At 41.3% G+C, this 57,719-nt stretch overlaps 3 pseudogenes; 1 reads left to right on the top strand and 2 right to left on the bottom strand.

Annotated features, from left to right (window-relative positions):
• Nucleotides 1-12,822: 12,822 nt before the first annotated feature.
• LOC124094170 (spermatogenesis-associated protein 22-like) lies at nucleotides 12,823-21,553 on the top strand (annotated as a pseudogene).
• Nucleotides 21,554-30,471: 8,918 nt separating this feature from the next.
• On the bottom strand, nucleotides 30,472-30,568 carry LOC124094171 (U6 spliceosomal RNA; annotated as a pseudogene).
• Nucleotides 30,569-32,231: 1,663 nt separating this feature from the next.
• LOC124094169 (repulsive guidance molecule B-like) lies at nucleotides 32,232-36,523 on the bottom strand (annotated as a pseudogene).
• Between the last annotated feature and the right edge of the window lie 21,196 nt (nucleotides 36,524-57,719).

The following is a 57,719-nucleotide window of genomic DNA, read 5'->3' as shown; positions in this document are numbered from 1 at the left end:
TATATTCTTAATGGGTTTTTTTTGTATGTGTGTGAAGCTATTCAAGAAAGGAATCATAGAAAGAGTGAAAATATTTTAGTCCCATTGAAGAAATGCCATTTTGATTTCTAATAAATATTTATTTTTCCTTGTTATGGCCACGTTTTATTCTTGGTATGTGAATGTGAAGACTGACTAGAAATCCTAGAGTATTGCTTAACAGAAATGGATATGAGGAAGGCCAGTTTTTGGACCAAAAACATTATTGGTCCCAGTTCAGGGCCAGCATGCTGTAAGACATGTGACCTTCACATACTGTCTATACTTCAATGTGCACACATGTCCAGGATTCTATCTGAACCACTCAGCAACTGTGGAAGCAGCTCAAGTAAAGGATTCACAGTCAGATGGTGTTAGTGGTTCAGGCCACAAGATACCCATGCATGCATTTTACCTACAGAGTCTTATTTAATCCTTACAATACCCCAGTGGTTACTCTAGTTCCTTCATCAGTTCTGTTATATTTTCCAGTAGTCATTTCAAAGCTGTCATTCTTGACCCCTTTCTCTTTAAAAACCTATAGGTAGTTTAATCTCCTACTTAGTAGTGAAAATAGAAGCCATCAGATGGAAACACCTTCAACTTTTGACCACCAAACCTACAAAGTTATCTGTATTCATACCCACAGCATTGAAATATCCTGTCAGGGGATGCTCTCTACTTCCTTGAGATTTCTTATGCTATTTCATGATTGTGAAATTTATTTCTCCACTTAACAGATCTCTTTTCTAAAGTGAACCTTATGGCCTAACCGAAAGGGCCTAAAATGATATTTAGGGCCTAATTTAAATTGACAAAATTTAGGTTAAAATTTAGGTTAGGCCTCAAATGATATTTGGGCCTAAAATGATATTTATGGCCTAACCTAACCTGTGTCACACTAAATATCATAAAATGTTTTATGATATTTAGCTATTTTGGCTCTAATATTTTTCTTTCTAAATTTTCACTTCATATTAATTATATGTTAATCATAGCAATCTTCTATAGACCCCATTTTTTTTGAGGGCAGTTGAAATTACTTGATCAAGTCCCTGTTCTTTTTCTCAGCCAAAAGAAGAAATACCAATTCTGTTTTTCAGTTTGATAGGGTGTAAAACCCTAGGCTGTACATTCACTTTATGGCATATGTGAGTACAGCCCTACTTCCCTGGAGTTGTGTACTGTGTGACCCAGGAAGACTTATGTGGCAGCTCTGGGTGAAATACTCCATAGAGAGCCTCCAAGTCATTGATTTGTTGTGTTAAGCAACTACTATCTGCCCAGCACTGGACTTCGTGTGTCTGTGTTGGGGTGGGGGTTATAAAGAAGGTCTCTATGGGTAAGTTATGAGTCTCTTGATGGCAATATATGTGGAAATACAGGGGTATTAAAAGTTTTGGGGAGTCCCTAAGCAGTCACTTCCCTTCAGACTGTGTCTGCATGGGGTATGCAAATGCAGGCCTTGCAGATGTGCCCTGGTCCATTTACCCTGGTGCACTCAGGACTTGTGGGCTCCTCTCCCAGCACCATGGCCTTGGTCATCTCAGTCTTCAGAGTTTCCCCGCTGCCCCTTCCAACTTGCTTTTCCTATTGGAGCAGTAACTGTATGTAGGTCACCATTCCTGTTCCAGTGGCATCTAGTGGTCTCCAGGCACATCTTCTGTGGTCTCTGAGTCAATCTGCTCTTCGGAGGAAGCCCTCTGGGATGGCTTTACACTCATCAGATCAATCTCATGTATCCAACAAGACTGACCGACTTCTAGGTGGTAAGCGATGTGTTCAAAGTTATGGATACTTCAAAGAACAAGACACTCTCCCTGCTCCCTTAGAGCTTTTGCAGTTTAAGTAAACAGATATTTAACTATCATCTACTCCAGTTTCATAAATTAGTACTTTTACAGTTGTGGTATGTGCTAGTCTGATATAAAAGTTAGTGTGTTTGTGTAACAGAGGGGCCTAACCTAGGCTGGATCACACTGAGGACAAGTGTCATCTGGGTCAAGGGATGAGAGGGTGAGACAGACTTTCAAGAAGACAAAACACATGGGCAAAAACCCCCAGGTAATAGGGAGCTTGGTGCATCTGAGGTCTGGAGAATCAAGCCTGTGTGGCCCAACTGCTGGAGCAAGGAGCCAAGTGACATGAGATGATGCTGGAGGGGTGGCCATGCCCAGAGCATGTAGGGCTTGTCCCATCAAGGTGAGGCTTTGACACTTCATTTCAAGGGTAAGGAGAAGCCACCAAAATGTCTCACATGGGGGAACTACTGAGTGGGAACATTTCCCTGTTTAATTTGATGGGATTGTAGGCTTAAAAGTATGTTTTATTACTACTATTTTCTCCTGCTGTCTTTTGAGATACAGTAACAGTCTGAAGAGTGTGGGATGGAGTGAGTTTCACTCAAGAGAGGTGGTGAGAAGACCCAGGAAGTGACTGAGAAAGAAGGAAAAAAGAAGGAGGGAGATTGGTGGAATGTGGAGTTGTTTAGGTAGAGAAGGGCATTTGGGCTCACTCATTTACTCAACTAACCTTTCTTAGGCATTTAATAGATTGCAAATCCTGAAAAAGACACTGTTAATGTCCTTGACATAGCATAGATGGAAGGATGGGCAAATGGGGCAACTAAGTCAGGTAGAGATGAAGGCTTCATACCTAAAATGAGAGTTGAGTTGCATTTGGAAGGAAACACAGGAATTTGCTAGAGCAAGGCCTGGGGTGGGTGTGTATGTGTGTGTGGGATATGCATGAAGTTGGGAGAAAATTTTAGGGGGAAGAATCAGTTTGGATGGAGGTGTTCAGGAATAAAACAACACAAAGGCCTTGGAACAGAGAGAATGGGAATGGAGTCTAGAGAGGTTGTGGGGGAGGGAGCAGCTCACAAATGGTCTTTTGTGCTATGTTTGAACTAAGTGCTGGGCACTGAGCTAAGTGCTGGCATGCATTAACTTGCTTAATTCTCACAGTAACCCCTGGCAGAAGCATTATTATTATGAGCACTCCTAGTTTATACATGAGAAAACAGAGTTGGCAGATTGTCAGAAATAATAAAAATAAAACTGAAAATGACTAACACTACATAGCCATGTGTTGTAGATTAAGAAAAAAAATCACATCTAATTAGAAACACTGAAGATGATAACAATTAAGTCAGGAAATATTAGGCTCAATAGAAATAATGAATCTCCAAAACTGAAACCACAATGACCTAAATGGCACATTAGAAGTTTTATAAATAACTAAAACTCGATGAAAGGATAAAGTTTTCTTGCCAAAATTTATGACTGGAAAAAATGACCCTGAGGATTTGGACTCAAATAAAACATAACAGAACATTTACAGTGGGAGAAGGATACTTGGTAAAACTTACATGCTAAAGTCGATTGAGCTGGGTGCAGTGGCATAGGCCTGTGATCCCAGCAGCTGAGGATGGTGAGGCAGAAGGATCGTAGGTTCAAAGCCAACCTCAGCAACAGTGAGGCGCTAAGCAATTCAGCAAGACCCTGTCTCTAAATAAAATACAAAATAGGGCTGGGGATGTGGCTCAGTGGTTGAGTGCCCCTGATCAGTCCCCAGTTACCCTCCCCCACCCCAAATACATAAAGTCAACTGACACATATTTACTACAACATTCAGAAGGAAGTTTATTCCAATAGAAAATGATTTTTCTAGTGCAAAATTTAGAAATCATTTAGTTGTGTTCTATAAAACAATAAATATGGAATGAAATTAGCTTAGTGGAGTTAGCTCTGGAAGAATGAAAATGTTTATGTATCTATATAAGTTCCAGATAATGTTAGTATTTTTGGTAAAACATTTGAAGCCATAAACATGTTTCCTTGGAGTTCAAATCATAGGATAAAAATGTTCCTTACTTGGCTGCTGTGGCCTAAAAGAGGAGAGGGGAGGGCCCTGAGGCTGGGGTGGGAAGGGAGGGAGGCAGTGTTTTGCCAGAGGTCCTTCCAGGACAAGAATCATGGGAGGTGAGGGATTTCAGCATTAAAAAAATGGGAGAATTTCTTTCTTTTCTTTTTTATGCTTTCAATAATTTCTTGAAAGAATATGTTTGCAAACCAGAGACACATTTCCATGGGTTAGGGTCACATTTCCACAGTGCCCGCTGCCCTCTGTTATGGGTCTTTACCACCTAGGCTGGCAACTGCTGGAGTCCAAAGAGCTCCTCACACTTCAGCTAGGAACAAAAGTGAGTGTTCAGCCAAAATGAGAAGTGAAGATGCGAGGAATGCACCTGTTCCCAATTGTCCATGTTGAGAAGGACAGGAAGCATTTCAAGGCAAGTGCAAGATATCTGTGTTTCTAGATGTATTTGTCACCTTTATAATCAGCCCTCATTTCTCTTTTAACATGTTATCTAAAGAAGAGCAGCTAAAAATCTACTATGGATATCACAATTATTGCTAGTTTATGAACTGAATACTTAATATAGTGTCATTAACTCAATTATGAAAAATTTTAAAAATAGTCTGCCCCATTAGTTTCTAGTAGCACTTAAACATTACTTGAAACATACATTTCATGCCACATTCAAGTTAATAACTTTGCATATAGTATCTATATCTTTTATACTTTGAAAGTGAAGGCTGTTTTTAGGAATGTTAAACTATCAAAATGTGAATGTATAAAAATCTATGCAGAAATAGGAAGAACACTTCTTTGAAGGAACTATATACATAAAATATAACTTTAAAAGACATTCATTAATTTATTCCTTTCTTTAGACACTGGTGTGGGTGCCTCCTGCGTGGGGGACTGGGTCAGGTGCTGTGAACCTGAACTTAAATAAGGCACAACTCTGTTCTTGAGGACCATATAGACTGGTCTGTTTTCAAGATGCCCCACAAAAAGTGAACTAGCACTGATTTCTAGTGGAAAGAGGAGCAAATTCTTTTTGCATTGAGAGTGAATTTTGTTGTCTTTGTGAAAGCTTCTTTCTTTTCATAATAAGCAGCCTCGTTCACAAATACAGGGTACACTGTACAGTCTCCGCCCAACAGGATAGTCTTTCCGTCAAGGGTCATAAACATGGGGTCCCCAGGGGGCAATGGTTTCCAGTCTTGATCCTCTCAGAAGACAGTTAAAATAATAAATTACAAAATTCTTGTGTTCAACTACAGATAATTAACAAATACCATTCTGTTCTTTAAAAAGTGACACTTGAAGGGTGTCCTGAGAGATATGTGAGAGACCTGACTCCACTGGAACCATGTAACTGTCTTGGGCAGCAGTTTTAAGAGTTTCCCTGTTAATTCTTACAGTTGAAATGTGTAATTAGAGTTTCTCTGACACCAAGTTTACCGTGAATGTGACAAAAGAGAATTATAGTATTAAAAGGAAAAATAAATTTCATATCTACCTAAGCGCATATTCTACTTTTTGCCATCTGAAGTGAAACTCTGTTTAGCAAAATTTAGGAAATAGTTTTTCAGAGCCTTCTGTGTGCAAAACATCCTACTGTTGGGGACATAAAAATGAGTCACATTGTATTTGCACACAGGGAGACTTTATTCTGATGGGAGGATTGGTGAGTGGTTTGGGGAAAAGTCTAAGACAAGGTGGATGTACTGCAGATGTGTCCCCACACTATGTTAACAACTGTGTTATCTGACAGGTCCTGCCCCAGGGATTTGGCCCTTTGATCCTTCAAGCACCAATTTTGTCAGATCATAGGTAGTCTAGTACAGTTCTTCTCCAACTTGGCTGTGCTTACAAATCATCTGGGGATTTTGCTAAAATGCAGATTTTGATGCTAATGGTCAGGGGTGAGGACCTGTGATTCTGCATTTCTAATATTTTCCAGCAGCATCGACATCATGCAGGAGTTTGTTAGAAAAGCTGAATTTTGTTCCCCTCTGCAGACTTATTAAATCAAAATCTTCATGTTAACAAATTCTCAGAGGTTCACGTGTAGAATACTGAAATACACAAAGTACTGCATCTCAGTGATTTTCTCAATGCTAGCCATACTTGAGAATCACTTGAGATCTTAACATACATTTACATGGGTACCGGGGCTGGCCCCATCTCAGATATAGCAAATCAGAATTAAAAAGTGGATTTATTTTTAATAAATACATTTTTTACTAAAACTTTATTTGAAAAATTTATATAGAGTAAAATTCATTAATTTTTGTGTGCAGTTGTGAATTCTGACATATACATAGCATAGAGTCTATACCCTATGACTATGCAATAAAAACATCTAGGTTATCATCCACTTCCTCCAGTACCTCATGCTTCTTATTTTTATAGTTCACTTTTCCCTTTTCTCCCCCTCCCTTTCTTCCTATCTTTTCCTTCCTTCCTTTCTTTCTGTAAGTGCCAGGTGATTTTACAGGGTGGCCTGGTTGAGAATGCTGCTCTGAACAAGTGCTTTTCAGGCAGAGATATGCCCAGAATCACTGAAGGAACTTCCACGCCCATTGGTTGGTCGCATCTGCAGAGGTTCCCATGTAGTGCAGTGCTCCCCAGTCCTGAGTCCTATGAAATCACCTGGTGAAGTAATTTGATTCCCTGTGTCCACCTTGGTAAATTAAATTAGAACCTCTGGGGTGGGACCCGGGAACCTGGACTTTTGAAAGACTCCTCAGCTGGTTCTTACGTGGCCTGAGTTTGAGAAGCACTGCTTTAGTAGTTTGTTGCATGCATTTGGGGAGAAAATCCCCTAGGTAATTCTGATAAGTAACCCCAATTAAGGACCATCACTCTTAGAATCTAGACAGGCAGCCAGTCCCTGCCAGTGTCTTTGGCTCCAGGGCCAGCATCCTCTCTGCTCAGCTTACGTTCCACTGACAGTGCTCTTCCTGCTATTATCAAACCCTCCAAGTTATCTCCAGCCCCAGGCCCTTTGCACTTGTTTTTCATATGTCTGGCTTCTCATCTTCCAGGTTCCTGTTTCAGTGTCACTATTTCAGAGATGACTCTTCCCAACTACTCCATCTAATTCGAACCCTTTGTTGTCCCCTGCTACATTTTTGTTTATTTCATTCATAGTACTTATTGCAATTTGAAATGACCTGTTTTATGTATTCTTTATTCAGTTAATATGGATATTTCCATGAGGACTCTGCCTATTTTGAATCTCAGGACCCAGAACAGGCTTAGTAGTCATTCAAAAATATTTACTGAGATAACTAACCAGTTGATCCCTTCTTGTAGAACACTGAGCCATTCCTTACTGTTTATCAACTCCAAATTATTTTTACAGACTTTTGAGACCTACCTCTGACACTGTTAGCTGCTGATCTCAATGTCACTTCTCAGTCCCCCAGGATTGTTTTTCTTCTCCTTGAGGGTTTTAAATGTTTGCCATCATCATCTTGGCCTGTGTCTCCTGTGCTGGGTTTTGATGTTGTTGCCTACAAGGCTTTCTTTCTTTCTCTCCCTGAGTCTTTACCTTTCCTTTAAAACACTGCTGAAAGTGCCTTGCTCTGGTTTCTACTGGGATCCCATTAAACCACAAAGCAGGGTTTTCCAAACTACTGGTGTGTATTTGGGGCAGGATGATTTACTCAGTTGAAAGTCCAGATGACTATGAGGGTCATTCAATGGGGATTTGAATTGGATCAGTGGTTTTCAGCCATAACCACCCAGGTCAGTAAGATCAGTTTATCTCAGAGTAGAGTGCTGACATTTTCATTTTTAGAAAGCTCTCTAGGGAGCCTGCAGTCAGGGCTGAAAGCCCCACACTAGGTAACCTCTCATCTCAGGTCTGAGAATGTGTGGGACACTCCACATGGGGTCCAGTCATCTTAACTTTTTGGAATTGTTGCTTGTGGGAGACCAACCTTACACTAGACTGAGTCACACTCCCCGGCTGGGTGCTTAGGCGCTCAGTCGCAGAAATGTGGCAGAGCTTTCCCCACCCTTCTTGGGTGCGAGGGTCAGTGTCTCATGCATGGGTGTGTCTTGCTACAGCCCCATAGGTGAAGCTACGCTCACCTGTTCCTTTATAATATAATCCCTTGCCCTGTTTAGGATAGAATCTTCCATGGAAGTGCCTTGTGTGTGTCCCCTTCTCTTACTGTGCCCTTGGGTGTGGCCTACCAGGTGTCAGTCAACCTGCTGACAGTGGACATCATGAAGATAGACTCAGCCCCCTGAAACCTGACCCCTTGCCTCATTTAAATAATTTCTCCTCAATAAATGGGGTCAGCGCGTGCTCTCTCTCTCTTTCTGCGGACCCTTAAGGTCAGAGGAGCCTTCATAGCGACCCCAAAGATAAAGGTATTTGTGTCTCTTGTGTGGTTATTTCGTGCAGCCCAGTTAGCCCAGTTTAACTGGAGTGACCCCTGAGCCTTTTAGTCGAGAGAGCAGAAACCTGGCAGTTGCTCTGCCCTATCTTTCTCTTCGTCTTTTCCATACATAAACCTCCTGAGTCTCCCCTTTCTTCCTCCCTCACTCTGCCATCATGGATCAGTCCAGGCAGGGGGTGTGGACAGATACCTCAATTCTGAGGAGAGTCAGGGAATGGTGGCAGCAGTGCCCCAGAGAAACAGGTTCTGTCTTGCTCTAACTTAGTTGGTTGGGACCACAGGGAGGTGGCAATAACATGGTCATCTGCAAGGACATTAGTTCTTGGTTTTTCGTTGATGGCTGTGTCCATGGGATGGCTCTAATTTCTGTCTCCATTTGCAAAAGACATAATAGTTCCCACCCATTGCACTTGGAGAGGAATTTCACTTTTGAAAGAAGCCTTGTCTGACCACCCTTCTCCTACCTCCTTATTCTTTTACAGCATTTGGTTATCATCATTTCTAGACCATAGTTTAGAAGTATATATATCTGGACTATGAATTCCATGAGACTATAGCTGGCACAAATGATTTGCATTTTGAGGCTTGTTTTATGGAATTTTCACAGATCAGCATTTTGAAACATACTTCACATTCATAAAGTTTCTGTTATATGTCCAAATGAATAACTTATTTGAAAGTTAATGAACTATAGTAATTCTTTCTTATACTTACCTCGTTTATTGTGTACAGTTTGTCTTCTGTGGAAAGTTTTGTTAGAAAAAGGAGAGCATTTCCTTAGAACTAGAACAATAGAGGCTTTTCATATTCTTATACCAACTTAAACTCCAAAATATTTTTAACTCCCTGTTTCCCAAAGCACACTTGAGTTTGGATCCTTGCAAAAACTATGCGTTTTATTAGTTCTTTTTTGAGAGCTTAGAGAACTGAGAAAATAAAGTGAAACATTTCCTAATTCTCACTATCTCCATATTAAGTTGAATATTTAATGTTTTGAAGTAGGTGTATCATAACTTCCAGCACTCCATTGTGCCAATGGAGGTGACTGATTTGTTAATAAAATAATGTAGTTTAAAACAAAGGACAGCAAATTTTTACTTAATGGTTATGTCTATCTGACAGATCAATATTAGAAATTTGTAGGAGACAAATTTAAGATGGGTTTGTTTCCTAATTGGTATGATTGAAGAATAAGGAGGGTTTTCTGTTCAATATTACAAAGTGTCTCATACATAATGTGGTTGTCCAAGAGTCATGCCATCAAACTACTCTCACTACTTTAGTGTCTTCCTGTTGCTGTCACCCATTTCTGATTAACTTTTCACATGGAAATAAATGAATGATAACTAGAATGAGACAGATATGACACAGATAAGTTTATAAACTGCTAGAAAAAGCTAGGCATGATGGTACACACCTGTAATTCCAGCAGTTCTGGATGCTGAAGTAGGAGACTGCCAGTTCAAAGCCTGCCTCAGCAATTTAGTGAGGCCCTAAGCTACTCAGTGAGACCCTGTCTTAAAATAAAATACAAAAGAGGGCAGTGGATATGGTTCAGTGGTTAAGAACCCCTGAGTTCAATCCCTGGTACGAAAACAAACAAACAAACAAAAAAAAAAAAAAATTGCTAGCAAAAATATTCCATATTGCTCATGTCTAAATTCCTTACAGATATAGCACAGGATATTGTTCCTCCTGGACTTAATGTTGCTGTTTTAATGAGAAACCTTTTTCTTTTTTGAGGGAGTGCGTGTTATACATATGTGTATGTATATATGTATATATCAGGTCAAAATCAGCTTCCTTGATGCTCATGTTTTGGGTAAATCTCCTAACTGTAACTACGATGAATAACTAGTCTTTTCAGACATTTTGTTGTTTGAAATCTTCTTTCCAAGTTAAAAAGATGAATCTCTTCCCTCAAAACTTATTCCTTACCCTGGCATACAAGGCCTACTATTATTTGGTGTCAATCTATCTCTAATCTTATCTCCAAACATTCTTACTTGACCTAATTTTCCAAGAAACTAAGAATATGTTTTACTTTCCCATAGCCTTAGACTTTTATTAACAACCTTCCCCCATTTCTCAAGCTTTCTCTACCTCTTCCTTTTACTTATCCCAGCCTTTGAATAGTGAAGATAGTTAAAAAAACAAAAAACAAAAACATGGTCTTTGAATTCAGGTCTAAAATTAATATACTTGGCCTATAGTAAGTACCCAACAACTGTCAGTTACTATTATGAAACAAGGCCTCACATTTACTGAGCACTTGTGTTAGGTAGGATGGTTCCTTTTCTCTAGTATTTTTAGGGAAATTAAGCAAATATTGATAGTGCTATATTACTGAGGAGGGAAATGCAGGTACAGAGGGGGTATGTTATCCAAAATTACAGGCCCAAGAACCCAGTATTCCCAGGCAGAAAGCCTGGAGCTGGAGCTCAAGAGCTTGGAGGTGCTGCACCATTCTGCTTCCTTTGTTGAGTATCTCCGTGGCTCATGGGCTCTTTTGCTGTAGCAGCACTGGCTCTGCCTTACTGACTGCTCTCTGCCTCGCATGGTTGTCACCCACAGGCAGGCCTCAGTTCTCCCACCAACATCCTGGGGACTCTCATCCCAACAGATAGACCTGACTCAGAAATGCAGCCAGACCAAGCAAGACAGTTATGCTTTGGTTTTGTGTTCCTGGGAGTCATCCTCTTTTAGACACAGTCCAGGTTGCCACCAGCATCTTAAAAACTGAAGTCTAGAAGTTAAGAGATGACCAGGGGTGCAGAAAAGGGTGACTCACAATTTTCCCATGCAGCTGGGACAGAGGATGACTGGATGGAACATCTGTCTCTGCCTCTCCAGTGACCAGAACAAGCGCCTTCCCTGTCTGGGCAAAGGGCTGAAGAGGTAGGGCCATCTCCTTACAGTGTGACAATGCAGGAGAAGTGCTTTAAAATTGTCCTTCCAGCGGTTCTCAGAGGCCAGAACACCAAATGCACCCGCACCAACGCGCAGGTGGCATGTGCGCCTGCACAGTTAGCTGTGAGGCCAAGTGCGCCTGCCCGGATTTCTCCTTCGGAAGTGTGAAGGCCAGCAGTCCTTGACTGAGGTGTCTTGTGGAAGGTTGACCAAGGTGGAGGAATTTGAAGGTTCTGGTTGTGTGTCATGTATTGGTCGGGGTCAAGAAGGGAAAGCCCGTGCATTTACCCTAGTGACAAAATGCCGCAGGGACTGGGTGGGTCAGGGAGGTTTGGGAAACATAAAGACCATAGACCCTGATGGGCACAGCGCCTCCTCCTGTGCAAGGGGATACCCAAACATGCCCATCTGGCAACAGTCTTTGGGGACGAGAAGTGTTGGCAAGTTGAACAAACTTTTTGCAAAACTGTGCCACATAACCGCATCACTAAGGCACTCAGGTCCAACTGGAAGTAGGAGTTCTGCGAGGTAGGGGATCCAGGGGAGGATTTTTCACTTTAAAAATTTGTTTCTTTTGATCGTAGGATAGTGAAAGATGTAATGGCCCTTTTAAGATATGTTTAGGATATAAGTTGCACTGGTATTTCTATTTTGAGAAAAAGTGTCACAACCTCTGTTTTGGTTCCTAGAATAGAACCAAAAATATTTTCAAAAGGGCCTACTATATCTAGTTTCAAGTCAAGGTAGAGAAACAAAGCAGGGGCAATCCCTCACCTCATGTTTCCCAAGTTTGATTTTTACAATGATATTTGGAAGTCAATAATTACCTAAATCTGATTTGCATCATTCCTTATTTCTCTTTATGTCCATATGTATTATTGGGTACAGAATTTGGAAATGATCTTAATTAAGTTTGTATCTTTCCTTTTCACCCATGCAATAGGCAAGTATTTGTTGGATTTGATTGAAATATTTTAGGAGGCTAAAGGTGGAAAAATCACACAGCAAATATGTTGTAAAAGAGAAAAAAAAAAACCTTTATTTCATTTGATGGAATTGTGAAAACTGAGTGGAAATTTATCGTATTTGTTTTCACTATGAAGTGAGGATTTAGTCTTTGGTAGTCTCAAACTAATGTCAAACGCAGGTGATTTGCATAGTGTCATGAAGTAGGACACAGACCATGTTCTCATATGGCTAGTTCAGTACTGTATATTTCCTACTTGTGAGTTTGCCAGTGCTGTAGTCCATTTCCCTCTTTATAGATCTGACTCAGAATTATGGTGTTCCCTTGATTCTGAAATAAATTTTATAGACAATGTAAAAATATGCATATATTAGGGAGCAAGGTTATATTCACCCCAATCAGCTTATTTTGAACAGTGCTGGAAAAATAAGATTTGTTGTAAACACTCAGAAGCAAAGGACTCTCTAAAATGTTTACAGTATCAGGTTTCAGTGTAGTTTTCAAATATAATTTCCATAATTAGTAAGCTGGGAATTTATTTTGTTGTTGATACAATATGAGTTACAAAGTTATTTCTTGGAAGGTTTGGTTAAACAACTTCACTTTGTGAATTTAGAATGCAAAAGGAACCTTAATAGACTGGTATAAAAGAAAATGAAGAGAAACTTAAATGAAAATTCAACTTGAAGTACAGCAGGTATGGAACAAGTTTATTTTTGAAGCCTCTTTATTTGTATATGCCATATAAAGCTTGTATAGTTTGTAGGTGAAACATTTTGGAAGGAACTTTAAGAAAGATGAAACTTTGAGTCTTACTTCTTTTCTTTTTAGGTCAAGGGGGTGAAATAAAACTTACTCAACCAAAAGTATTTAGTGGCAGAGTGGGAGTAAAATAAAAATTTACATTCACTGTGGTGTTCTTCTGCAGATCTTAGGAGCTTGAGTTATTCTATGCTTTTTAAGATGAAAACAATGGATCTATTTTTAATTATATTCATGATTGATTTGGTAAAAATATTTCCAGAAGTACATATGTTTCCTAACAGCTATCATTTCTGTTTTCCTAACTTATTAGGTAATATAAGTATAGGGCAAGAATGGTGAGAACCAGGGGATGAGTATGATCCACAATGAAGATAATGATAACAATTATTTATGGTGAACATTTCCAGACATTAACATAATTCATTTAATTCTTCCACCAACTCTCTAAGATAGTTGTTATTATTGTCCTTGTTTTTCCTATAAGAAACTAAGACACAAAGTGGTTAAACAAGAAATCTATTAAACGGTAGAACCAGGATGTAAACCTAGGAATCTGGCTCTAAAGCTGATAATTATGTTACTCTGCCTCTCAGTTTGTGTCATGTTGGCACAAAGAGTTTAAAGAAATTGCCCATGTTTATACTTTGAAGTTGTGATTCAAATACATAATTATTATGCAGTAGTCTGACTCAAGAGTTCACATAATTTAATATTTCATCAGAGAGTTTTTAGACTCAGAATTCTCCTTTAGTGCAGCTAGACAATAGTGGCTAGAGATCTGAACTGAGATTTAAGAAGCCTGGGTCCTATCTGAGTTCTTCCAGTGATTCTTTTTGAAGAAATAAACTTTTTGGACCTCTTTTCCTCTGAGTTTCCTTATAGGTTTTAAAGTTTATACATTATGAATTCTGGCCTGACTTGAGATCCTAGTTCTGCTGTCTAGAGGAAGTAGAGATTTTTTTTTTCTCATTTGGATTAGATATTGTTTCTCTCTAAGGCATTCTTAAAATTACCTATAAGAAATATCATTACAGACACTGAGGGTGCTTGTTGAAATCATAGAGTTTGGGCTCCAAACTATATCTGTTGAATTAAAATTTTATAAGAATGGGTTTATGTTATTAGAACTTGCATGTTAAGCAAAATTCTAGATTAAATTTAAGTCAAACTAAACTTGGAGAACCATGACCCTAAAAGATGTACTGGTAGTATCCAGATAGTGGTTGGGGTTTTGAAAAGCCTGGTTGAAATTTTTATTTTTCCTAATCTCTGTTATACATCATGGATTCTCTACAGTTGAAATGGTAGTAAATAAGCACATGAGAGAAATAAGGAAAACAAAAAGTGGGATGAGAGAAGAAATGGGAATTAATTCCAAACAGGAGGAAAGCAATGTTAAGGTCGAACAAAAAAGTACTTTTTAGAGAGACAAAGGAAGCTATTTAGGATTTTTAAAAGAATATGAAAACAAATTCAAGGGTATAGAAATATATCTATAATAAGTACATTAAAATATAGAAGTAGAAATTAAATTTGTGCATTATATATAAGTAGATCTTATTGCTTTTCTGTTATGGACTAATTTATTGTTATATTCAGTGTAGGCTGTCTGCCTGTACCTTTGTTCAATCAGAAGAAGAGGTATAGTTAGCCCTTAACATCTAATCCACTTAAAAATGATCCAGGTATCAGTATTGCTTCTGATAGTTATGATTGCCCTCTGATGCCAACAGGTAAGAAAATGAGTAAGATGAAATATTTCAGTAAACAAGAACTGGGATTGTAGAAAACTGGAAATTTTCTTTATAAAGAAAGTAGAAAGTTTTTTTTTATCTTCTTTTACTATACAAATGCAGAGATTTCTTGACTGATACAAGAGTTTGAATTTCTGTCTACAAGGGTTACTTAGCATTAAAATGGAGTATCTTAGATTTGTTCTAATGAGTAGTAACCTATGTTGCAAAGTTTTTTTTTTTCTTTTTCTAACAGATATATATTTTGTGATCTATACATTTGGTAGTAAAGAATGGAGGAACTTAAAGAATGTTGCCTTAGGAACAGGGATAAGTATGCATGGAACACAGGAAAAATGTGGAAAAAAATAGACTTTAGGTAGAGTAGAAGCCCAGAAATTTCTGGTGCTTTGTTCTAATTTCTTCTTTCTCTTTTTAGGGAATTTTTTGCCTTTCTTCATTTGCTGATTCTTTACTTTCTTCTATGGCCTGAAAATTCATATGTTGAAACTTAATCAACAATGTGATATTAGTTTAAAAGATGGGGCCTGTAGGAGGTGATTAAGTCATGAATGTTCTGCCCTCAAGGATGGGATTTGTGACACACCGTGCATGTATCTGAGGGAGTTTTTTGCTTCTGTCATGTAAGAGGTGCCATCCGTGAAATAGAGAGTGAGCTTTTGTCAGATACCTAATCTATTGGTGATTTAATAAGACATCCCAACCTCCATAAGTTTTAAAAAGTAAACTTCTATTATTTCCAGTATCCAGTAAAGGTATTTTGTTATAGCAACCTAAATGGACTAAGGCACTCCCATCCAGTTTGCTTCCTTTATAGCTTCAACTTCCACATGAGCTAAGTGCCATTGCTAAGAGTTTACATAATCTTTTTTGGAGGGTGGGGGGTACTGGGGAGTGAATTAAGGGGCACTCATCCATTGAGCCACATCCCCAGCCCTATTTTATATTTTATTTATAGACAGGGTCTCACTGAGTTGCTTAGTGCCTCACTTTTGCTGAGGCTGGCTTTGAACTCACGATCCTCCTGCCTCAGCCTCCCAAGCTTCTGGGATTACAAGCATGCATCCAGCTACATAATCTTGTAGTTCTAGCTCTCAAAGGTCATTGGTTGACTACCTTCTGTATCTCTTTATTAAATCCTAGGGAAAGGGAGGCTTTGGTTCTTTTTGTCATTTATGTGAGACCACTAAAATCTTGACTTACCTTTATGTGTAGGCCTCTCACTTCTGAACCAATTAGCTATCATTGTGAGTACTGGGAGATGTGTTTGCTGACTTTGTACTTCCCTTTGGATGAAGGCATGGGCAGGCAGATATTTGGAAGTATATTTGGTTCATGATAGCTGTATACATTTAAGTTTGGGAGATACTTAAAATTATTAATAGAATATTACGTAACTACAATTTTTAAAGATCTTTATATATAGCAATACTCATACTGTTAATTTATTTTAGTCTTTTCACAGAGACATTAATATAGTTCTAATATTATTTTTTCTTCCACTTTAGAGTAATTTGAGGTATAAAGTTCCTATTATTCCCATTTTTATGGATATAAAATTAGAAATTCAAATGGGTAGGCACAAGTCAGCATTTATCTGGTCATCACCTACCATTTAAAAAAATTCTCCACCACTCCTACTGGAATGGAAACATCATATGACTGAGCTATACCATTTCTTAGTATTTATCCTGAAGAATTACAGTTACCATACTGTAGTGAAATATGCATAACCATGTTTATAGAAGCACAGTTCCAATAGCCAAACTATGGAACCCACCTAGGTTCCATTACTGGATGAACGGATAAAGAAAATGTGATGTATATACACAATGGAGTTTTATTCAGCCATAAATAAAAATGAAATTATGCCATTTGTAGGAAAATGAATGGAACTTCGGAGCATTATGTTAAGCCAAATAAGCCAAACTCAAAATGTCAAGGGTCATATGTCTTCTCTCATGTGGAAGCTAAAGAGGAAAAAGGAAAATAAAGTGTGTGCGTGGTGAGGGGGTAGAATCTTATAAAAATCAAAGGGAGATCAGTAGAGAAGAGGAAAGGGACCATGGAGGAAAACGAGGGCAGGGAAAGGGGAAGGACTAGGGAATGATACTGGCCAAAATATATTGTTATATTGTATGTACTATGATTATGTAACAACACATCCCAACACATCCCGCCATTGTGTACAACTATAATGCACCAATATAAATATAGAAAAAATTAAAAAGTTCACCACCACTTAAAATATTTTTTATAAGTAGCATGAATGTTGACCTTGAAAAATAACAAGTATGAACTACTTCATAAGGAAATGTGCATTTTCCTCAATTACTAAACCCTTCAAGCTCTGACTAGGATTACTATTTGTCACAGATATAATAAGATTCTTACACTGGATAAAAGAAAGGACTACATTAGTGTCTTCCAAATTTTTGTCTTGACTCAGTAGTTGGGCTAGGATATAACCAGTCTTTATAAAAAAAGAAAGAAAGAAAGAAATAGAGGAGACCAAAGTATAATAGAAAATACCAGTATGTGTCCTACATAGTAAGGATAAGATATGATGGTGAAATTTTGTTATGTTCTCTTACCCACTTTTGGTCTGCCTCTATTCATCTCTCTCATACACATTATGTATGTATCTGTTATGGGTTATGATGTATTCCTGCTGAAGTATAGAATAAAAAAGTTGGGGTAGACTGCATTTATGTTACAAAGTATAAGATACAATATTAGAATTTTTATGTTACAAAGTATAAGATTCTGTATTAGAATTTATTATATTTGCTTAAATACAAAGAGGGAGAAAGACATCTATAAAAATCAATAGGGCAGGCTATGGCAAATTCGCAGTAAAGTGCTATTGAAGAGGCCTTTATCTTCAAGTTTTTACATTTCCTAAGTTAAATAAATATGAAATAGTTATTTTGAAAAATGCTACCTATTTTACTTTTGTCTGTGTTCTTATTCTTTTGAGATTGGGCCTGGGAAGCTATAAATCCAGAGTTGGCTCCTTTAACAACAACAAAAAAATGAATATAAGGTATGTGGAAAAAATATAAGCCAATAAATGTGTGTCTGATGCCATTTTTCTGTGTATATTTTACATTTATTGATTTGAAACAAATTATTTATATTTAATAAGAGCTATTTCCTTGAAAGTCAAATACCACCTTCAGTTTCTCATCTCCTAAGAAGCCAAGATTCTGTCTCTGAATAAATTCAATCAAATACTACAAGAAGCCAAAGTGGTTGGAGGTGAGTCTACTTAAAATTTGTCTTCTATTCTTGTCTTTTCCCTCGCCTCCTCATTGCCCTTCTCCCCTCTTTTATCTTTTCCTCCTGTTTTAGACAGAATGGCATTTAAGAAATTTCTATATGGTATTTACATATAACCTATGGACATTCTCATTATACTTTAAATCATCTCTAGATTATATACAATAGCTAATATAACATAAATTCTGTGTAAATAGTTGTCATACTATATTGTTTAAGAAACAATAACAAGGAAAAAGTCTGTATTTGTTCAGGACAAACAGTATTTTTTTTCAAAATATTTTTGAGCTGTGGTTGGTTGAATCTGTAGATGTGGAAACCTATGAGTACTGATTTTATCTACATACATACCTTTGCCAATGAGTTTCATAAGTATAATCTCATGTTGCTCTTTAGCATCTTTCTCTTGCAACTTGAAGAACTCTAGCATTTCTTGTAATATATAACCTATTGAGATCTTTAAGCTTCTTTGCAACTGCTGAAATTAAACCTTAGTTTAAATACTTGTGAACCAGATGTTTCCATGTCCTTACAGGCATTCAGTGAAGGGAGAAGAAAATTTTAGTTTCTTTCTCTTAAAATTAGCATGTTGTCTTTTCTTTTGTATTAGTGTGCTTCTCCACTCCAATACCTTCTCTTCTCTTAGTTGATTTTGTCTTTGAACCAAAGTTCTAACTTCCCTCTGAGGTGTTTCTAGCCTCACTTCTCCAATAATTAGGTCTAATAATTTGTAGGGTCTTCATAGTTTTTTAAATTTATTACACATATTCTCTTAAAGTATGTTAGAACAATATGCATTATAGAATTTATAGCATCAATTTTAGAAAATGTTAAATTACATATATATGAATTTTTGATTGATTTTTCATGATGTTTTATGGCAGTCCAAGGAGATTTTGTTTTCCTATTGATGTGAACTGTTAGTGATTGAGTATAGTTCAGTAGATTATTCAAAGTATAGGAGGTTTATTTAGAATATCAATCATCAAAAACACAAATAATAATAAATTCTGGCGAGGATATGGGGGGAAGGAATACTTTTACACTGTTGGTAGGATTAGTACAATTACTATGGAAATCAGCATGGAGTTTCCTCAAAAGACTGGGAATGTAACTACCATATTATCCAACTCTACCACTCCTAAGTATTTATCCAAAAGGACTAGAATCAGCATACTGTAGTGTTACATGCGTACCCATGTTGATAGCAGCATAATTTACAATAGCCAAGTTATGGAACTAGCCTAGGTGTCTGTCAGCAGACAAATGAATAAAGAAAAATGTGGGATACATACAGAGTGGAATTTTACTCAGCCATAAAGAAGAACAAAATTATATCATTTACAAATGAATATGAATGGAACTTGGGAGGATTATGTTAAGCAAAATAAGCCAGGCTCAAAAAATCAAAGGGCCATATGTTTCCTCTCTCATGTGGAAGCTAGAGAGAAAAGAAAAACAAAAGGCCAGAAGGAGCTCATGAAATTATAAAGGAGACCAGTAGAGAAAGGGGATCAGGGGGAGGCAGGAAGAAAATAGAGATACTGGGGAATGAAATAATGTTATGTGCTTGTATAATGTGCCACAAAGTATATTCCACTATTATGTGTAATTATAATATGCTAATTAAAGAATTAAATGACAAAAGAAGTATGACAGTATTCATTAGCAGAGGAGAATTTCCCATGAAATTAATGATGCTTACTCATCAAGGCCTCATTTACATTGTCCCCTTCAAAGTCATGTCCCCATCCATGGGCCAGAGAAGAAGCCAGCAACTTTTACCTTATAGTGTCATCTTAACTTAGAGTCATCCGCTACATTCGTATCCACCTGGACTCAGCAACAGCTTGCTTTGGGGGCTTTGTTGACTATTGGACCTATAGTTTCTCCAAAAAGAATGATTCAAGGAAGACACTGCTGCTTGCCTGCTTAGAAGCCCCTGCAACTTGGGCTTTGTTGTCTGGTTGGGTGTTAAGGACGTGGCTGAGTTGGACTGGCTTCTGAGACAGCATCTCTGTGTGGGCCACACTACAAAGGTGGAAGGACTGTAGTTCTCCCAGGGATAGTCCCCAGGCCAGGAATACCTTCTGAGTAAAAATGTTGCTGATGTTAGATGAACTATTATGTAATTGTGAAGCTGAAAGAAACCTTTCTAGACTATAATTAATAAAAATAATTTGAATAGCCATGAGAGGAAAGACAAAATTGTACTTCTGTACTCTCTACTGAAATAAAGAAACAAAATTGTTGTCATAGGAAAAGGAGGTGATCAATGTTGGAAAAAAGTCTATGTATCAGACAGTTAATAAATAATAAACCTTGCTATATTTTTCCTGGCTATTGTAAGGTTTGTAGTATAACTTAATTTTTTAAATTGTGATTTTTTTTTTTAAATTCTATCTTGTTCACATTTAATTTTGCACTTAATTTATTTACCTGTACTTTCCAAATTATACAAGCTTTAGGTCACATAAAACCTAGATTTATTCCTGTCACTAGCAAATCTAGACCTTTTCTTGGATTATTTTCTTAAACAAGGGATGGATTGTATTGATTGCCCTCTTGTAATAATACTGGTGATATTTCCAAGAAAATTATTCAGGAAGAATTTGTGACTTGTACTAGTTTTTTCCTTTGGAAATCTACTAGCCTACTTAGAAAACACCCTTCTGATTTTACCCTCATTAACAACATGTTCTGATCAGTTGAAACAATTCCATTTAGGTTAATGTAGTTAGTAAATACTACAACAGATTGACTAGTAGGCTTTTTTAGCTACAAAGGAAAAGCACAAAATATCTATCAAAGAGGTATATACCCTGTGTATATTCATTTTTCCTTGTGATTTATAAACCATAGTTTAACTTCAAAAATTTACTTTGTAGTGATGTATAAATGTATAAAGAATTAAGCAAACTCTTTCCACTTGGAGACAATCACTATCATGTGAAGGCTGGCATAGTTTAAAAATATATGGTATAGTGTTCTCTTAGTTCTAAACTTGTTAGTAACTTGATAAAAGACATTATTTGCACACTAAGGTTCTTTATCCTCATCTGGAAAGAGAGCTAATTTATTGAAGGGTTGTTGTGATGACGTGTTTGTAATTTCAAACTAGTTAGTTACAAAGTAGTTTGTAAACCAGGAATTGCCATATAAATAAAGATTTTTAGGATTGTCCTTTAATTTAAAAAAGTATACAGAAATAAGCATTTTACCTTTTTCCCCTTCTTTCTTCCTAATACATTTACAGAGGTGACAACAAAAATACTAGCTTGAAAACTTGGGATAAAAATGACTTAATCCTTCAATGTAAAAGAATAAACCTAGTGACAAATGATGGAATACATTCTTTTCCAGTGAATTTGGGACTCAACCACAGAAACCATTAGGGTACTCATCACATAAAAATTGAGGTACTCAAGACAAATGCATTCCTCAAAAGTTTCTGGCTCCACAACAAAATGCCCAGACAAAACAGTGCATTACAGGCATTTAAGCTCAATTTTCAACAAAATTAATTTAAGAATAAAATGTTGGATGATATTCCAGAAGAAAACATTCTGAAGGTAAATATTTAAATATTAATGAATGAGTGACTTATGTATATTTTGAAAATGTGAAGTAAATAGATATTTAGAAAGTTATAGAGGTTAAGAATATTTGAATTCAGTCCCCTGGTATGTTGCTTGATTAGCATAAATATCCAGTTCCACTGGAGGGGATGAATATTAGTTTCTAAAATATTTTCTTAGCATGTAGCTGCTTTTTTTCATAACTGCTTTAGAGTTTCCTAGTGAATACTAGGTTTCATTGATTATTGATTTCAAATAACAGTTTATTCTTTACTTTCAGAAATTATCCAACTTTTTGTATGTCATTCTTACATATTTTCCCCCCAACAGAGAACAGAAACATTTTTCTGTAAAGGGCCAAATAATAAGTATTTGTGGCTTTATGGGCCATACTATCTCTGTTGCAATTACACAACTATGCTACTCAACTCTGGCCACTCTAACTTGGAGCAGCCACAGACAATGTGTAAATGAATGGGCATGGCAGTGTTCCAGTATAAATATGTGTAAAGAAACATACAGCAGGTTAGATTTGGAGTACAGCCCATTTTTTACTGATTTATGCTTCATCATCTGGTCCTATTCTACCTTTCCAGCCTCATATTCCACATTCCACTAATTCTTCAATGTGCTGGTCATTCCAAACTCTGCACAGTTCTCCAAACATGGCATGCACTCTAATTAATTCCTGCTTTGGTTTATATCTTCTCTATACCTGTACCTCAGCTTCACATTCTCTTTATGCACAGTATTCTACTTGTTTTAATAAATGTGTTCTATATAGTATGTGTGCTGGTTATTTGTCCCTGTCTCACCCCTGGCCCAATGGATTCTCCATATCTTCTTCTCGTACCCTAAAAGGCTGAATCATCTACATAGTGCCTCATCCTTGGATCCCTTACTTGCTGGCTTCTGCTAAAGATCACCCAATGGGAATCATTGGGAGGACATCAAAGGGTGGGTGGAGAGGTTGTGTTTTCCCATTTTTCTCTCTACTTAAATGTTGTATTGATAGAAGGAGCTACATGACATAGTCTGTCCAGTAGTCTGGCTTTCAAAGATTTGATAATTTTATTTCTTTCCCTTGTTCTTTCAGCCTGAGAATGGTAATAGTTTCATACTAATGTTAGCCTTTGTGTACTTAGGTACCCCATGTTTGTTTTGTCCATATGTCTGAAAAAGCAGTCTTTTAAGTAAGTCATCAGGGTAAATTCCACTTTTCTTTTTTCTCTGGAGACCAATATAGCATGTGACCAATATACCATGTCTTATAGTGATTTTCAACTTTATGTTTCCTTGAACAAAAGAATGATATGACATAATCACCTTAGTAACAATGGCTTCCTATAACATAATCTTCAACAGGAGTCATATTAGAATTGTGGTTAGGAGGTGGAGAAGGGGTTAAGTGTACCTTTTTTCAAAAAAGGCTCCTATCAGGTGACCTTCACAACACTCATCCTGACAAATAAAATTGTCTCCCACCCTTGAAAATTGGTATCTTACATTGTATTCTTAGTTTGATCTGCAAAAATGCCAAAAAGATTTCTATCTAAGGGCCTTTATACTTGCTATTCTCTCTGTCCCCACTTAACCACCCACCTAAAATAAAAATCTCTGTTCTTTTTTCCTCCTATCTGTTTTTTAAATATGTCAATTCCTAATGTTCTATTATGTTTTATTTACTATGTAAATCCCTTTTTAGATTATAAAATAAGTGGAGGCTGATATCTTTTTGGTTTTGTTCACTTTACTTCCTTAGAAGCTATATTTAGCACACAGTAGGTACCCAATAAATACTTTTGGAATGAATGAATGTGTCTGGTTCACCACCTCACACGTGAGCACATGAGAGAAAGGAATTGTTTTACTCACACATCTATCACAGGATCTGGCACATGATGCTTATTGAAAGAATGAACAAATGAATGAGTGGATAAATGCCATATAAATAATTCTCTTCTTGATTGTCTCTGTGTGAATCCTGATTTATCCTATTATAGTATACTATTGATGGTTTTAATTTGGGGAAGTAATTATACTGAAACTTTCAGTAGTTTTTTTTTTTTTTATATGTCTTACACATTTACTTATAAAGACCTAGAATTGTAACATAGAAGGTAAAAGTATGATGAGGAAATAGAAAGATTTTGTCTAATGTTATGTTTTTATTTTTCAAAAGGAAGCCTCATGTCAGTTATAGTTTAAGGAAAAAATGATTCTCTAAGAATAATTTCTACAGTTACTGAAAACATGAAATATTGCTGTGAACATGCACAGAAAACTACTTCTTTGAAGTGTTGGATAGGTATAATACTTCAAAAATATGTGGGGGTCATAGTATTTGGACAAGTTTTTAATATTGATAGGAATATCTAAGGAATCTTGAAGAAGAAAAATTTGCGAAGGGAAAATATGGTTTATTAGAATTTCCTTAAGTTCTTGATTAGGTTTGGCATTGATTTGTGTGAGTTAAGTATTTGGTTATTTGTGATAGTATCCTTCTGATTCATAGTGTTAAAACTGGAAAGAAATTTGCAGGTAATCTATCCTCTTTGAGTTGTGTGAGGAAATGGGGCAAATACTTAAAATAGACTTAATTAAAAACATGAAACTAGTTAGCAGAAATGAATGTAGAATCTGAATCTCCTTATTGTAAATCTAGTGTTTAAATGGGACAAAGCTCATCCCAATATAAATTAAATCATATAAAATACTCTGAAAGAACAATAAGAATACTTTACTGATAAGAATAACCACACTATAATTAATCTGTTTTCTAAATTAGCATTTAAAAGTGGGAGAGTTTTGTGGAATGTTTCTGGAGCTTGATCTTACTTAGAATGAAGAGATAAACAAGTAGAGATCCAAAACATATTTTTTCCATTATTTTAATTAAATAAATACTACTTAAATTATGAAATAACCTAACATATGGAAAAGTACAGAGAATTTAATACATATCCATATGCCCATGTCAGAGGTAAATTTGAAGCCCCCATACATTTGCTTCTCTATAGATAACTACTGTAGTATCTTTTATGTCTATGATTTTTATAGTTTTATAATGTACATTTGATTCCAATAATTTATTTTTTGATTTATGTATTATAGAACTACACAGCTTGCATTTTCACCCAGTATTGTTTTTGAGATTTAGCCATGGTGTTTCTTCATTGCTTTAACTTCCATCTCTTGTTAGTCCTTTTCCTCTGAAATGAAAGTCTTATTTTTGCTGCTCCCTGAAGTATTTCAAAGGATTGCAGTTTTAATGATACTGCCTAAGGTAGTTAGAGTGTTGGTCCCTAAGATGCCTGTCCTAATTTCCAAAGCCTATGAATATTAGCTTATGTGGTGAAAGGGACTTGGATCATATGGTTAAATGAAGGATCTCAGAGGAAAGATGATCTTGGATTTTCTGGGTGGGCCTGACATAATTACAAGGGAAGCAGGAAGGTCAAAGTCAGAAGGTCAGAGAGGGAGAGATTGCAAGATACTATCTGCCAGCTTTGAGATGGAGGAAGGAGTCTGAAGTCAAAGAATGCAGTGTCCAGAAGCTTTCAAAAGAAACACAGACTTGCCTGACCCATTTTGACTTACACCACACTGTCACATTCTTAGATGAATTTCTTTTGGTTGCTCTTTTCCAGAAATTAACAAATGAACTTTTGTGTATTGTTATTTCTGACTGGAAACATCCCTATCACTGAAACCCTGACCTGTATATCTGGGGAATGGAATATACTGAGTGGCTTAAGTGACTTATAGGTCACCCCTGGATCTAGGAGTGGGGAGAAAGCTCATCCAAATCTAAGAATGGAATAGATCTGGTTTCCAATAGAGATTTCCTACAGGAAAATCTGGATCTTATTAAGATAAATGTAAGTAGACCTCAAAATATCAAATGCCTACTACCAGTACTAAGTAGATAGTTATTGAAAGAATAAGTAATGTAATTTGATAAAAATTTGTGAAGATAAGCATGGATTAGGATTTGCATTTTATAGATAAACAGTTTGGTAAAGAGGTTGAATAATTTGCTCAAGGGGAAGGAAATGGGGAGACTTTCAGTGTTGTAGGATGAATAAGCCTAGAGATCTAATTAATATATTGCTGGAGGGCTGTAGTTAATATTAATGTATTATATGTTGAAAAACTGCAGAGAGTATATCTTAGGTGCTCTTACCATATACAAAAAGGTAATTATGGAAGGTGATGGATATGTTAATTTGCTTATCTGTACTAATTATTTCACATTTTTCAATACCATATATGTGCATATCTTATTGTACACCCTAAATACATATGATAAAAACAAATTTCAAAACCAATTTTCTTGAAATTACAAAATATTAGTTAGTTGAAGAACTGGGACTAGAATGCATGACTTCTGATTATAATCCGATGTTTTTCCGTTAAGCTGTCATGCTTGTTATTATTAATAATGTACTTACTATTATAATGCAGTAGACTTGTCTGGGGATTTAACTATTACAGAGAACACAGTCTATGGAAAAAATCTTCAGATGGCCCACCATTGTCATTTGTATGAACTTGACATGTAATCTCTTTCTAAATAAGAAAGGGCTTGGATTTTTTCTTCGACATTGTTTCAGAAATATCATTCTTTTTTAAAAACTGTCTTCTTTATCACTGTTAATAGAACTATAAGAGGTTGATGTGGGAAGTTATTTAAATATCAGCTTCTTTGTTACATTTTATTTGCATTTCCAACATTAATTTTTTTCCCTTTATTTCAATGTGGTTTAGCTGTTCTTGATTCAGCTCTTACACCTGGACCATATTATTCAAAGAGTTTTCTTATGATGGGAAAAATATTCTGTCTTGTGTATTTAATGAAATTCTAAAAGGATTCTTTGCAAAGCCTATGCCAACAAAACAAAAATGCAGACCATAATTTCATGGCAATAGAAATTCCATTTGTTTAGTATTTTTGAAACATTTTGCTTGCTTTTATTTCAGATATTAAAGTTGTTTATTTGTTTAGCTAATCTGGAGAGCCTCCTGTGTGCCAAGCACTGCACTGGGTGCAAGGGATACACCCTTGAATTCTTAATAAAATGAAATTCATTTTATTAAGAATTTCATTCAATAAAATGAAATTCCTCATTTTATTGTAGTCCTTTTTAAAAATCATAAGTTCTTCCCTCTATTTTAAGTGTTTTTAATGATCTTTTAGTGAAAGGTAAATATAAGTGGTAAATGGCTCCTTCTCTCCAAGAATTTCTAATCTCATACAGAAAGACAGATACATAAATGTTACACTGTGGTATGACAGAGGTACAAGTAGGGTGCTACACATGTAGATAAGAAGGGTGGGCCAGATCAGAGAAAGGCTTTCAAAGGAGATCATCAGTTATATTACCTTAGATATTTAAGAACCCATAAGAGCCAACTCAGCTAAAGTGTTGGTAGGGCAAGAGGTTAGGAAGATGCACTTTAAGGTGAGGGGGCAGCATATGCAAAGACATGAAGCTATGAGAAAGTCTGACTTGTTCGGGGAGCTGCAAGTAGTATATAATTACCAGAGTGTGGAGTTAATAAGTGAAGGGGTTGGGGATAGGGATTCTGAAGTTATGGCAGGAGTGGCCTGAGATATAAGCAAGAGGCTTGGTGAAAAATAAGGCTATAGATCCCAAAGGAGGCTGGAGACCTTGAAGTCCTACATGTTTTGTAAAAGGGCTTGGCTTTATTTTCTGAAATTGGCCTTAATTCTGAAATCATACTTGGTTTCCAATGTTTAGTGTGCTTCATCATTTACCAGCCTTATGACATAAGTAAGCTGCTCAAACTATTTGAGCTTCCGGTTTTTAAAAATCTGCAATGGGGAGGTGAATTCCTGCTTTGAAAGGCTGTTGTGGAAATGAAACGATAAAACAAATACACAGTGCCTGACACACAGTAGGTGATCAAGAAATAGTAATTGTCATATTAATTATTTTAATATCTTGAATCTTTATTTTTTCCAGTTTAAGCATTTTTTAAAACCTTGTTACTGAAGTATAACATATACAGAAAGTTCACGAACCCAAATCGTATACCTCAATAAAGCATCATAGTGAACACTTCCCATGTTAAGAAGCAAAATGTTGTCATCACCTCTGAAGCCCCATTGAACCTCTTCCCATTAACTGCCTCTTACCTAAAAGCAATTACTACTCTGACTTTTAATGTCATAAATTAATTATGCCTGCTTTTGAATTTTATATAAATAGTATCATATGGTATATCCTTTTTTAAATGTATGGTTATGACTCAACAATATTTGTAGGATTCATCTATGTTATTGCATGTAGCTATTGTTCATTCATTCATGCTGCTATGTAGATATTTGGTTGTGCAAATATTCCACAATTTAGAATTTCATTTTATTGTTGATGGGCATTTGGGATAGTTGAAGAGTTTTTTGCCATTATGAATAATAAACATAATGAATATGAACTTTCTTGTGTATATTTCTTGTGCATATGCATGCATTTCTGTTTGGTCTATCTGTAGAAGTAAAACTGACACATTACAGAGCCAATACAGTGGTTATTGTCAAAGGATTTTCCAAGGATTGTATCAGTTCACACTCCAACAAGAAGTGTAGGATAGTCATGGTTTCTCTGCATTCTTATCAACACTTAGTATTTTCTTTTTATTGTAGCTTCCCTCAGTAAGTTTAGTGTTATCTCACTTCTCTGCCTGGTGACAAGTGTTGTTGAGCACCATTTCATATACATACTGGCCATTTAGATATCTTCTTTTTCAAGGTCTGTTTCAGTCTCTTGCTTTTTTTCCTATTGCATTATGTCTTTTTCTTATTGATTTATGGGAATTTTTTGAAGAAAGTTGTTCTAGGTTCAAGTTCTCTGTTAACATTTATTGCAGATATTTTTCCTCATACTCCATGATCTGCTTTTTCACTGGTGGCTTTTGATGAAGGGAAATTCTTCATTTTATTGTAGCCCTTTTTAAAAATCATAAGTCCTTCCCTCTATTTTAAGTGCTTTTAGTGACCTTTTAATGAAAGCAACTTCAGAATTCTTCAGTTTTATTCATGATTGAGGGGATTTGGAGATTTCTGGTCTTTTATTCTAATTAACTAGTCCCCTTAAATGTGTAGCTTTGTTTTGGTTCTAACCCTAAACCTGGGGTGGGGCGGGAGTGCTTGCTAGAATCTCTTTCTTTAAGGTCATCAGACTCCATTTTTTGTTTTCCCAGCTCTAAGACTGTTAAAATCTCTGCTCACTCCTTGTAAATGACCTTTCTGTAGTTGGCAGATATCTTAAGGGAGAATGCACCCCCAAATCAGGCTTCATCTTGAACTTCCATGCTCTCCCAGATGAGGTTTATATAATTCCTCACTGCTTTGATATGTCTGATGCCTATGCAGGGGATTTTAAACAGTTTTTTTTTTATCCAGCTATTCTACTTCTTAGCTGGGAGTTAGTTGATGTGAACCACCTGTTCTGCCATGTACTGAAAGTGGAACTCTGATAGTCTGATAGAAGAGTGGATAATTTTTGTGCCATTACATTAGGAATTATTAAGTTATTTAAGAAGCAGCATCTTGTTGTCTTGGAAGAAGCCCTATCCAAGTTCATGTCTTTACTCTGTGACAGGGCATCCATATATGACTGTCATAGTCTTTGTCAGCAGTGGGGCACTGACTCAAGTGGGGAAACTTTAGCATTGGAGTGATTCTGGTGTATATTTATTAAAATATAAAATTTAGGTGAAGTAATACTTTTTAAAAAAAATATTTATGTTTTGAAAAACAGGAGAACTTCTGAGACTGAATAGAGGCATTGTTCATACGTATAGTGGAAAGTATGACCAGAACAAGAATGTTTTCAAATGTGTTTCTATCAGGCCAACATCTGTTTCTGAACAACTTCCCAGATGCTTGTTAAAATTGTAGATGTTGAGATGAGTTATTATCCTAAAGTAATGAATGAAATTTAAATAGTATAAATTAAAACATTTTCTTATCTTGTTTAATTTACTATTTGTATAGTTATGGAGCAACTGTTTTTATGTATTTCACTTCTTGAATTAAAATATTTAAGTCCTTTTGAAAATGTGGAAATAGTTTTTCAAAGATAGGATGCATTTGCTAAATCAGTGACCATGTCAGATAAAAATGCTCACTATAATAGAAATAGATGGGTGCTTCTTCAACATGGGATAATAATATATCTGAAGCAGCCCAAAAGCCAGTGTCTCACTTAAGGGGGTATCACTAAAGGCATTCTCACTATCAGTACCTTTCCTCTTCAGTAGAATTATTAAGTGCTGTTCTGGAACAGCTGGTCTATGTGGTTCATTTAATTACTTCATCATTTTTTTAATTTAAAGAGCAACATTTTATTCTGTTCCTCTTGTGTATAAAATACTAGGAAACAGTTAAATCAAGGATTTAAAAGATGGTTGCTTAATATTGTTTTAAGCTATAAAAGTCAATTATTTTTTTGGAGGCATCTAACCTTACGTAGCTTCAATCACAGTTCAACAGACATAACAAGTAACACATACTGTGTTCCTTTTACTTGGTATCAGTTTATTTCATTCAATTCTGTTCCTTCTAATCTGTTTTATTTTACTTTCCTTCCTTCTTTCCCATACTCTTTCTGCTTTTCGGACAGGCTACTGCAGTCATATCCCAGTTGGTCTCTCTCCTTGGTCTACAGGATAGTAGACAGATGAAGCAATATGGACTAGTGATAGCTCCTAAAATGTTTTAAGAACAGGTAACAAGGTATGAACTCTAGTGCGAGGTATTTGGGTTCTTTCACTAGTCATAATCCTTAGCCATACTAACCCGCCTGCCATTTTTCATTCCAAAATGCTTCTCTATTTTATTACTTAAAACACAAACCTTTTTTTTTTATATTTTAATGACATGTTTGTCTCTTCAGAAAAAAATGAAACACTTCATGCATTTGTGTGTCATCTGGTGCAGAGCCTTTGCTTATCTTCTCTGTATCATTTGGTGTCACGAGCCATCCATGGGCTGTGTGTGAGCTATGCACATTTGAATGTATGAGAAGACTGGTCTGGCATTGTGTGACAAAAATGTGCCTTTCCTTTCTCTCAGCCTGTGATCTCACACAGCAACTGAGATGGGTGTGACTTGCCAAGATGTCAATCAATCTGCTGACCACAAGACATCACCAAGCAAGACTCCACCTTTTGAAACCCTACCCCTTGCCTTATTTGGGTGGAATAGTCTATCGAATGTCTTCTCCCCAATAAATAGTGGAGTTTAGGGTGTGTTCGCTCTCTTGCTCTTTCCAGCACTGCCCAGCATGGAGCTGACCTTTAGGGTCACTGAGCCCTCCTGCCTTTGATCTTAGAAATTCATGTTCATGTGCTATAGGTTTCTTCACCATTTTCTTAGTTATTGATACAGCCAGCTCCTTTGAACCCAGCTCATCTTGCCAGCCTGGCCAGCTGGTGACAATTTGAGTTTAGATGTGTGCCATAAAGAAAGCACTGCTTCAAATATTTATTGAGAATCTACTCTGTGTCAAGCATTTTTTTTTTCAAATGCTGGAAACAAAGTACTAAACAGAATAACAAAAAAGTCATTGTAGTCTCTTACAGAATATGATATATATTTGAACCAGAAATCCATTTTGGTGCTGTTTTTGCCATAGACATGATTCACAGGTCTGGTAATCAAAGGGATGGTAGCAGGACATCTCTCATTATTAAGCCAAATAACAGAATTTTTGCTTCTCACAACCACAGTGTTGGGCTTTGTTGATTTGAAGATTAGAGATCTTACTTTCTGTCATAGCCTGTGATGTAAATGATTTTTTAAAAAAGCAGAGGCTGAGACAAAATCTTATTTGCAAGTAATTTGAGAATTGTGTATGATTGTGCGAAGTAAGGAATAGAGGTATATTAAATAGGGAACAAGATATACTACTCTACTTAATAACTTGGCTCTGTGATGACTGAGGCATAAATTCATAATCATTCAGCACCTGTAAGAACTGACTCATTGGCATTAACTCCCTGTACTTACCAGTTCTGCAAGTGTGAGAGTTGAGCTGGTTTTCCATGATATTCCCTCCACGGAATCAGAGAGACCCAATGGCAGGACACCAGAAGCATGTGGAACATGTCTGAGGTAATGCTGTCAGACTAACTACATACACAAGGCTGGTGGTTGAAATCTGTGCAGAACTGCTTACTTCAGCCATGTCTTTTGTAAAAGATAATGGCTGAGAGAATTTCAAGTGGCACACAAGAAGTATATGATACAATTCCCAAGGAAGGAATGATTCTACCAGATCTACCAGTTGGCAGTTCTTTATGTCACTGCACAATAAACAAGGGGGTTACTATATTACCAGAGGCAACTCAACTCCAATTAATAATGGAAATTTGCCTTTTTCTACATCATGAGAAAGAAGAGACCATTATGATATCCAGGAGATTGGTGGCAGGTGTCATAAGTAAATGTTAATGGGAAACCATTACAGTAACCCATTAAAGGGAAATATAATGAGGATTCAGATTCCCTAGGAATGAAGGATGAATCTAGCTAAAGTGATAATAAAGGAAACATGGAATAGGTGTAGAAGAAGGAATTATAAATATCAATTATGTTTTCATGATCAATTTTAGGGTAAGGAAAAGCTGGCTACGAGGTAATCTGACATAAAGACTAGTTGGGAGCATAGTGGTGATGGGTGCTATTAAATTTTTCCTAAAGAGGTAAGGAGCTAGAATTAACTCAGTGCGATACAAATCCCTGGGTTATGCAGATATCTATGCAGGTGTTATAAAATTGCCTCCATAAAATGCCAAGTCAAATAATTAAAATTTGTTTTAAAAATATACCACATATGTTTAGAGGCAAGGGAAGGTGTCCCAAAATCAAAAGATAGTCATAAGTATCTCAAAAGCTTGATGCTTACCAATTGTATATTAATCTGAAGCAGCTTATGAATAGATATAATAAATAAAGGAAGTTAAAGCAAATGAGATGGTCTTGCTTTACATACAAAGCCATATGTATGGTTTTGTGGTTAGGATAATAGGGAAGGAAGTGGTTTACTTGGGACGCTCTTTTAGTAGAAACCCTTTTGATTAGCATTGACTGGCAATTGGAAACCCTATTGATAGCTCCTCTCTATCTATTTGTAGGAAGACACTGGTGCCTGGAAGTTGCTGTTGGGCTTTAAAAATAAATAAACATGGGCTATAGACAGTGGACAGTAGGCAGGGTAAGCTTAACTTAATTTTGCCAGTTTTTCCCTTAGCTCTGACTTAAACTGTTAACCCAAGGCCCGAAATTACATGGGGATTATATATCCCTTTATGCAATATACAATTTGTAACTTCCTTGGTCACCAAAAGGTTAGGAACAAATACCATTATGGGTTTGCCATTGGGAAGTTTGGCTGATAGCTATTATATTTTACTATAGCTTCCAAATCACCAATAAAATGTGTTTCCATGGAGCTGGGGCTGGGGCTCAGTAGTAGAGCGCTTGCCTAGCAGGTGTGAGGCACTGGGTTTGATCCTCAGCATCACATAAAAATAAATAAATAAAATAAAGATATTGTGTCCATCTACAACTGAAGATATTTTTTTAAAAATACATAAAAATATATTTCCTTATGGGTCACTGCCTCAAGCTTCACAGTTTTCTTTATTCTAAATGCCCACTTCAGTCATCTGATAAAACTGAATATGGAATTCTTCAAGAAGAATTACACACACATGCACTCAAAAGACATCACCAAAAAAATATATTTTTTTCATTAAATTGGCCCGAAACACACACACACACACACACACACACACACACACACACCTACACACACATTTTTTCATTAAATTGGCCTGCATTTTCTTCCAGGAGAACGCCATTTCACAGTTTACTATTTATTTTTCATATCATTGTCTATTTAAATTTAGACCCACACTTTATATTCCAGAGCAAGTTCCTTACTGAATCCTTTATCAACTCTTGTTAATTGCATTTCAAGAAAACATTAAAAAATTTAAAAAACATTCCTCTAGAATAACCCTTTTATACCACATTTTGAAAGTTGTCCGAAGAATCAAACATTTGGAAGTTATGAGTAGAAAGAGGGGAAAAAAGAAAGCACACTTACCTTATTTGTAGCAGTGGCACTGGATCCAGGAACTGCAGGCACATTTGTCACTTGAACTGAAAGCTAATTAATATCTATGAGTGTCCAGTTCCCTTCCACTTTGTAAGTTTGGAAGTGATCCTTCAAATTTCTAAGGTAAGGATCCCCAAACAAGCCACACACACACACACACAAAAAGTAACTGGGAGGGTTATGGTCCCCTCCCCTATGTTCTCTGGGTTCTGTGTGGCTGTGATAATTACAAGGGTCACGGGTCACTTCAAAGTTGGTAGAGGATGTGGGTCCATCCTTGGAACAGTTCCTCCAGCGCAGGAGGTCACTGAGCCCTAACACAGCAGAATGATACACCAGGTTGCCTAGGTAGGCTTTCGAAGGGATACAAAGTCCGTGGTACATTTCTGGATTCGACATTAGGATGGCTGTTGATAGTCACCTGCGTGGAGAAGTCCGAGGCTGAGCAGCAGCAGTAGCAGCAGGGCCAAGGGGGTGGGCAAAGCCGCGGGGGGGGGGGGGGGGACGTTGCTGTACAACCCCGGTGATGGCGGCGCAGGAAGGCGCTGCTATCAAGCCATGCCCATCCATACAGGTCTCCAAGGCTCCGGTGATGGTGCCGTGGTGGCTCCAGGCTAGTGGCTGCAGCATGGGACGGATGACACGCCCCGCTTGCTCTTCTCCCTCCTTCAGGCCAGCAAAGAAGATAGGCCGCCCTCACTGCCGCAGCTCACAGAGCATGGTGGACCCAGCAAAAGCATCACAGCCGCCTGAGACAGCCAGCCGGCGAGGAGAGAGGAGTTGGAACTAAAATACAGAGATGGTGAGGTGAGCTAGCGCCAGCCTGAGAAAGCCAGCGCCCGACCCCGGGACCCCGGCCAGCATGGCCTCAGCGGGCGTGGAGTCCTGGCGTGGACCTACAGGAGTGGCAGGAGCTCTCCAAAACCAGGGTCTTATGCATGCTAGTCAGATGTTCTAAATTGTAGAATATTAAATCGATTGTTTTTATTATATCAAAATTCGTCTTCAAAAGCTGTTAAACTGAGACACACTTAACCAGGCATATGGCGCATGCTGTAATCCCCATGGCTGGGCAGGCTAAGGCAGAAGTATCAGGAGTTCAAAGCCAGCCTCAGTAACTTAATGAAGCCCTAAGCAACTTAGCGACACCTTGTCTCTAGATAAAAAATCCCCATGGCTGGGCAGGCTAAGGCAGAAGTATCAGGAGTTCAAAGCCAGCCTCAGTAACTTAATGAAGCCCTAAGCAACTTAGCGACACCTTGTCTCTAGATAAAATTTTTAAAAGGAGGGGATGTGGCTCAGTGGTTGAGTGCCCCTGTGTTCAAACCCTAGTACCAGAAAAGATAAAAGAAAAAAAGGCATACTTCTGATGAACTAAAAAAAAAAGGGGGGGGCAAAAATACACCTTACTATTATTGGATCATGAAGAAATAAAAACCTGAAGAGACCAATAACAAGTAGCAAATTTGAATTTGTAATAAAAACCCTTCCATCAAAGAAAAAAGCTCAGGCCCCATGACTTCATTGTCAAGTTTCATAAAACATTTAACAATTCCTTATGTTATTCCCAAAAATTAAGAGGAAAAAATTCTTCCAAACATATTTTATGAGGCCAGCATTACCTTGACCCCCAAACTGGAAAAAATACCAGAGAGAGAGAGAGAGAGAGAGAGAGAGAGAGAGAGAGAGAGAGAGAAGGAAAAGAAAGAAAAACTCAGGTCAATATTCTAGATAAACATAGAGGCAAAACTCCTCAACTAAATACTAGAAGATCAAATCCAACAGCACACTATGAAGATTATCACCATGGATCAAGTGGGATATATCCCATAGGTTCAAGGATGATTCAACACACAGAAAAAAATAAACATGATACGCTATGTTATGATTTAGATATATGGTGTCCCTCAAAAACTCATATGTGAGACAATGCAAGAAAGTTTAGAGGTCAAGTGACCTCGCTTCTGGATGCAACTGCTGAGTCTCCTCCAACCTCACTGCCTCCATTGCTCCCCTCCAGCATCCAGGGCTGCTCTGCATCCCCAGGCTCCTCCTGTCCCTCAGGCCCCTCCACATCTCACTTCTCCTCTCCTGGAGCCTCCTGCACTGTATCTCTGTTGAGGAACCTAACGGTGGTCAGAGCTGGGCTTGGGGTCTTCATGCACCCTTGAAAGGCATTAGGACCAAGCACTCAGAAACATAAGCCTAGAAGTCAGAATTCACCCTCCTGATCAGTGACCTTTCTTAAAATAAAAATATGAAGTGCCAATGAGATGACTTGAAATGGAAATTTCCAAATACAGTACAAGCCCAACAAGTCAGTAGGAAGCATTTGGAAAGCAAGTTGGTAACTGGACTAGCACACAACCCAGCCTCAAGCTTACATGCCTAGGGCTCAATAATGCAGATGAAGCAATCAGAAGAAACTCTGCTCACTTGGCCACTTCTAGAAATTGTAAAGCCCTTGAAAGTGGGAGGAGGAGAGTGTTTACCCAGTAAGGCAGGATGAGCCCATGAAATGTGCAGTGCAATGTGATATGAAAAAAATTTTTCAGACCAAGAGAAGAAACACTTGGGTGATAAAGAGTGAAGGTGAAGAAGCAGTGAAACTGGACACAGTGGGCAGGGCCATGGTGGAGCTGCAGAGAAGGCCAAGGGAGCAGGAACGGACCTGCCTGTTAGATGGACTTAGGCCAAGATATCCCCGGCTCTGCACATTTCTGCTTCTGAAGTTTTGACCATGGGGGTTGTGTGCACTTGTCCATAGGTACGTGTTCATGGAATACTGTGTGCATTCATTACCTGGGTCTTCAGTGAACATCTCTTTGTCTGCTAGAACCTGGACAATATTCCTTCCCACATAGGGCTCAGCTCTGACACTTGCCCTGTGCCTCCAGAGCCCTGAACTGCTGCCTGCCACTCCCTGCGGCTTTCTCCCAGCAGCCCTGGAGCATTCTTTGGCAAAACTCCATCCCTAGCAGTGCCCTGGCCAGGCCTGTGTGCCAACCTCAAGCAGGGATGGCCACAGAGCTGGCACCATCACCCTCCTGGCCAGACTTGGCCCTCCCTGAGCTGGGAGATGGACTGGCCTCTGCACAATAACCCAGCCCAAGCAGTGGGATTGAGCCTCCTTATGGGTGTTCTGGAAGCTACAGGGGAAGCTGGACAGTGGAAGTTGGGGGGAAGAGGGAGAGAATGTGAGCACAGAGCAAATGGGGGGTGTGGGGATAGGAACTACAGGCTGCTGAGGAGGAGGCTCCCAGTGAGGGTGCTGACTTGAGGGTGTGAAGGCAGGAGGAGCTCCAGGCTCCATCCTGCTGGTAAGACTGGGGAGGGCACAGCTTTTATGTAGTGACAGCACCTTTTATTCCTTGAGTCTAGCAGGATGCTCAACACACTTGATGTCTTGACCATCTGCCTCCAGTCTAAGGGAGCAGTGATTGCCTCAGTTTCCAAATGGCAAAGGAATCTCAGGGACTTGATGTGACTTTTCCAAGCAGCAAGAAGCAGAGCAGGTTCCAGAAACCCAGGCCCATCTGCCTCCAAGCCCATCCTCTGTGTGGTACTAACATCACCCTCCAGGGAAAGTTGCAGACAGGAGCTGATCAAGGAGGGGCTGGCTCCTGTCATGTTGCCTTTAAGGCTGTTCTGTCTGGGTGTTCCAGTGAAGTGACAGGTGTGATCTACCAAATAATTGTCCCCAAAGGACACCCACGGGTTAGTGGGCTCTTTCAGATACTTGGACATATCTAGATTTAAGTTAAATCTAGAAGCACACAGAAGCCTGTGTATATAGAACAGAGTAAGGCACAGGGACAAGGGTCAGTTCAAGACTAAAATCAAAGCCCAGACCAAGCTCAGGGCTGAGGCAGGTGAAGACAAGGCCAAATGCCAAGATAATGACCAGAGCAATCCCTTCCTATACATACCTAAGCCAAGCTCAGCTGATAGCTGTGACAGGCAGCAGGGTCAGGTGTGGTGGTTCTGGGTACTTGCTTCCACCACAGGCAGGTTTGGAATTATCCTAGGCCCTGATGCTGGCTCTTGGCACATAAGTGTGTGAATGTTTAAAGAACATATATGTATTTGTTAATTTGTGGTATTAGGTATGGGTCCCAGGGGCACTCTGCCAAAATTTTTTTTAAAAAACACAGGATCTTAGGAAGTCATTCAGGCTGGCGTCAAATGTGTGTTCCTCTTGCCTCAGCCTCCTGGTAGCTGGCATTGCAGGTGTGGCTATTGCATCAGGCTCTATGTATGTTTTAACCCAGTCACCACACTCAGGGTGGTGAGGTCTCATCTGGAGTGAACTTCTGACAGGTTCTGGGAGCCTCCTGAGTCTTTAGCCCATGGGGGCTGGGGTAGTTTTTGTCTTTGGCTGGGAGTGTGGCTGCAGATTGTGCTCCTGACCAGGCCTGAGATGATAGGTCCAGTTTATAGATGAAAGGGACAGAACTAGAAAAAAGGACCTACCCCATGTGGCTGGAGGAATGACACTGACCTGAGAGGCACTTGTGCCCCTGCACGGAAGAATTGGTTGTAGTGAAAGGTAAATAAAAATATATGCCATCTCCCAGATGCAAAGGGAGCATTGGCTCTTTTGGAAAACCCAGACCACAGATGTCCCCAACCCTCTGTGATGATGGCCTTGCTCATACCTGCCAAGTGGAGAGAAGGCAATGGCCACGTCCAGCACTGGTCAGGTGGAGTGGAGGCACCTACCAAGTGCCTTCCAGGTCAGCTATGGCAGCCAAATGTGCAACACTTCCCTGATTCTGATGGCTTCCATTTCCCTGCTCACAGAACTCAGACACCGCCGTGGTTCAGAGGTAAAGGTCTGGAGTGCTCCTCCATGCAGGCCATCGCTTCCTCCTGCTCTGATCTTCTCCACCTTCCCCAAGGTTTCCACAGCACTGTGTGCTGTTTTGTAGCAAAATGAAGAAAGGATTTAATTGCAGATAGAATGTTTTCCCAACCACCCTGAGTGTAAGTTAACAGCCAGGGTCACCTGGTCACTGTGATTATGCCACATTGACTTCACTACTGGGTCCTCTGGGAACCTGCCCCCGATCACAGATGGACTCCCAGATAGATGTGCAGGATCCACACTTTTGAAGGTGGAGGATGAGGCAGAGGAGATGTGGGAGCTTCTATCTGTACCACTGAAGAAAGGGTCTGGGTTTGGGGACTACACTCAGGTGCACGTACCCCAAGGGTGAATGAGGGGAGTGTAGGGGGCTCAGATAGCAAAGTTCTCCATGCACACAGGGTTGGGAGGATGGGGAATGAGATGGGAGGTCGGTCTAAGCATGTGCTGTGAGGCCCACGTCCTTAGAGGCGTTTCCAGTGACTTCATGGTAGATACTCACAGAGCCCTGGAGAGAAGTAGAGTCCCATGCTGTGAAAGGGAGCCCTGGGAACTTGCACAGGACAGTGACTGCAGCCAGGGAACCTGGAGTCTAGAGCTGGGCAGGAGGGCAGATGCTGACCAGGGCCACACCTCCACTGCAAGCCCACTTGGTGCTGCACCTGGAGGACCCCAGGCAGGTGCTTCAGGACTTCTGGTAAAAGCTTAGCCTGGGAACCACTCTTTCTAAGCCTGTTTTCTTTCTCAAACTTGCCTAAAAAAGGATCTTTTGATACTGACTCTTAATAATCTGTCACTTCCCCTCTGATGAGGGACCAGATCAGACCAAAAGATGGGACAAGTCCATCCCAATGACATGGGCCTAGACCACTTGGTGGGACAATCAATGATGTCTTCAGAAAAAGTTATTCAGAGATGGGGGGATTGTCATAATGAAGATGGGCACATGCTAACCCTACCCAAAGCGGGCATTGCCAAGGCTTAGGAAGAGGGTTCCCAAGTCCTCCATTAGGTCAAGCCAGTGGGAATCTTTGCACTTGGCTCTTTTTACCCTCAGGTTCTCGGTGCCCTTGAGGGGATGTCACCACCAATTTCTCAATAAAGAGCCCCACATCCCTCAAGACTACAGGATGGACAATACAGGGAAATGTGATGGGGCACAAATAAATTCAGAAAATTTCAAAGAAGCTCCAAATTTCTTTTTTTCTCAGTCCCTGTCATTTCCTGCCAACATCCCAGTTCCCTGAAGATGAACTGTCCCATGCCCAGATTGGGAGCTTTGGCCGGGCTAGCAGAATTCAGGGCTGGATGGATCTCCCCACAATGACTAGCAGGGTCCCCCAGATCTACACATTTGCATCTCCCAGCTTCATTCCTGTAGATGACAGTGCTTCTGTGGGACAGCAGAGGCAGATCAGCTTCTCCCTAGTGTCTCCTGGCTTCATTCCTGAAGACCACAGTGCTTCTATGGTAGGGTAGAGGCAGATCAGCTTCTTCCTCCATTTTGGCCAAATTGAGATTAAATCCGTTTTTCCTTTTTATATTGTCTCCTCTTATTTCTGATGCTGGCGAATGCCCCAATACAGTCAGCAGAGACTCCAGATTGTTGGGCCCCAAGAATAGAAAGGTTTTCCCCAATGCCTGCTCCCCTTCTGGGACTCCCAAGGGTCCACCGCCTGCTGAACCTAGGCTGCTCACTGAGGCGCTGTCCATGTCCCCTACACAGCTGGTGGCCATGACCAGCCTGGGCCTGTGGTATTCTAGCTTCCAGGGTCCCCTCAGTTCTCTCCTGGACTCCCCACCTTTCTTCCCTTTTCCCCCTGTGCCAGGACCCCAGAGCAAGTTCTCCTAAGGGCATGGAGCCTCCACCTGCCCAGACCACCCCAAGCTACTCCTGGGCTTCAGGGCAGGTCGCTAGGCACAGTCAGGGCTAGAGGGAGAGTTCAGAGAGGAGGGTCTCTGAGCCCCACCCTGGAGCCCCACCCCATGATTAATAGCCCCCTCCCCTCCCTGTTCTGCATTCCAGGAAGCAGCAGCTGGAGTCCATCCCACTAGAGAAAATGGAGGATACCATGCAACTTGCATGGGCTGAAGCCCCTGGCATCTGGGCCAGCAGAAGGAAAGGCTGTGTGGGTGACGGGTGGAGGGAGCCCACAGCTCTAGAGCATGGGGATGCTGGGTTGTGTGGTATGGCTGCTAACCTGTGGGTTCCCAGGTATGGCCTGAGCTGATGGGCAGCGAGAGGGCTGGGCCCTGATCCCTCAGTATCACCAGAGGCAGCTGGGGTACGGGGTGGGTGGTCAACAGGGCCCAGGAGGATGAGCCCCAGGGGAGCGTGAGGCCCTCCTCCAGACCCCAGTTCCCCCATGGCCACCCCACATGGCACAGGGACCATGATCTGAAGCCTCGGGACATAGGGACACATGTCCATACACTGACCATATAATGAGCCACAAAAACACTTCAATAGCATTCAAAGAATGGCGTGAGTATGCAATGTGTACATATGTGGTGTGTGTGAAGTGTGTGTAAAGTGTGTGTGTGATGTGTACCTGTCCTGTGTGTGCTATGTTTGTATTGTATAGTAGGGTATTGTGCATGTCATGTGTTGATTGTACAGGATGGTGTGTTTTGTGGCTTGTGAGTTGTATTACTGTGTGTTGAGTGAGTGTGTGTGACATGTGTGTTGGGTTGTGTGTGTGTTGTGTGATATGTAAGGAGGTGTGTTTGGGAAGCATTCCACAATGCCCCTCACGCTGACAACCCTTACTATAATTAACCTGAAACTCCCATCCTATTTGTAACATAATTTCCTCTTTTTTTCAGAAAGCTTTTTACACAGGATATCAGACAAATATCTGCAGGGGGCATTGTGGTTGGTATTTTTCTCTTACTTAAATACCAGGTTTGCAGAAGAAGAAGAAAAAGCTTGTAAAAACTCTGTCTAGTCTTAAAAAATGGAACAAAAAGCACTTGTCATGGAAACCTTCAAACCCCTCCTCCCACTGGGTATAAAGTTCAAAGAATTTCCAGACTCAGGGTCCAGAGAATCTTTTAGGCGATAGCCCTCTGGACCCCGCAGTCAGTAAACCTGCTTCTTGAAAAGTCTTCAGGTGTCCAGCCTCTTCTGTCCTATATAATGTGCACCTGGCATGTGTGTGTATGCTTCCTCCCTCAATTCCAGGGTGACTGTGCCTTTGCAGGGCCAGAGCCTCAGGATCATGGAGATCAGAGCTGTTGCCACCCTGCCCTCTGGTGGCGAATGGCAATTACCGTGATGACAAATTTCCCTGTATGCACAGCTTGTGGAAGACAAGGAACCTCTCTGAGATTTACATATAAGTCAAGATCCTTGAGGTTGAGAAGTGTCAAGATAGCATTCAGCTGGTGGTTCCAGTGCCCAGGAGGAGAGTGGCTTCCTGTGGCCTCATGGAGGACTTCGCCAGTTTCCTCTGGGTTCTTGTCTCGCCATTTTGAAGAATAAAATCCACAGACAATCATGGAAGAGAAGAGTACAAGGAGCAAGATTTACTTAAGGGAGAAGGGATAAATCTTGCCATGTGGGAGGGGCCCTGACAGCAGAAAAACCCAGTTTGGTGTGCCAGCTTAGGAGTTTATACATGGTTCTGGGTAGAGCATGGAGCAAAAGGTATGTTAAACAGTCATTGTATCAAGGCCACAGTCTTACTTTCACCCTGGGTTCACCCTAATTTCTTCCTGTAACTTCCATCTGGGTTCAGATTCTTCCTGTAACTTCCATCTTCAGATTTCCACCTCTGGGAGAAAGGAGTTGGCTAGAGATGTTAGTTCCCACAGGGGAGCCTCAAGGTCATTTACATTTGAAATATGCCTTGATGGTGCTCATTATTACGTCTACACTTGGCCTCCTCCGGGTGTACTTCCCATGTTTGAAAAAGACTAACTATGATATTCTTATTCCATGTTATCACTGTTCAAGTTCTTGCTCAAAACTCTTTAAAGGCAAAAAAAAAAAAGAAAGAAAAGATTTTGTACATATGGATTCTTTCCATTGTTCTTACCCGTATTTAGCTCTATAATTTTTATTCCTCATTTTTGTTAGATTCCTGTAATTGAATTTCCCCCTGTGAAGGATATGAAAAATAGAAAAGGGGAATGACAGTCCCCAGGGAGAAAAGGAGGACAGTGTGATCCTGGGGGGAAGGAGGAAAAGGCAAACTATGGGCCCCCGGGCTCGTCCTTTCCCATTGAGTGACATTTGGGTCTTCGGTGGAGGAGGCAAACAACAGGCTCTGGACTCTGGACTTTCATCCCAGTAAAAATGAGTTTCAAGCTTTTACTACTGTTTCCCTGAGTTAGATTTTAAACCTATACAACTAGTTTCCTGATTGCTCAATGGGCACCTAATTATTAAGTCACATTAAACTTTCTGCTATAATTAACTCTCATTAAACCCTGTAAAAAAAGACCCCTCATGTAACCAGTTGCCATATTCTCCACTGAAAATGAGATATTCTGATGTTGCTGAACAAAGACTGCTTGCTAATCTGTTGAGATCTGTTCCAGTTTAGTTTATTTTGGCTTACCCCCTGTGCATTTAATTTCTCCTTCCCTCTCCCCATTCAATCCCCCTTATTGAGGATTTCTTACACACCCTGTGACCTCAACATGTGTTCAATCCCCTATTCTGGGGATTTCTTGCATATTTTAGGTCCCTGTATGCTCCATCTTATTTAGGAATTTCTTGAATACCCTCCCATACTGATTTTCTGTGTGTGATCTTATAACAGTGATCCACTTCACCTTCATATAGCACTGGCTGCTTATTTTAAGAAGGATGTGTTTTTCTTTTCCTCTTCTCCTTTCTCTCCCTCCCTAACCTGGGGGTGGAGAAAAAGACTCATCTGTCCTCCATAGGAAAGAGATGTCACTTGAAGAACTGGGAAGTGACTGTCTCTCCAATTGACAAGTGAATTTCAACTCACCATCAGGGTGCACCTGGACCCACTGAACAGCTTCTTTAAAAAGCCCTCTGTTTTCCTTGATGGGCAGAATCACAGCCTCTGGGACAGGAGTCCCCTGTGTTTGTCCTTTGTTACCAAAGAAATAAAATTTCTTTGCTTTTTTCTCAAACTACATCCTCCTTATTGGGTTGACATTGGGGACAAGGACTGAGTTCTTGAGTTGGTGAGTCATACACACTCACAAACTTCTGAGGATGGGCCAACCACCAAGGAGCACTTCTCCCTCAAAACTGAGAATAGATTTTCCTACCTTAGTCTATGCATAGAATTACTTGGCCACCTGGGCACTTGCCTGGGCCCTTTGCCTGTGTCTCTGATGCACTTTCAATTTTTGTTGGGTTTGGGGTCCTTTGTCAGCCTCAGGGAGGGTAGTTTCCTCTCTCTTGCTCTGAGACCACCTCAACAATGCAGCAGACATGTCTTCTCCTAAGAGGAAGGTCCCCATGACTCCCGAGTAGTGTGTGAAGCCCCACATTGGCCTCCAAAATTGTTAGAAATTCCAAGGTGCTGCAAGAAGTAAAATGCATGCTCAAAAAGTGGGTAGGCAAGGCAAACTTTGCTTCTTGCGGAGGGCTGCTAAGGAACCTGGCCAGCAAGTGTGCCCTGGTGGGCAATCAGCTGGTCTCCAACCTAAGGCAGCAACACCCTTCACTCCCATCAGAAGAATTCGGGTTATAATCTACATGGTTGGCTAATTTTAGAATTAGGGCCGCCAAAAGGGAAAGGCTGCCTTGGATCCAATAAAGGCTGAATACAAGACTGTAAAAAAGAGGCATCAGACTTTCTATTTCTCACACTCAGGGCATCTTCCTGTGGATCACCCTGCCTCATCCTCCTGGGGCTGGGGCCAGAGGCTGCCCAGACCCCTGTTACAGAAGGTTTAAAGGGTCTTTCAATGTGGACTCCCACAGTGACCCTGGGGAGATGGAAGGCAGAGCTCTAACCAAGAGGAAGCTGCCAGGTAGGGCCACAGGGGGTGTTCCTGGGGCTGGGTGAGGGCCCTCTGGAGCTATAGGGGGCTGACAATGGCTCACAGGGTAGGGGTAGCTAGGTTTTTCCTGCTTTCTGTTGATTGGTTAATTTGAACAATTTGGGTGGACAAAGGAGGATAAGACTGCCCCTTGTTGTCCTACACTGGGCCCTGAGGCTATTAGGGCAGAGCTTCCTGTTAGCAGGAGGAGGGAAGTGGTTGGGGACTGAACTTAACTGCTGCTCAAGGACCACACTGGCCAGCTCCAGCTGGAGTCTCAAGATTAGACCAAGACAATGTATAAACAGTAATAAAAATCCAGCTCTGTCTGCCTACTCAGGCCAGGGTGCTGAGTGCATGGTGAGGGTCCGGCAGCTGACACTCAGATGCACCTGCGGCCAGAGGGGAAAGAGTCTGAGCTGGAAAGGCTCCAGGTTCCGTCAGTCACAGTGTCTCCACCCCATGTTCCAGTCTCCCTGCAGTGCCTGCCTTGCAGCTGCATTGGGCCTTCAGGCTGGTGAGCCCCTTGTTGGAAATACCCTGTGCTGCAAGAAATCAGGCACTGCTTAAGTTACTCAGCAAGGCAAACGTTACTTCTGCAGAAGGATGTGCTCTGGAACAGTTCAGTGAGAAAGCACCCTGGGGTGGGCAGGCTGCCTCTTTTTATCCCTAAGGCAGCACTGCCCCTTGCTCTGATAAGAAGCCCTCAGGGCCTACCATCTATGTGTTTGGCTCACTTTAAAACTGTGGAAAAAGGGAAGGGCTGTAGTTAAAATAGCTAGCTAAATACTCAATTCTGGAAAATGGACCACAGGACTTTGTGTTTCTCCCACCTTCACACCCATCCTCTCTGCCTGTCAACCCCTACACAGTGTCACTGTCCCTTTGAAGGGTAGGGCATCTTAGCGAGCACTGCTGTCCTCATAGGCATTACATTACCTCCCTCAATTTCCAAGTTTCTGAATCTCTGCATGGGCAAAGGTAACCCTGCTTTGGGACACTTGCTGGAGTCACTGCCCTAGCAACCACTAGTACCTCCTGGCGTGACAGTCCCTGTTCCCATTCCTCCCTAGTGCAGTCTCCCTGGCCAGGCAGTGCAAGCTGGCAATCTCAAACCCCATTCACAGTTGGCCATGGGTAAGGCCAGTTCCTGGATGGAAATGAGTTGGCCAGGTGTGCCACGAGGCTTGGAGAGCGTCCTCCCTACAGCGGTGCCCTACCACTGAGCCACTTTTTATTTTGAAAGAGAGTCTCAATTAGTTGCACAGGCTGGCCAGAACTTGAGATCCTCCTGCTTCAGCCTCCCCTGTAACTGGGATCAGAAGCATGGCCAGGAGGATCACGCTCAAGAGAAGAGGCATTCCATCAAGCTAGCGCCCTGCTGGGACTGAAGCCTAACCCTCTTGCTGGTGGCACAAGACCTTTTGCACCCCAGCCTCGTTGTGAAGTCTGAGCAGGCGCCCGCAGAAAGCCCTCCGCGGCGCCCAGAGGGGAGCAGGGAGGTGGGTTGCCGCGTGCCCGTTGCCTAGCGCCCCCTAAAGGTTCCGAAGGAAACCTCGCGCGCGCCCCCAACGGTCGAGAAGGAAACCTCGCAGGCCAGAGGACAGACGGTTCAGGAAGGAAACCTCCTGGGCCAGGTGGGCGACGCCAAGGCAAGTTGTGGGTTTAGCTTTACTTACTATTTATTTATTACATTTTGAGATGGAAAATATGAGAAATTTAAGAGAGTGTCCTGTTTTTTATTTTTAAAATATAATTTTTAATTTTTTTCTAATTAGTTATTCATAACAGTATTTGCTACAGCCTGTCTGCTCTCCGTACTAGTTGTCTTAGTTCATTCAGGCTTTGCCAACAAAAAACCAAACCGAGTAGCTCATAAACAACAGAAATATATGCTCAGGGTTCTGGAGTCTGGCAGACTAGGATCAAGGCACAGCAGATCTGGAGTCTGCTCTTCCCACTATACCTCACCTGGGGGACTGGGTAGGGAGCTCACTGGGCCTGGTGTCTAAGGCACTTATGAAGGAGTCCATTCTCCTAACCTCGGCAGGTCCCAGAGGCCTCCCTCCTTATAACATCACATTAAGGTTGAGGAGTCCATTTGAATTTGGGGTCAGGCAAACATTCAGACTATAAAAGGTCAGGAGAGGGGTTCAGTTGGGATGACACCACCCCAGGCTGGCATCAGCTGGATTTGTACTGAGAACTCTTTCTGGCCTTGGGATATTTGATCCCATGATCCAGGGCAGAGACTAGTGCCTGCCCAGCACACCAGTGAACCACGACTGGGCCCCTGCAGTTCCACACTCTGCTTCTGGAGGCTACTTGCACCCTGCTGTGGTCTAGATAAGTGTCCACCAGAGGCCCCTGTGTTGAAGGTTGGTTCCAGTTAGTGGCGCTTTGGGGAGATGGTGGAATCCTCAGGAGATGAGGCCTGTTGTGAGGAGGTTAGGTCTTTGGGGACCTGGCCTTTGCTCTGTCTCTTTGCCTCCCAGATGCCATGAGGTGGACAGGCCTCCTCTGCCACACACTTCAGCCATTATATGCTGTGCTGCCACAGGCCAGAGCAGCAGGGTCAAATAACCATGGACTAAAACCTTTGAAATCTTTCCTCCTTGCAAGTTGTTTCTCTCAAGTATTTTGTCACAGCAATGGAAAGCTGCCTCTCATCCCTTTAACTTTCAGTAGGCTGAGCCCTAGCAAGTGTATTTTTGAACTTATTTTTTATTACTAAAAGACACTGAAAGGAATATATTTTCCATCATAAATGGTGCATAGGAATCCTGCGTGTATGTGGTATGCTCTATATTTCCATCCTGTTAAGTAGTACCTTATTTTGTTCTATTTCTCATTTTTAAAAAAATCTAATCAAAATCACTGTACTTTCTAAATCCAGCTAGGAAAATAATGTGAAAGCCCCAGTGTGTAATGTTTATTTATGAGATGACTGACAGGACTTTCCACAGGGATTGAATCACATTTGTAATAAAAAATAAAGCTGGAGAACCAAATGATCAATTGAAGTGAGCTTGGTGTGATCCATAGCAAAGGGATCCCTGCCACCCTCGAGATCCTTCCCCGAGTTCTCCATTGTGCTTTCAGGCTGTACATGTGGGCTCATGTGTCCATGTGTGTCTGAGGGCGTGTGTGTGTGTATGTGTGTGTGTGTGTGTGTGTGTGTGTGTGTGAGCGAGGAGCATAGCCTCTGGGGGTCCCCTGGGTCATTGGAGGAGATCCTGTGGGGAACACTGAGCTGTATCCTCCCTGAAGAGCTCAGACCCAGGTAGACTGAGGCCTGGTGCCCCCCGAGGATGGGGCAGGGCTGGGAATGAGGCTGTGCATGGGGAGTGGGAGCAGCTGCAGAGGCTGCAGTGAGGTGAAGGGCACAGGCAGAGACAGGAGAGGAGTAGGTGTGGTCTGCATAGGGAATATGGGCAGCAGACATCTGCCAGGTGAGTGCACAGCCCAGCAAGCCATATGCATGTGGCTAGATGGACTGGAGGGGTGGCCAGACAGTCTCTGAGTACATGTCTCATGCCGTTGGGTTTAGTGAGTCCTAAGTCACTACTTGCCATTCAGTCATTCATTTCTCAGACTCTCACTGGGTGGGTACCAAGGAGAAATGAGACAGACCAGCCCAGAGCCTGGACTGAGAGGGCAGGGTGGACCCATCCCCACCTTTATCCCACCCAAAGTGACTGTAGGTGTGTTGTCCTTCCCTGTCCAACCCTGGGCTTCCCCTGGTCCTAGTCCATGTGGTGCTGATGTGACAGAATGCCACAGACTGTCTGCTTTATAAAGAACAGAGATTTACTCTCACGGTTCTGTAGTCTGAAGTCCAAGAACAACATGCAGCAGGTCCAACTCAGGATCTGAGGTACCTTCTGGACACTGTGGTGGACGGCAGAGGAGAAGAGGGTGTTCACACCCCGGGGCCTTTAATAGCAGCTTGGATTCCTCCCATAGGCCCCACCTCCCAACTACACCCTCATCTACTAGTTCAGCCTTTGGTGGAAGGAGAGAGGGACCTGGGGGAGTTGAGGCCTGACTGCCCTGTGGTCAGGATCCCTCAGGCCCTGGGTCCTCCTTGCTCTCAAGACTTTTTCCTGAGTTTGGAGGAAGTGACAGGATGAAATCCAACCTCCCCCTAAACTCAGGCCAAGACTTGGAGGCTCTGGGGAGATCCCAGGAAGCTGTAGCTGTTTATTCTCCATGCCTGGGAGGTGAGGACCGATGCCTCCCTCCTCTGTTGGCACCCACACCACCAGGAGCCTTGCATGACTGGAGGCTGCCTTGCCAACTCTCCACCCTTCACCTCTGCCATTAGGGCAACAGAAAGCCTCTGTTCTACCTCCCCAGCTTCTGTGTCTTTCCACAAGGCCCTTCCTGGCAGCCTTCTGGTGGAAAAGCCCTGGCCAGGCCTGCCTTGTTGGTTTCCACCGGAACATGTCTAAGAGCTGCTCTGCCATGGGGAGGCACAGCTCCCAGCACCCTCGCAGTGTCCTAGGATCACTGGGGGCCCACAGGCTCCTACCTCAGAGGTCCCTCTGAGGCCTCGTGGCCTCTGTCTTAGGCCCAGATGGTCTAATGTGGTGTCCAAGTCCTCTAGTAGCAAAACCTTTCTCAGGTGTCCATAGCAGATGGAGTCCTCCTCATGTTTCCTAAAAGAGTTTGCTTATAATCAAGATCATCATTAAATTTCAGATGGAATCCATCTACAAAAACCTTGGAGTTTTCTTTGATAGCTATTTCAACTAATTTTTTTAGATATAGCCTTACTTAGTTTTTTTTTTTTTTTTTGGTAGGTTTTCTTAAGTTGTGTTTTTAAAGGACATAGTCCATTTCCTCTTAGGTTACTGAAATTGCAGGGTTGGGTTCTTGTGAATATCTGGAGCTGCTGCTGGAGGTCAGTGTAGACAGCCCCAAATGAGAGCACTACTGAGGTCCCAACCAAGAATCAGCCTGAGCAAGGCCTCCTGCAAGTTAATGGGACTGGGACTCCCCAGGAGAAGTCCTGCTATGGTGGGTATCAAGACCCCTCAAGAACAACATTTAATTTTGCTCTTCCTTTCATCTTCTGAAGGAGCAGACTCCTATCATGGGTTTTGTATCTTTGTTTCTATCCAAGTTTTCAACACTTTTTTTTTCCTACTGGGCATTAAACCTAGGGTGTTCTACCACTGAGCTACATCTCCAGCCCTTTTTATATTTATTTTGAAATAGTGTCTTGCTGAATTGCTTAGGGCCTCACTAAGTGGCTTAGGCTGGCTTTGAACTTGTTATCCTCTTGCCTCAGCCTCCTGAGGTGCTGAGATAACAGGTGTGCCTGGCTTACGTGCCACTTTTGATGCTTCCTTCATTGTTTTGATATGTTGGGCCTTCAGTGTCGCTCAGTTCCACACACTGTCTGATTTCCTTCTGGATTCTTCTCTGAACCACAGGAATTTGAGATGTACATTATCTTAGACATTTGGGGTATTCCCGGGTCTGAGTTCTTTAATGTGCCTGGCCACATGTGGCTGTTGGGCACTTGACATGTACTTAGTACAGATTTAGGTACTGTTTTAGTACAAAATACACCTGGGTTTTAAAACAGTTCAAAAGAAAGACCACAAGATATCACAGAGCTGTGGTGTAGTTCAGTGGTTCAATGCTTGCCTAACAGGTGAGGCCCTGGGTTTGATCTCCAACACTACAAAAAAAAAAAAAAAGAAAGAAAGAAAAGAAAAGAAAAAGAAAAATGTTCATTACAGGTTGAAATGATAATATTTTAGATATATTTGTTATTTGTTTAAATAAAGTATGTTATTAACACTAATTTCACTTGTTTCTTTTGCTTTTTTTTAAATTTGTAATTGTACTTGGACAAAATGCCTTTATTTTATTTGTTTATTTTTATGTGGTGCTAAGGATCGAACCTAGTGCCTCACACATGCTAGGCAAAGGGCTATGCCAATGAGCTACAACCCCAGCCCTCTTTTTGCTTTATAACTGGTCCACTGGCAGTGCCATTCCAATTAGACAGCGCTTTCTAAATGTCTTACTTTACCTGCTGCAAATCTGCTTCTGTCTTGGTCTTACTCTGAAGCAGTGCTATCTTTTGAGATTTATTGGTGCTTTTTTTGTGGGTGGGGATGGTCTGTACCATGATGGTTCAGTGAACTTGGGAAGACTGTTCATTTTACAGTCACTTCACTTCGTGATTGTAGATATGGGGCGTGGCAAGTGGCTAATCCTGTCCTTCAGGTCTCTTCTATTCTTAGTGAGTCTTTAATCCTCTTGTTCTATTCCTAAGAGAGAAGTTAGAACTTCCAGCCATGATTGGGCTTCTTCTTTCCCTTATTTCAGGCCTTATTCCTTCATGAACTTTTGTCGTAGGAGATAGGGGAGCTGAAGCTCTCAACCTCTGTTCTTATGTTCCAGTAAGAGAAGTTTCAAAGTCAGACACAGGAAGTCATGCAGGAGAACTTTGTGATGAGTGAAGGTGGAGTGGGAGGCCCAGTGGGAGCAGGGTGGGAGCAGAGAGCACTGCAGGGTGTGGGGGGAGTGGGTGGGCTCTCATCAGTGGTCCACTGGCAGTGCCATCCAGGTTTGTCACTGTCGACACTGGTCTCAGGAGCTGAGGTCCTTCAGCAACCTGTACCCCTCAAGCTTGGCTGGGGGAACCTCTGGTCCCAGTTAGTCCTCTGCAGACTGTCATCATGTCCTCTCTATTCTGAGGGCTTCATCTTCAAGTCAGTCCTGCATTGATGTGGGCACTAGGGTCAGAAGTTATCTTAGTGCTCCTGTGCTATCAAGAAAGTCTCCCTTCAGAAATGCATGGAGACCCATCTGGCTGAGCTCCTAGCTTCCTCTGGCCTCAGAGAACCCATCAGGGGTCAGCCCTGTGAATCCTTCTGTGAATCCTTCTTTCTTACTGCATCTTCCCAGTGAGTCCCCAAGGAGCTCCCTAGTCCTGTTTGCTCACTCTCAAGGCCTGTGCCTCTGATGTTTCCTACACTGTCTGCTACAAGTTACTTACTCATCTGCCTTGGCACTGACATAAAGAAACATTAAGAGTAACCAAGTAAACCGGTGACATTTTGGAGATGTCCGTCAGAGGCAGGCATCCTAAGGACTGTTGCATCTTATTGCCACATAACCTCTGGCTGCGCCCTGGCTGTGCTCTGCTCTGAATGCCACTTCCTCTCACATCAACTCCTCTCTATGCTGTCAACTAGACTGTGCCTAGGCCTGTCCACTCTCTTTCAGCCCTGTGACAGCTTTCTGTCCAGTGTGGACAACTCAGTTCCGACTCCAACCTGCGTCAGTGTCAGCTGTGGTACAGTTAGGGGCAAACACCTCTGTTTTCAGGGGAAGGGAGGAGCTGCTGCCCCTGTAAATGACTTAATGCTCCATCAGAGGTGTTTTGTTTCAGACCAAACTCTCCAGGGCAACTTACAAGGAACCAGCCCAAGCCCCTGATCACTGACTCACCGTTTTTAGGTGACCTAGAATGAACTTTTGAAATACTGAATTCTCTGCCCAGAGGCATCCCCAGTTGCCTTTTTTTTTCTTTTCTATTTTTTTTTTTGAGGATGTGCTATATGACCTCCAACTGAGCATGCCCAGCACTGTGCCCACCTCTGCATCTGGCCATGAGTCTCCTAGGGGAATATGCTCAAGTGTCCCCAGTAAAAGCCCCTTGCTTTGTTTTGGGGGACACATTGCTCTGAGAATTATCTCCAGTGCTTTCCTAACTGTCTGTGAGGAATAAGCCTCTCTTCACTCTTATCTCCTGGTTGTGCTTAGTACTCACATCAGCATCAGACCCAGAGGGTAAAGGACAAGGGCCCATACTTCTATCCATCTTAGGCACAGATTTGGCGCTTCTGTGAACCCCCAGGATCAAAAGGTAGCTAGAAAGGTCTAAAGGTGCATCATAAAACGTCAGCAACCAGGCAAGGAGGAGGGAACACAGAGCTTCTCTGTGCTACTGTGGAATGGGGTGCTTGGTCCCCAGAGAATTGCCAAAGCACAGGCTAGAACCTGAGTCTAGGTTGAAACCACCTGCATCCGAATAAGAGAAAATTATAGAGAAAGGGAAAAACGAAACTACTTGCAGCTTGGTCATACTAAGAAGACAGCTATCCTGCCTTTTCCCAACCTATGGAGCTTAGAAACTTATAGGAAGTATCACTCATGAAGAGCAAAACTCAGAAACACACACATGTAGAATCTGCCAAGCTGGGGGCCTGCGCGGAAGACCACAGATGGATGTGTTTTCTCACTTGTGCTGTATTCTCCTGATTCAGGGACCAGGGCTTTGGGACAGTTCCAGTTTCTTTTCTTTATCTGGGGTGCTTGCCTATAGGAAGCTGGGTGGGAGAAAATAGCTTAATGAACAGATTAGCAGGAAATGGCTGGGGACTGAGGAAAAAATATCTTTGGGCGCTTCTTAGCATTCTTTAACTTTAAATGGGCCCCCATTATAGCCTACCCCCCCGCCCCCAATTTCTGTCTTTTCCTCAGTCTTGAGGGCTCTAAGTGCTGTGTCATCTGGCTGGTCAGCATTTGCTGCTGGGTTATGGTGTGAACCCCATCAAGACACCTGGGACAGAGCAGATGCTTATATCTGAACACAGAGCACTGTCACAAACTGTAGAGCAGCAGGCAAAAGGAGCCCAGGTGCAGAGGTGCCCAGGAAGCCCAATACTGCGTCTGGTGGAGGACACCTCACTTACTCTGGGCTGACACCTTTGACTCTGCCAACTTCGTCCTCTTGAGTGGCTTTCTCTGAAGATGTTGCTGATCTTCCACCAGGTGATTTTGTCCCTCATTGCTGGTGGACTTGCCCAATCGGAGGGGAAGACAGTGTGGAAAGGTACTTTGTGTCAAACTTGAGTGACAGAGAGGGTTAAAAGTAGCGGTTCTTAGACTGAACTTACCTGGAACCTATCATCAATTTAGCACCATGGACCTGTAAGGAATGCAGATGCTGTTACTTGGAGTTTTGTCCCTGTGACAAAACACCGGATAAATTGACTTATAATTATTTTGGCTCAGAGTTCCAGAGTTTCAGTCCATGGTCACTGGCTCTGTTGACTCTGAGCCCCAGGTAGAGCATCATGAGGGGAAGCTCCTGGCAGAGGAAAGCTGCTGGCTTCTTGGGGGCTGGGAAGGAGAGGGAGAGGGAGGGCCTGGGGAGGAGATCACCTTTCCTCTCCCTACGCCCCTCGTCCTTCCTCCCCACCTTCCAGTATTCTCCTCCAAGATGACCCAGTAAAGGACTGATTTGTCAGCGAGGTCAGAGTTGTCTTGATCCGATCACTTCCCCCAAGCCCCACTCTGAACACTGCTGCCCTGAAGACCAAGACTTCAACACAGGACTTTGAGGGGACAGTTCAGTTGCAAACCCTCTAATGCCTACCATATGCACATTCCAGATGGACCAGTGTCAAGTGCAGGTGCAAAATCTGGTCACTCACCATCACCAGCAACAGCAGATTTGGGTGTGAAAAGCTCAAGATTTTTGTTTTTTGTTGGTCTTGGAGATTGAACCCAGGGTCATTGTAGCACTGAGCTGCATCCCCAAACTTTTCATTTTTATTTTGAGACTGGGTCTCACTAAGTTGTCCTCAAATTCACAATCCTCCTGCCTCAGCCTCCTGAGTCGCTGAGATCACAGGCATGTGCCACCTCACCTAGCTTAAGATTTTTGTTTTTGAATCCTGCAAGATTTTCCTGGAACACCAGAGGGATTTTAAAAGGTTCATTTTAAAGAACATAATGTAAGCAAGGAGTGATAGAAATAGAGCAGCAGCTGACATTTTGCAGAGAAGTCCCTGCCGTCCCTGCCATGGCTGCTGGCATTGGGCCACATAGTAAAGGGTTCTCAACAGGCAGAAAGGGCCAGAGCTGCTGCCTCTATCAGAATAGCCTTCGTTAGCCCACCTACCACAAAACAAAAGATGTTTCCCTCAAACTGACTGCTACCTAAAATAGAAGGTGGCTATTTTAAAGCTTCAGTATTCAATAACTTGTCCTTATACAAATTATTGACTTCCAGATATTTTAAAATGTATGACAAAAATGCTCCTTAACTATCTTAAAGTTACATTGCTCAAAGTCCACTGACTATGTCTTTAATATGAGATTGCTTTCTAATTAAAGTCTTTTTTATCCTAGACACTTAAATTACAATAGTAATTCTCAAACTTATTAGAAGATCAGATAATCCTTGATGATGTCAGTGTTTTTCTGTACGAGGAATCTGTGAACCACATGGAACAGACCCAAATGCAGTACCTTTCAAACAGACTTCAAGAAGCCGAGTACTTAATTCATACTTAGTAGAGGATGGCTTAGTATTTTAACTAATTTATAAATTATTTGGATGTTTTACTTCTATTGCATATATTTATAAACATTTATCCCATTTATTCTTACACAATTTATTTATTTATTTATTTATTTTTGGTACTGGAGATTGAACTCGGGGGCATTAACCCCTGAACCATGTCCTCAGCCTATTTTGAACTTCATTTAGAGACAAGGTCTCACTGAGTTGCTCACCACCTCACTAAGTTGCTGAAACTGGCTTCAAACTTGCAATCCTCCTGCCTCAGCCTCCTGAGCTGCGGAGATTATGGGTGTCTGCCACAAGAACCGGCCACCAAATTCATTTTTGAATTATTTCTTTATTACCTACTCATGAAATTTGAGATACATAGAAAATACTTTAACCTAAAACCCTAAAATCACAGTAATAATCCTTAAGCAGGAAACCCCAGCCCCAAACAAAATCAAAACTAAATAAATATGTTACAGTTTTGAAGAAACCTTTATTTTCTCTAAAAAATCTAAATTAACCCATTTGTCAGAGATTCTGCTATGTTAAGATTTTAGCCATGAGCCAAAGCACCATGTATGTAAGTACCAAGTCTATACACAGGCAGTTAGATCTGAGTCATGCTGTGATCTGCTGAAACAAGCTGAAGCACGTGGTCATATGACTTCACTTTAGGATCCTATGTGCAAGTCTTTATCAAAGTCTTCCATGCCCAAACAGTTAATTTATTTCCTTCCTTCCTTCCTTCCTTCCTTCCTTCCTTCCTTCCTTCCTTTCTTTTCAGAGAGGCGATTTATTTAGGAAAGCAGATTCACATTCAAGGGTGCAGGCTAGTTAATTTGAGGATTGGTGGACAGTCCCATTTGAGCAATGTAACTTTAAGATAGTTAAGGAGCATTTTAATCCCCTTGAATAAGAGGAGCTTACCAGAAAAGGAGCAGAGAGGGCCCTAGAGCCAAAAGCTTCCTTTGAAACAAAACAGATGTATAATTTAAGTGTGCAAAACCAAAGGATGAATTTATCACTAAAACCCCCCAAACCCATAAGCACAAAAGGACAAAAGCGAGGCAGCCATGGACATCCTAGGTGAAGTTGCTCTGGGACTACAGAGTTTGTAGGCACTAACTACCTGGCCTTTCAGGACTCCAAGACTTGTAGGACTTTTAAAGAATCCAGGTCTGGAGGAAAACAGGCCTGGGGCTGAAGGTGAGGGCGATCTTTTAGGTACAGAGCTGCAGTCCCTATTTCCTTCCCTGTTTCTCTCCTTTCTCAAGGTCCTTATTTCTTCTGTGCTACTTCACTGTGATACCGCTGTGTGTCACAGTCCACTGACAGCTGTTAGGACTCTGGCTTGTTAGCACCCTGGAGGGAGCATCTGTCTCTTCTCTTCAGAGTCCTAGGAATATCAAGTTAAGTTTTCAGGAGGACTGTTGTCACCAGGCATCATTTCCTCTAGCTTCTGCCAGCCCAGCACTCAAGATAACAGGGCACATAACTCTGCACACCCCCAGCTGGTGCTGCTGTCCTGAAGCCAAACCTCTATCCCTGTCCATCCCCATGGGGCCCAGACACCTCAGGGCTCCTTTAAAACCACAGCCCCCTGGGGAAGTCTGTGGTGGGGGTGCAAGTTGGTAATAAGGACATGTAGCCCTGGGGACACTAGGGCTAGCCTGTGGGGGAGAGGCAGGCTCTGCCTGGTCACAAGTGCCCCTGGCTGAGGAGCTTGAGGACTATGAGAGATCCCGGGCCTGTGGTGGGACTTTCTTCCCACCCTTCAATGAGCACCACACAGGAGCCTATGGGACTCCTGTCAGGGTCAGAAGACCCAGTGCAGCATGGCAGTCTGCATGTGCCTGAGGAGGGCTGGAGAAGGGGAGAAGAGAAAGGGGAGACCCAGACTTCCCGGGGCTGAACACAGAGGAAACAAGGTTTAGAAACAAGGTGTGGGGTCCCTATTTAGAAAGCAGCAGGCAGAGATGCCCCTGGCACCAGCAGGAACTAGATGGGAAACTGGGGCTCTCAAACTCCAGTTACACTGTGATCCCAAACCTCTGATGCCCAAGACAGCACCCCCAATGGAATCATTCAATTCAAGGGACAAGAATCAGAAACTGAATTTGGCCAGGGCTCTTCAGGTCTCTGACTTGAACCAATGGAGGCAGAGGTATTAGGTCCAACAAAAGGTTAGACTAGAGGACAGTCTTCAGGGCATGGGACCCGCTCCAAGCAACTGTGTCGGACCCTCCCCCACCCATTATGACATCAATAACATCCTGGATACGAAGCAGAGAGGGTGGGCAGAGCTCCAACACACTACCTGGAGACACTTCTAAGATCCCAGTGGAGAGGACAAAGTGAGGCACAGGAATGGGGCCCTGTTTCCATGAACAGAGAAGAACCCATGAAACCTACAGATCAGTGCTAATGTCACATCAGAACAAGAGACATCTGAGAACACTGAGTGCTGAATTCACATGAGGAATAGGAAATTAACTGCTGACAAAAGACTTTGCCCAGTGGAACTCAGTCCACTGAGGGTCCTGCAAATGAGTGCCACATGCACAGGAGTACTAAATCCCCCTGGGACATTAGTGATAGAGCCCCTTGCCAAGCAGTGTTCAGTATCCTTGGGACACATGGGGGGTGCATCTCCATCACAAGTGCTATTTACTCATTTCCCAGACTGGACCCGTAAGAGAGACTTGGGGCCAAGGGATCCCCTGGAAAAGATGCCCGGGACTCTGAGCCCTGTGGGCGAGCGCCCCTCTCCCACCTGAGCTCATTCTCCAGGGTTCCTGTTGGGGAGCACCCTCAGCCCCCCAGCGCTCAGGCTGCTGTGGGTCCTGT

Source organism: Marmota monax, unplaced genomic scaffold (genome assembly GCF_021218885.2).
Source record: "Marmota monax isolate L192 unplaced genomic scaffold, Marmota_monax_Labrador192_F-V1.1 WCK01_AAM20220418_F8-fsc01550, whole genome shotgun sequence".
In the NCBI taxonomy this organism is placed as follows: Eukaryota; Metazoa; Chordata; class Mammalia; order Rodentia; family Sciuridae; genus Marmota; species Marmota monax.
This window is presented reverse-complemented; position numbering and strand designations above follow the sequence as displayed.